The sequence below is a fragment of the Rutidosis leptorrhynchoides genome, chromosome 10 (genome assembly GCF_046630445.1).
Source record: "Rutidosis leptorrhynchoides isolate AG116_Rl617_1_P2 chromosome 10, CSIRO_AGI_Rlap_v1, whole genome shotgun sequence".
Lineage (NCBI taxonomy): Eukaryota > Viridiplantae > Streptophyta > Magnoliopsida > Asterales > Asteraceae > Rutidosis > Rutidosis leptorrhynchoides.
Window position 1 is genome coordinate 217,432,477 of NC_092342.1, and position 72,089 is coordinate 217,504,565.

Below are 72,089 nucleotides of genomic sequence, written 5' to 3' on the forward strand. Positions count from 1 at the left end.
TTCTATTTTTTTATTTTTTTTATTTTCTACTTGAATAGGCAGCTTCTGTTTAACTCTATAATAAACATTATCATCAACAGACGTTAATGTATTAACTTCCCCAAAACAATCCGCATTCATATCAAATATATCATCGGTAGCTAAAACATCCCCAGTTTATGCAAAATCTCTTGATTAGATCCTTGCATGCTACATAGAAAGTACTTATATTTGACTAGACTATTACCAAAATCATTAAACCCTCTCTTTGATGAAGACTTCCTTACCTCAAAACCACCATTAACTGCATACTCCTTGTAGAAATTATATGCTAAATCTATTGAATCAAAAACCATTCCGATAGCTGGTAAAAGAGATTTGTCAACATTAGGTGTCTACAATTTTATACCAAAAGACGATATTTCCTCATAACCAACACAGAAACTTTTGGGTACATAAACACCTGTGAAAAAGTATAAAAAACATAAATAAAAATATAATCCATCAAAAAATATGTGTAACAGCCCAACCCGTAATCCATACGATAAATTTTTTTTTTATACAACACAATTACACGCCGAATAAATATGTAACCCATTTCACGAGTTCCATTTAAAACGCACAACAATTAATCGTTTACAAAAGGCACGAGGGCCGCGAATAAAGTTTAGTACAAGTTTGACCCATTACAAATGATAGTTTACAATCCAAACGACACTTCGAGCATGGTTTGGGACTAAACTACCCAAAACGTTAGGCCAACATCAAAACTCCAACAAAGCATCATCACGGGACACCTAATGTCCGATAACCCTCTTGCCCTTAACTGCGTCTGCATCCAAAAAGATAAACAACGAGAGGGTAAGCTAACGCTTATTGAATGCAATAATTATACACATACATATATAACCTACTTACATGCAATCACATACACAATTACCTCATACACGCTAGCAATTTAAAAGACATACCAACGCAAGGCATAACGCTAAATCTCCAAGACCACGAGCTAGCACAACGATAACATAATATAACTCGAATAATGTGAAAACACCACACAACAAACACATAGCCATGGCTAACCAATAGTACAAGGAATGGTACTTCGAATTTCTCATTGGTGTTCCCAACAACCGTTAGTGCACAACAAATTATAACACTAACCCGAGAGTGGTATCGACCGCCCAAACTTTAAACCCACCCGTCACGTGTAATGTGGTATCGAACGCCCGAACTTTAAACCCACACTACATGCCCACACACATATATGGCATGGCATCGAATGCCCGAACTTAAACCCATATCATATATCGACCCGATGTGGTATCGACCGCCCGAACTTAAACCCACATCGAATCTCGTACAAGTAAATACATTATATACACATATGCATAATCATTCCACTCACCTCAAGTCTCTTGTGAAAGCTAACCGAGATTGCAACCCTTCAATGTAACGTACCTATTACATTATGCATTTATTAACATACAATCTATTTGAATCAAATGCCAACCACTAACCCTTGAGCATTTAATGACCCGTTTGCATTAAATGACTCAACTACACCAAAACCGCCCATTAATGGCCATGCCTCGTCATAAATCACTAAAAGCTAGTGATTAGGGTTTAATAACATCAACTAACATAAACTTGGCGTACTTCATAACCATTTCACCCGATTAGGTCAACTAGTGCTCTTTTGACTATTTGACTCATAAATCAAGTCAAACTTACACAATAACAACTCTTTCATCCTTTTAAAAGTGCATTTATGACTAACAACATCATTTAGCACTTACAACCTCAAATCACAAGACCAAACCCTAGATAATAGCTATTTAGGGTTTCCTTTCAACAATCCAACCCAAAATCCACCCATTTAACCCTCAAATGGGTCACACAAGTTCCATATGAACCAAACCCTAGCTTAAACTAAATGAAACTCAAACTTAGAGTTGAGACTTACCAAAACTATCCTCTTGTAGCTAATAACAAGGAGAACAACTTTAATTGTTGCTTCTAGGATTGATTCACAAAACTTCGCCTTCAAATCTCGAGTTTAATCAAAGTGGGTTTTAGGATTTGAGAGGAAAATGTGAAAGAAAAAGGAAAAGAAATGAGAATAATGTAACGACCCGGAAATTTCCGACCAAATTTAAACCTTAACCTTTATATGTCTCCGACACGATAAGCAAAATCTGTAATGTTGAGTCTAGAAAAGTTGAAATCTATATTCGGATAATTAGATACCTTTTGACCATGCCTGACGATTCACGAACAATTAAGTGTAAATAAATAAGAATGTGTATATATACATATATACATATATATATATATATATATATATATATATATATATATATATATATATATATATATATATATATATATATATATATATATATATATATATATATATATATATATATATATATATATATATATATATATATATATGATTTTTGTACATAATAAATATACTATGAATATTGTGAATATAATATATGAACATTACATAATTAATAATATGTAATATATTATATGTAATTACAAGCTGAAATATTAATTGCTAGGTTAATATTATTATCATAATATTTGTATCGTTAATGTTATTATATAAAATATGATACATTTAGTTATAGAATTATTGAAATCAATATTATTATGAATAAGATTAACAAAATTCTTATAAATATTGTTATTTTAATTAGATGCAACTTATTGTTATTATCATTAATGCTGTTAATATTATTATTATTAATAAATATCATTATTTTGTTATTATTCTTATTATTAGTGTTATTTTGACTAATTATTTCTATAATTAATATTTTAGTATTAATATTATTATTAATATCATTATTTGCATTAAAACAATTATTATACATAATATTAATAAATATATTACTTACTATTTTTATTAATTTTTTTTTTATAAAAGTATTATTATTAATATATTTGTTTTTTTTTATCTATCTTTTAATATTAATTATTTATAAAATCATTTAAACATATGAATTTATCATAACTCCACTGTATTAAATTTTGGATTTTATCTTCAATTTGTTAGGACATCTATATCAGTTGTTAATTTCAGAATCTCATTACAAATCCAAATACAGATCGATACAAATTTATTTCTTATTCTTGTCTGCTAATTGATTCCAGCTGTCGACTAATAGGCTTTTTAACTCAATCCAGTTGTTAATCATTTATCACAACACCATTCACAGACTTACAATATCATCTCTCATTTTCTTTTCCCCTTCATCGTGAACTCACTACCAACACGCGAGCTTCTATATTGTTACTGTGGATGAAGTTTTCGAATAGACTCAATATCACCATTACCATCGAGTCACCTTTACCAAACCTCAACCGCCACCTCCAACTCCAACACCACTCGGCAAGCATGAACCACCACCTATGACAACCACCGTCCTTATTACCTCTATCTCTCTTTCACCACCACTCCGAAGACCACCTTCACTTTGAACCCATCACCCATACCGCCACCTTCATCACCACGAACACCCAACACCATCAAGAACCTGCAAATGTTAATATTTTTACTCGAATACTATAACTACTATATATCCATCGTTCTGCTCCTACTTGCACAACAAAACCCATCATCAACGAGAACCTATGCTACTTCCTTCTGCGTTTTACTGCCGTCAAACACCACCATACGCCATATCTCATCTCCATCATGAGTCACCTATGCATCCGAAATAAATAAATCAAGGACCGAAACCCATTAAATTTTACTTCTGTCACTTCTATTTTTATTGTTCGTCGCATACCGCTACTGCACCCATTTCTTTGTACCTGAAGCTCGTTTTTAGACCCATGAAACTGTGTGTTTGCTATAACTTTTCACAGTTACTTTTCTTTTATTCAACACATTTAAACAAGAGAAGAGTGTGTTGCTGTTTGAGACATGTATGTATAAAAAAAATAAATCGAATAATAATAATAGGGAATGGAACGAAGTGTCTGCCACTATGTTTTTTTTTATTTATTCCTTTAACCCTACATCCATCAAAGGTGTAAAAGAAATCAACTTGTGGGCCCCTAAGTATTCTAAACCGTGTATATTGAAAAGCTACTTGGACCGAGATAGGTGGCCTGGACGGGATTAGGAGAGTTGAAGGGAAACAGATACGTACGTGTTGTATTGTGTAATAAAACCGAAAAGATTTGGTAGAAGAGTGGTTAAGGAGAGTTGTCAGGTAGCGAGAGGTACAGGGATCGAATCTAGACAGCTGCATGTTTTTTTTAAAATTAATGGAAAGCTGCTGGGCTGAATATTTTGTTACCAAGTTGGGCTGCGTATTAATCTGTTGGGCCGTCGTTGCTGGGTTCTACTTGGGTTTAGTAACAGAAGCAAAACGAGTTTATTAAATTAAATGAGTAGAACCAAACAGAAAAATGGAAACAGAAGGATGGTTAGTGTTGTTGTTTGATAAGTAGGAGGTCACGGGTTCAAGACCCGGCAGGGGTCTTTATTTTTTTTTGTGAGGCTTATTCTTAAAGGTATCCATTTATTACTTGATTATTTTGATTATTATTATTATTATTATTATTATTATTATTATTATTATCATTATTATTATCATTATTATTTTAGTATTATTATAACAACTACTTTAAAACAAATAATACTATATAAAAATATGTTTAATAGATATAATATAACTATATTAATTTTTTTTTTATTTAAAATATATAAAGTGAAAATAATTTAATAAAATATACCAGTTATAAAAGGATATCACTAATAATTATATATATAAATTATTCGATTACAATTATACGTGTTAATATATATATAAATGATATAGGTTCGTGAATCCGAGGCCAACCTTATTCGTGTTTAATGGTGTTATATGTATTTTTACTACAAAATACAGTATGGTGAGTATATAGTCCCTTTTTGAACTTTAAATATTTTTGGGCTGAGAATACATGCGCTGTTTTTATAAATGATTTACGTTATGGACACAAGTGATTAAAAATGATATTCTGCGGATTGATGTGCTAGGTAATTTAGTTATATGTTATAATAGCATGTAAGCGCGAATCCTAAAGATAGATCTATCGGGTTTGACACCCCCATCCAGTAGGCTGCACTAGACATAAGAACTAGTGGGCGGATGTTTAGTACTTCGAGGATTATTTATACACTTGCGAGTGTACATATCCATCTTTGCGAAGATGACTTATTATATTATTGTTAAGGTTGATTACTGAGGCCTCAACATAAGCAGAATGATTTTATACACTTGCGAGTGTATTATATTTTTATATATGAAATCTTGTGGTCCATAGTTATAACGCTGCTAGCAACAAACCTATATATCTCACCAACTTTATGTTGACATTTTAAAGCATGTTATTCTCAGGTACGAATTAAGTCTTCCGCTGTGCATTTGCTCGTGTTAAGGACATTACTTGGAGTCGATCATTGCAATGGGACCAGATGTTGATGATTTCGTCCCCTATGGATTGGGTCGGGTCGTCTCATGTGGTATCAGAGCGTTGGTCTTAGTGAACCAGGCCTTGCATTAGTGTGTCTAACTGGTAGTTGTTAGGATACATTAGTGAGTCTGGACTTTGACCGTGTCTACCTGTCAAAAAGTTTTGCTTATCATTTTTAGTCGGAAACCATCTGCTTATCATCCTTAGGTAATTGCCTGCTTATCATTCTTTAGTCTAGACACGTCTTACTGCATTTAGTGCATCGATAGTGTATAGACAAAATTCATATCTTAGCGCATCTGTAGACTTGCTTGTCATATGCCGTAAGTTCCTCTGTAGGCTACGAAATCTTTAGTATTATAGATATTCTATGAAGTTAGAATATCATCCTATATTCGAAAATCATTTCACATCAAAGATCCTTCTCAAATTGCCCTCTTGGCGATGAACCTGAAAGCACTTACCGGCGAACCTGTTCTAGAGACCATTTTCTCTCTTATCCCTAGAGTATCTCGTCACGACTATATATTATCTCATATCTCGAATTTTATTCATTCGCTCGCTTCAACCGTCAATCATCATGTAGTACTAGAAGAAGTAAACAGCTACGCGCTCGTGTGACGACTTTGGAGAACCTGGTGCGAAGGTTACGAACACCAGCAGCAGCACCAGCAGCATAATCAGTACCACCATCATCGACGTCGACAGTACCCTTATCATCTTTAAACCATAACCGCGCCGTAACTCTCAATATCACAATCTGTACCTCGAATATCAACATTACACGCCTCAATATCACCATCTGTACTTCAAGTATGAACTTCGTTCTACACATCGATCCACATCGGCTATCTTCGCTTTACGTATCATTCTACCTCATTTTTCCTCGTTCGACATGGTGAATATGTAATTTCTAAAGTTTTAGAGATTATGTAATCTAGTATTAACGGTAAATCAGATGAGTTTTTGACTCATTAAATCCATGATTACATCCGATGAAAATATATATGCAAGTATATGTTCATAAAGATTGTAATTAAAAATTCTTTTGTACAAACTGTTAATGATGAAAATATTTTAACGGGTGGGTAGTACCCGAGGAATATTTAGAATTCACATTAATAAGTTACACTGTACATTCTTCGAATCTGATTCAACGATCATTTACTATCCTACTTACAATCACCAATAAGGGTATCCGTTCACCACAGAATAACCATTTCTATTCAAATTTCATATTTGGATTTTGACCTATCAGAATCCAACAAGTGGCATAACGAAGAGAACATTGGACAAAAAAATAATAAAAAGTATTAGAAACAAACAAATTAATTAATTGGAATTGTGATAGGATTTCACGCTAACTGTTCCGGCTAACTGTTCCAGCTAACTGATTAACATTTAATTTATCACAATTTACATTCTCGCAATTTTATTTATCGTCATTTAATTTCTGTTATTTACTTTTACGCACTATAAATAACGGGACACGTATGCAAGGTTTCGACTTATCATATCGACCCATCTATATATATATTTCGGAACAACCGTAGACACTCTATATGTGAAGGTGGGAGTTGGCTATACAGGGTCGGAGTTGATTCCAAAATATATATATACTTTGAGTTGTGATCGACACCGAGACCGGTACACGGGTCACGATACGTATTATTTAATTCGAATATTATATATTAAATTATATATGAATCATGGAACCATCGGACTATTGGACTGCTAACTTTGGACAATTAAAATGAATTAAATTAAAATATTGATTATAACATATGAAACTAAATAATTCTTCAAGCTTGCCACTTGAATTCATCTTAAACCTCATTCGTATCTTGACAATTACAATCCGCGTTCAAACCTATCATGATTCTTGAACACACCTTGATCAAGAAATTGAACCAGCTGCACCTCATCTACGGAAGAAAGATTTATGCATACAGTTATGCACCTGAAAAACTTTCGAAACCAAAGTTATAGTTAAAACCTATCCGCGTCAAAGTTCTTATCATTTATTAGCAAAAACAACCCTACAATTCCATTTCAAGAAGCTAATTTTGTCACAGCTCCACTTCGACATCTCAGTGAGACTATTCCTACTATAACCTCGATATTTATACCTTGTCCTTTCGCTGTTGTTACCGGAGAACCTTCTATATTTCACAACATCATCAGCAGATGTACCAGCAACTCGTTATCTATTTGGCGAAATCCGCAATCAGTATTTTGAAAATCTCGTAGAAATTCTCCCAGTTATACCGAAAAACATCTATCCCTAAGAATTACATATTTCGAATGTGAAGTTTCTGAAAAACACCCGGAACTATGAAGTAGTTCTTGAAATGCTGATGAAGCAGCAAAAACTGTAAACGACTTTAACAAGTCAAAAGTTGACGATAAAGTACAGTAGGTTGGTAAAGCTCAGAAAAAGAGAAGGTTTGGAACTGGAAAATGGATTGAGCAAATTATGAAGGAAACCGTGAACAAATCATGAAAACTAAACTCGACTTCAGAGGATCCAAATGATTCAGTGCCTGCTGAAATCGTTAGTAAGAACTCTACTCCTTATTCTAAACCTTTTCGGATGATATTCTTCATCAACATTTTATCTTAGAGATTATAAGATATTTCATATCTTCCGTTATGCATATTCTTCAAATTTCTGGAGATATTATTCCCATCTGAAATCATTTATCACTTCGTAACATCTGCGTTACAATATAAAAGAAACTGCATTAGTTGCTAAATTCTGAAACCTTCGAGTTTAAAATAGGAATGTTCTGAAGTAGTGTTGGGAACTGATGCATGAATTAGTATAATATAATGAAACTTGATCAACTTCATTATATTACAGTAAGTCATGTTAAGTTTTAATGGAATGTAATGATTCACAGTACCGTCATTATGTGCCATGTTACACGACTCTTACATTCTATTCAATTCTGAAACGTATTAAGAACAAATCATCTTGATAGTTCTATTTTCCTGGATATTCTGGTAATTTGACAAATCAAAATTTGGCCATTACCATTCCTTTCTGAGAACATTAGCCATGTTCATTCCAAATCTTATATCTACGAATTCCGGACCATTACTCGCTTAACTCAAAGTTGGGAAGAGGAAACGGAAGCATGAAGTTCCAATAAAGGATATAAAACTCAACGACCACCCAGAATTTACAAACCGTGTATATCGATACAGATAGCAATATAGAGACACGGGAGAACTAGAAACACTATAAACACAAGAGTATAGTATAAGTGAATAGATTCTTCTGGAGGGAGATGAAAAAGAAGAATAACGGATGCAAAAATTAAGAGTATATCAAGAATCAGGATTGGATGGAGCATATTAAGGAATGAGTAGATGGAGGAAGAATAGAAGGTATGGAGAATAAGAAAAACGAAGGGGTGGATTTATAGCGAAATATTCGACAAAGAAATCGAAACATATTGCCACATTAAATCAAAGAAGATCCTGATCGCCGAAGAACCAAATCTTATTACGTAAGTTTTCTTTAAAACCCTTAAAATCCGGAAATCAATCATAACCACGTCATTGGTTAAAACGATTTCATATTTATTCATTTCACTCTTTTGTGATAGTTTCACTCGTGCGCTTCATATGATCGAATCGTTTAATCTATATCTTCCGATAATGATAAAACTCTATTATTACCTCATATTCGTCATGAAAACATTCCTATTGTTATTTATGACGACCTCTATCAAATTTCGGGGACGAAATTTATTTAACGGGTGGGTACTGTAACGACCCGGAAATTTCCGACCAAATTTAAACCTTAACCTTTATATGTCTCCGACACGATAAGCAAAATCTGTAATGTTGAGTCTAGAAAAGTTGAAATCTATATTCGGATAATTAGATACCTTTTGACCATGACTGACGATTCACGAACAATTAAGTGTAAATAAATAAGAATGTGTATATATACATATATACATATATATATATATATATATATATATATATATATATATATATATATATATATATATATATATATATATATATATATATATATATATATATATATATATATATATATATATATATATATATATATATATATAAATATATATATATATATATATATATGATTTTTGTACATAATAAATATACTATGAATATTGTGAATATAATATATGAACATTACATAATTAATAATATGTAATATATTATATGTAATTACAAGCTGAAATATTAATTGCTAGGTTAATATTATTATCATAATATTTGTATCGTTAATGTTATTATATAAAATATGATACATTTAGTTATAGAATTATTGAAATCAATATTATTATGAATAAGATTAACAAAATTCTTATAAATATTGTTATTTTAATTAGATGCAACTTATTGTTATTATCATTAATGCTGTTAATATTATTATTATTAATAAATATCATTATTTTGTTATTATTCTTATTATTAGTGTTATTTTGACTAATTATTTCTATAATTAATATTTTAGTATTAATATTATTATTAATATCATTATTTGCATTAAAACAATTATTATACATAATATTAATAAATATATTACTTACTATTTTTATTAATTTTTTTTTTATAAAAGTATTATTATTAATATATTTGTTTTTTTTTATCTATCTTTTAATATTAATTATTTATAAAATCATTTAAACATATGAATTTATCATAACTCCACTGTATTAAATTTTGGATTTTATCTTCAATTTGTTAGGACATCTATATCAGTTGTTAATTTCAGAATCTCATTACAAATCCAAATACAGATCGATACAAATTTATTTCTTGTTCTTGTCTGCTAATTGATTCCAGCTGTCGACTAATAGGCTTTTTAACTCAATCCAGTTGTTAATCATTTATCACAACACCATTCACAGACTTACAATATCATCTCTCATTTTCTTTTCCCCTTCATCGTGAACTCACTACCAACACGCGAGCTTCTATATTGTTACTGTGGATGAAGTTTTCGAATAGACTCAATATCACCATTACCATCGAGTCACCTTTACCAAACCTCAACCGCCACCTCCAACTCCAACACCACTCGGCAAGCATGAACCACCACCTATGACAACCACCGTCCTTATTACCTCTATCTCTCTTTCACCACCACTCCGAAGACCACCTTCACTTTGAACCCATCACCCATACCGCCGCCTTCATCACCACGAACACCCAACACCATCAAGAACCTGCAAATGTTAATATTTTTACTCGAATACTATAACTACTATATATCCATCGTTCTGCTCCTACTTGCACAACAAAACCCATCATCAACGAGAACCTATGCTACTTCCTGCTGCGTTTTACTGCCGTCAAACACCACCATACGCCATATCTCATCTCCATCATGAGTCACCTATGCATCCGATATAAATAAATCAAGGACCAAAACCCATTAAATTTTACTTCTGTCACTTCTATTTTTATTGTTCGTCGCATACCGCTACTGCACCCATTTCTTTGTACCTGAAGCTCGTTTTTAGACCCATGGAACTGTGTGTTTGCTATAACTTTTCACAGTTACTTTTCTTTTATTCAACACATTTAAACAAGAGAAGAGTGTGTTGCTGTTTGAGACATGTATGTATAAAAAAAAAATCGAATAATAATAATAGGGAATGGAACGAAGTGTCTGCCACTATGTTTTTTTTTATTTATTCCTTTAACCCTACATCCATCAAAGGTGTAAAAGAAATCAACTTGTGGGCCCCTAAGTATTCTAAACCGTGTATATTGAAAAGCTACTTGGACCGAGATAGGTGGCCTGGACGGGATTAGGAGAGTTGAAGGGAAACAGATACGTACGTGTTGTATTGTGTAATAAAACCGAAAAGATTTGGTAGAAGAGTGGTTAAGGAGAGTTGTCAGGTAGCGAGAGGTACAGGGATCGAATCTAGACAGCTGCATGTTTTTTTTAAAATTAATGGAAAGCTGCTGGGCTGAATATTTTGTTACCAAGTTGGGCTGCGTATTAATCTGTTGGGCCGTCACCTTTTATTACTAATTGTTGGGCCAAGATATGTTGCTGGGTTCTACTTGGGTTTAGTAACAGAAGCAAAACGAGTTTATTAAATTAAATGAGTAGAACCAAACAGAAAAATGGAAACAGAAGGATGGTTAGTGTTGTTGTTTGATAAGTAGGAGGTCACGGGTTCAAGACCCTGCAGGGGTCTTTATTTTTTTTTGTGAGGCTTATTCTTAAAGGTATCCACATATTACTTGATTATTTTGATTATTATTATTATTATTATTATTATTATTATTATTATTATCATTATTATTATCATTATTATTTTAGTATTATTATAACAACTACTTTAAAACAAATAATACTATATAAAAATATGTTTAATAGATATAATATAACTATATTAATTTTTTTTTTTTAAAATATATAAAGTGAAAATAATTTAATAAAATATACCAGTTATAAAAGGATATCACTAATAATTATATATATAAATTATTCGATTACAATTATACGTGTTAATATATATATAAATGATATAGGTTCGTGAATCCGAGGCCAACCTTATTCGTGTTTAATGGTGTTATATGTATTTTTACTACAAAATACAGTATGGTGAGTATATAGTCCCTTTTTGAACTTTAAATATTTTTGGGCTGAGAATACATGCGCTGTTTTTATAAATGATTTACGTTATGGACACAAGTGATTAAAAATGATATTCTGCGGATTGATGTGCTAGGTAATTTAGTTATATGTTATAATAGCATGTAAGCGCGAATCCTAAAGATAGATCTATCGGGTTTGACACCCCCATCCAGTAGGCTGCACTAGACATAAGAACTAGTGGGCGGATGTTTAGTACTTCGAGGATTATTTATACACTTGCGAGTGTACATATCCATCTTTGCGAAGATGACTTATTATATTATTGTTAAGGTTGATTACTGAGGCCTCAACATAAGCAGAATGATTTTATACACTTGCGAGTGTATTATATTTTTATATATGAAATCTTGTGGTCCATAGTTATAACGCTGCTAGCAACAAACCTATATATCTCACCAACTTTATGTTGACATTTTAAAGCATGTTATTCTCAGGTACGAATTAAGTCTTCCGCTGTGCATTTGCTCGTGTTAAGGACATTACTTGGAGTCGATCATTGCAATGGGACCAGATGTTGATGATTTCGTCCCCTATGGATTGGGTCGGGTCGTCTCAAATAAAGAATAAGTGGTTGATATTAAAAGCTCCAACCAGATCTACACGTAAAAAGACCAAATTGCCCCTAAACCCTATTTAATTTGAGTGGAATTCGGAGTCAGAACTGCAGAATTGCCGCGGCGCGGCACCTTTGTCGCGGCACCACATAAAGAAGGAAAAACGACCCTTCTTAACTCAAGTTCTAATCTGGATTTGCTTTGTTTGCCGCGTCGCGGCCTCATTCGTCGCGGCGTGGCATTGGCCTGTTCCTGGTCACTTCGACAACAAACCATAAAACGAATGTTCATACCACTAGCACACCTCGTTCACTATTCCTATGCACGTCTAAGCTTCGCCCTTAAGTCTCACACGACTCAACACCATCGCGACACATACACAAACACGTATACGCACGCATTCGCATATACCCATATATATATATACACATATACATATATGCACTTACACCTAACTAACACTTTAGTTCATTTAATCACATAACAAGTAAGTTATAAGCATACTATTGATTAAGTACATACCTTTAGACGCGCACGGGAAAACGGGGTGTTACAACTCTCCCCCACTTAAATCGGAGCGCGTCCTCGCGATCCATGTCGCATGACAGGAGGGAAGGTAAACCAACACGAATTATTCGGGCTCCTAAGTAAACTCGGAACCTTTACTACGACGCCATTGGACCTTAAAGGTCCTCACCTCCTTGTTACGCAACATTTTAACCTTCTCATCAAGTATAGCAATCGGCTCTTCGACATACTCCAACTTGTTGTTTAACTCGATATCATCTAGTGGCATCCACGACGAATCATCCGCAAGACACTTACGGAGGTGGGAAACATGAAATGTGTTATAGATCCCCGCAAGTTCTTCGGGTAATTCCAAACGATACGCGACTTCACCAACACGAGCTAAAACCTTAAACGGCCCAATAAACCGAGGAGCTAACTTTCCCTGTTTTCGAAACCGAATGATACCCTTCCATGGCGAAACCTTGGGCATCACCATATCACCTTATTGGAATTCGATCAAACTTCTACGCTTATCGGCGTAAGACTTTTGCCTATCTTGCGCCTTTTTCAAATGTTCCCGAATCATGTCGATTTTATCATTTGTATCCAATACCAAGTCGGTGCTCCCGACTTCCCTTTGACCCACTTCACCCCAACAAATCAGGGTTCGACAGCTCCTACCGTATAACATCTCATATGGTGGCATTCTAATACTAGAGTGAAAACTATTATTGTACGAGAATTCCACCAATGGCAAATGTTCGTCCCAACTACCACCGAAGTCAATGATACACGCACGTAACATATCCTCCAATGTTTGATTCGTACGTTCGGCTTGACCATCCGTTTGAGGATGATATGCCGTACTCATATTCACCCTCGTACCCATGTCTTCATGAACCTTCTTCCAAAATCGAGAAGTAAAACGCGTGTCCCGATCCAAAACAATAGACGCGGGAACGCCATGTCTCGATATCACCTCTTTAATGAACATTTTTGCGAGTGCCTCCGACGAAATTACTTCTTTAATAGGAAGAAACAACGCACTCTTTGTCAATCTATCGACAATCACCCAAATAGTGTCAAATTGGGTTCTTGCCATTTTCGGCAACTTGGTAATAAAATCCATGGTAATATGCTCCCACTTCCACATCAGAATTTCTAGCGGTTGCAACTTACCATACGGCTTTTGGTGTTCGGCTTTAACTTGCAAACACGTGACGCATTGCTCCACATACTTAACAACGTCGCGTTTCATGCCCGGCCACCAATAATCTTTCTTCAAATCATGGTACATCTTCGTCGCACCCGGATGTATGGAATACTTAGACGTGTGCGCCTCATCAAGAAGCACCTTTCGGAAATCACCCATCTTAGGCACCCACACTCTTTCTTAAAAACATAATAAACCACGCGATCCCATCGTAATGAATTCCGATTGCCCCACAATTCATTCCGCATGCTTGTTGTGAACGTAAGCCTCTATTTGAATCACACCAAGCTTTTCAAGAAAATCTTTAGTAATAATCATACGTAACAATCCCAATCGTAACGTCGGGTGGTGACTCTTTCGGCTTAACGCATCCGCGACCACATTTGCTTTGCCCGGATGATAAAGTATCTCACAATCATAGTCTTTCACCACATCCATCCATCTACGTTGACGATAATTCAAATCCCGCTGATCAAAAAGATGTTTCAAGCTCTTGTGATCCGAATAAATCGTACACTTGACACCATACAAGTAATGGCGCCAAATCTTCAAAGCATGGACCACTGCCGCTAATTCGAGATCATGAGTCGGGTATCTCTTTTCATGTTCCTTTAATTGGCCAGAGGCGTAAGCGATCAGTTTACCTCGTTGCATTAGAACACACCCGAGCCTATTCAAAGAAGCATCACAATAGACCGTCATATCATCTACACCTTCCGGCAATACTAAGACCGGAGCTTTGCACAATTTCTCTTTCAACAATTGAAAAGCGATTTTTTGCTCGTTCTCCCAATTGAATCTCGTATTCTTCCTTGTCAACTTAGTTAATGGCGAAGCAATCTTAGAAAAGTCTTGGATAAACCGACGATAATAACCGGCCAATCCGAGAAAACTTCGGATTTCTGTAGGCCTAGTCGGTCATCCCCAATCCTTCACCATCTTTATCTTCCCCGGATCCACTTGAATACCATCCTTGTTCACAATATGGATAAGGAATTGAACCTCCCTTAGCCAAAATTCACATTTTGAGAATTTAGCATACAACTTCTCTTTTCTCAACGTCTTCAATACTTCACGCAAGTGGTTTTCATGTTCCGTCATGCTCTTAGAATAGACAAGAATATCGTCAATGAACACAATTACCGACTTGTCCAACATAGGTTGGCACACTCAGTTCATAAGATCCTTAAATGCCGCCGGTGCATTCGTAAGACCAAAAGGCATAACCACAAATTCAAAATGCCCATAACGAGTACGAAAGGCCGTTTTCTCAATATCTTCCTCACGGACCCGCATTTGGTGATAGCCGGACCGTAGGTCAATTTTAGAGAAGTACGTAGCGCCATGAAGTTGGTCGAATAAATCGTCAATCCTAGGCAATGGATAACGATTCTTGATCGTCACCTTGTTCAACTCCCGATAGTCGATACACATCCACATACTTCCATCCTTCTTTTTCACGAATAAAACCGGAGCACCCCATGGCGAAGCACTCGGTCGAATAAAACCCTTCTCAAGTAACTCTTGAATTTGATTCAACAATTCTTGCATTTCCGTCGGTGCTAAACGATAAGGAGTTTTAGCAATGAGAGTAGCTCTCGGAACCAACTCAATGCGAAATTCGACTTGTCTTTCCACCGGAACACCCGGTAACTCATCCGGAAAAACATCATCAAACTCTCTTACCACCGGAATTTCACGAGTGGGTGGTGGCTCATCACGAGTATCAACAACATGGGCAAGAAAAGCCATGCCACCACTAACAAGGAAACAACGTGCCCGTGAAAAAGTGCATCCCGGTACAAGTCTTCTACGTTTATCACCATGAATAATTAACTCTCCCCCACTTGGGGTCTTCACACGAATAGATTTTCATGGTACGCAATATCGGCTCTATTATGATCGAGCCAATCCATACCAACCACGATATCAAAATCACCCAACGTCATCGGAATGAGATCAATATTAAAGTTCTCGGAACCAAACACAACGTTACAATTTTTACACACATCAACCACTAGCACCGTATTGCCATCCGCTATTTCGACTTCTACCGGACGACTTAACTTAGCTAACGGTTTATTAAGTTTAGGCACAAATTTTGGAGACACAAATGATAAATTTGCACCGCTATCAAATAGAATTCTTGCCGGATTAGAGTTAACCATGAAAGTACCTGAAACGACTTCATTGGATTGCTTGGCTTCGTCATTAGTCATCAAAAAATTACGTCCCCTAGCCGAACCCACCGCCTTCTCCATTCTCTTAACTTGATCATTTCGGAGTTCGGGGCACTCCGACTTTCGGTGCCCTTCTTGTTGACAATTGAAACAAGTGATCACATTAGTACGCGGTTTTGGGCAATCACGAGAGTAGTGACCTTTTTGCCCACAATTGAAGCAAGTGACCATGTGACCACTAGAAGCACCCTTCTTCACGCTACCGACACTTTCGGATGCTCCCTTACTCTTCTTGTTCGAAAAATTAGAAGCTTCAAACTTTCGTTTACTTGGCGCATAACTAACCGGACTCGGAGCTTGCGCTTCAAACCCCTTCGCCATCGCCAAAAGCTTAGCAAATGTCTCAACATGACCAATACTAATTTTACCCTTCAAATCATCTCTAAGGGTCGCATGAAAGTCTTCCATTAACAATTGATCATTCCCCACATACTCGGGGCAAAAACGCGCCTTAGCGAGAAAGTTAGTTTTAAGAGTGTTTAGGTCCAAAGAACCTTGACGCATGTTGTAACATCCCGCGTTTTTCCGTTAAATTTAATTTTAACACCGTCTTTTTTTTTTAAACATAGTCTTTCGTATTTAAATTAATAGTTTCCGTGAGTAACGTTCATTATATTTCCGCTATTTAATTTTGACATCACCCGTTTACTCGAGCGTTTTAAAAATATTCGATCGGTTAAATCCCGCACCCGCTTTGAAACTCGAGGGACCGGAGTTGCCAAATGGGCAAACTAGTTGACTAGGTCAACTAGTCAACCCATTTTTCATTCATTCCATCATCTCCCTCCTCTCTTTTCTCTCTATCTCAAGAACACACACACAAACCCATTCCATTCATTCATCATCTAAATTCAATCTTGGGAGCTCACAACAAATCCGACTACATATTCTTGATCCTCTCATCATCCTCTACGATTTGATACTAACTTCATTGATTTTGGGTAACATTTCTAAAACTCTAGATTTCTCTAAATTCGTGTTTTTGACTTGAAATTGTGTTAGTTAGTGTCTATGGCTCGTGTATAATATGAATATATGTTTTGTTTGCTCGATTTGTTGATTTGGAGTAACTAGTATGAACTTTGAAATGGGTGTGCTTAATCTTTGATTTTGGATGATTAAATGTTGTTTAATTGTTAAAGTTCATGTATTAAATGTGTTACTAGCATCATTAGCTTCAATTTGATGTGTAGGTTGATTAAGAAAACTTCAAAAGCATGATTATTGATTTTGAGATGTTTGACTAGGGTTTGATAGTTCTTGACATGAATTTTTGGATGCTTGAATGCCATGGAATGTTAATTGTTAGTGTTTAGTTGTAATGTATGCCTCATTACCTTCAAAACGGCATATCATATGTGAGAATTGGATTCCCGAAACTCAAAATGCATTTGATGAACTTGAAAATTTGAAAATAGACTTTTAATGATCACTTGACGAGAAATCGGTTATGGAAAATGTTGTTTTTGTTTGATGAAACATGTTTAGTTGTGTTCCTTGTCAAAAGAGCTTTCCAACGGTATAAGATACGCTTTCTAATTGTTTACGGTTTGAGTTTTGCGTTTGTTTGAAATTTTACCAAGCCTTGAACAAGTGAAACAGGCCTGGGACCAGGCCACGGCCATTGTCGCGGCGCGACAGGCCTGGCCGCGGCGCGACATAAGCCGCGTCCAGATTCTGTTTCCCTTGACCTTTTTACTAAAAATGTTTGACATGTTCTAGACCTCCAATTTACATGCAACTTGTTTTAACATGCTTATATATGAATAACTAGCATAGAAAAATAGTTCGGGACCCGACCCGAACGTGTTGACTTTTTCGTTGACTTTGACCAAGTTTGACTTTTAGTCAAACTTAACCAAACTTTTATACAATCGTTCTAACATGCTTTTATACTTGATTCTTGCATGAAACTTGACAACGTGATTCACATGCTATACTATTCGAGTCGTAACGAGCCATAGGACTAATTGAACACATTTCACCCGACCTTGTGTCGTAACCGGTTAATTGATACAACTTACTTGTTTAGGTCAAGGCTAAGCAACTTTCATGCATACGTTACTTTGTGAAGTACTTTTATACTCGTGCACTCGAGGTGAGATCATAGTCCCACTTTTTCAACAACTTTATATACTTTTAAATTGTGGGCTGAGAAACATATACTTTGTTACATTTTGTACTACTCGCTTTTATACTTTGAACACAAGTACAAGGAAAACAAACATTCCACAGCGAGTTAGAACAAAAATCCTCAATTCGATTATCATTAGTTACACTTGCAGGGTGTAAGCGAGAACTTATATTGTGTGGCCATACGGGTTTGACAAACCCTCATTACGGACGGTTCGCTACCGTCTACGGATGAAATATATTTTCGAGAAACAGTGTATGTTCTAACACTATTGTGATGGGGTATTCAACGGACGGAACGTTAAGTCTTGATAATTGGGTGCTCGCGAACAATACTTTTGGAATGCAAACGATTTTGATAATCAACTATGGGAATACTAAATCTTGTGGTTCAAAAACAACGTTTACAAATACACCTATGATTTCACCAACGTTTTTCGTTGACAGTTTTCTATATGTTTCTCAGGTTCATACTTGGCTATTTGATACATGCTTCCGCGTACACTCATACTTGCTTGGGGTCAAGCATACATGCATACACTCTGATTACTTGCTTGGAGTCGAGCATACATACATACATACGCTAGGGATAGCACTTTTGGATTCAAACTTTTGTTTACATACTTACGCTATTTATAGCAACTGTGTTTTTCAACTTATATTATGTCGCAAGTTATTTCATTTATACTTTATGACTTTTGTAAACTTAGACTTGTTGTCGAACGGTTTTGTAAACTAAACTTGCAAGTCTTGTACCTTTCAAATGAATGCGACATAATTTTGGTCAAACGAGTCTCATATAGGGACTACGACCACGCAACGGGACCTAAGTTAACGGCGCCGTCAATAACGGTTTTGGTCGGGTCGTTACAAGTGGTATCAGAGCGTTGGTTGTAGGGAACTAGGACGTGCATTAGTATGTCTAACAGAGTCGTTAGGACGCATTAGTGAGTCTAGACTACAACCGGATAGTTAGCATTTGCATTCTGACATACATTTGCTATAGATAGCACTTACTTGACTACTTGTGCATTATACTTGAATCATTCTTAGGAAAACTTTTTAATGGTACCCAACCTTCATCATACGAACTCGTATTCCGCCACTTTTTGGTAACACACGTAAATTCATGATTCATACACGTATGGATGACGATGACTTCATTAGTCACACTTGTTCGGGAACTCTGTCTCCCGGATTGTTATTTGCCACCGTTTCAACTTACTATCGGTTTCCCACTGGTGTTTATTACTATCTACTTTTTGGTGTTACTACCATCACTACTCTAGGTGAGTATCGTCATCAACATTTATCACTACGGTTGCGTACTACTCGTTATCATGACTCATTACTCTTTTCATACTTGAATACATTTTTGTCTGACTCGAACCGCATTGACGTGAACAATCATTTATACACTTCCCTCGGGGAACGCTTCCTTAGATTTGCAGAAATTCTTTCGATTTAATACGAGTCACGTTTGAGACGTCGTTACATTTTGTTCATTTTAGGTCTTCACGATGACACGAACTTGAATCTATAGAGTGATGTGGGAATGGAGGTATGAGTTAGCGTAATATAACGACACTCGATCAACGTGGTTATATTACGGTAAGACATACCAAAGTTCTAGTGACGCGTGATGGTGGTTAGACTCGATCAACCTAAACACCACCATGTGCCATGTACATGACTTCATCTTTTCAGGTTTGGACATCCGAAAACTCCGAGAATATTTATAACAACCATACCGGGGACACACCTTCAATTATTGTCAAATTATATTTATGCTTCCGAATGAATTACCGATTCCATTCGACTTCAACCGTATGTCACACGGGTATACTAGCTCGTCCTCGCGCAGTCTTATTGACTAACTACAATTTACTCGTTATGCTCACATCGGGGCGGGAACTTCTTTTGCATCACCCTCGTACTTCCGGTTCAGGAGGTCCTTATTCTAAATTCTCAATGGAGAGCGACTCTTCACGTCATACAAGTATTCGCCGCGAGAGTGGATAGTCCTAACAATCGTTTTCAAAACCCGATAAGAACTTGCCCCGACGAACGTTTTTGGAAACCGATAAATCTTCCGCGACGCGAATTTTCTTGAGAAACTTGTCCTAGCTAACGTTTTCAATTCCTAGCAAACTTGTTCAATATGCCTTAGGGAAATATACCCCGTTTCGGATCGAGATCCTCGTTTCACTTCTAGATTTTGGAGTACCTTACAAAAAGCCTCGGGACCGCGTTTAGACATGAGTACCGCGTACCATCCACAACCCGATGGACCGAACAAACATACGATTTAAGTCTTGAAAACCATAATACGATTTTGTATTACCAACTTCAAATTTACTTGAGAAAAGTATTTTCCTTAACCGAATCCTCATACTACAATGATTTTCATTCGAGTTTTAACGTCACTCCTTTTGAGACCACATGTGACCGGAAACGTCATTCTCCTTTGTCGAACCAAGTAAACGATGATCAATTCACCGGGGCCGAGGTTATTCATGAGCAACCGAGAAAAGTTATTCATATTCAGGTAAAACCCTACGCGACTCGTAATCACCAAGAGCTACGCCGATGTTAGACGTAAACATTTCAAATTCCACGTGGGAAACCGCGTCACGTTAAGAGTCACACCTTGGAAAGGTGCAATCCGTTTCGGGAAAACGTAGGAAGCTAAATCCGCGATATTTTGATCCTTTAAATTCTTGGGGTGTTTTGGACCCGTCGCTAGCCGTTTAGACTTTTCCGACTCATTTTGGGTCTCCGTTTATCCTACATTCGATGTATCAACTCAAAGATGTGTTTTGCGAAACGAGAACTTGTTATCTCCTTTGATGAACTTACTATCGACGATAACCCTCACTTCCTAGGAGGACCGGTTGAAACCATGAATCATGGAAGCCAAACCTTAAAACAACATATGATCCCGACCGTCAAAATTCGTGGAAATACTCAAGGACGTACCTTCACTTATTCGTAGAATTTACAACGCAAGGTCTCGAGTAAGATTCAACAACTACTACTTCCAACTAAATTTCGGGACGAAATTTCTTTTGAGGTGTGGATAATGTAACATCCCGCGTTTTTCCGTTAAATTTAATTTTAACACCGTCTTTTTTTTTTAAACATAGTCTTTCGTATTTAAATTAATAGTTTCCGTGAGTAACGTTCATTATATTTCCGCTATTTAATTTTGACATCACCCGTTTACTCGAGCGTTTTAAAAATATTCGATCGGTTAAATCCCGCACCCGCTTTGAAACTCGAGGGACCGGAGTTGCCAAATGGGCAAACTAGTTGACTAGGTCAACTAGTCAACCCATTTTTCATTCATTCCATCATCTCCCTCCTCTCTTTTCTCTCCATCTCAAGAACACACACACAAACCCATTCCATTCATTCATCATCTAAATTCAATCTTGGGAGCTCACAACAAATCCGACTACATATTCTTGATCCTCTCATCATCCTCTACGATTTGATACTAACTTCATTGATTTTGGGTAACATTTCTAAAACTCTAGATTTCTCTAAATTCGTGTTTTTGACTTGAAATTGTGTTAGTTAGTGTCTATGGCTCGTGTATAATATGAATATATGTTTTGTTTGCTCGATTTGTTGATTTGGAGTAACTAGTATGAACTTTGAAATGGGTGTGCTTAATCTTTGATTTTGGATGATTAAATGTTGTTTAATTGTTAAAGTTCATGTATTAAATGTGTTACTAGCATCATTAGCTTCAATTTGATGTGTAGGTTGATTAAGAAAACTTCAAAAGCATGATTATTGATTTTGAGATGTTTGACTAGGGTTTGATAGTTCTTGACATGAAGTTTTGGATGCTTGAATGCCATGGAATGTTAATTGTTAGTGTTTAGTTGTAATGTATGCCTCATTACCTTCAAAACGGCATATCATATGTGAGAATTGGATTCCCGAAACTCAAAATGCATTTGATGAACTTGAAAATTTGAAAATAGACTTTTAATGATCACTTGACGAGAAATCGGTTATGGAAAATGTTGTTTTTGTTTGATGAAACATGTTTAGTTGTGTTCCTTGTCAAAAGAGCTTTCCAACGGTATAAGATACGCTTTCTAATTGTTTACGGTTTGAGTTTTGCGTTTGTTTGAAATTTTACCAAGCCTTGAACAAGTGAAACAGGCCTGGGACCAGGCCACGGCCATTGTCGCGGCGCGACAGGCCTGGCCGCGGCGCGACATAAGCCGCGTCCAGATTCTGTTTCCCTTGACCTTTTTACTAAAAATGTTTGACATGTTCTAGACCTCCAATTTACATGCAACTTGTTTTAACATGCTTATATATGAATAACTAGCATAGAAAAATAGTTCGGGACCCGACCCGAACGTGTTGACTTTTTCGTTGACTTTGACCAAGTTTGACTTTTAGTCAAACTTAACCAAACTTTTATACAATCATTCTAACATGCTTTTATACTTGATTCTTGCATGAAACTTGACAACGTGATTCACATGCTATACTATTCGAGTCGTAACGAGCCATAGGACTAATTGAACACATTTCACCCGACCTTGTGTCGTAACCGGTTAATTGATACAACTTACTTGTTTAGGTCAAGGCTAAGCAACTTTCATGCATACGTTACTTTGTGAAGTACTTTTATACTCGTGCACTCGAGGTGAGATCATAGTCCCACTTTTTCAACAACTTTATATGCTTTTAAATTGTGGGCTGAGAAACATATACTTTGTTACATTTTGTACTACTCGCTTTTATACTTTGAACACAAGTACAAGGAAAACAAACATTCCACAGCGAGTTAGAACAAAAATCCTCAATTCGATTATCATTAGTTACACTTGCAGGGTGTAAGCGAGAACTTATATTGTGTGGCCATACGGGTTTGACAAACCCTCATTACGGACGGTTCGCTACCGTCTACGGATGAAATATATTTTCGAGAAACAGTGTATGTTCTAACACTATTGTGATGGGGTATTCAACGGACGGAACGTTAAGTCTTGATAATTGGGTGCTCGCGAACAATACTTTTGGAATGCAAACGATTTTGATAATCAACTATGGGAATACTAAATCTTGTGGTTCAAAAACAACGTTTACAAATACACCTATGATTTCACCAACGTTTTTCGTTGACAGTTTTCTATATGTTTCTCAGGTTCATACTTGGCTATTTGATACATGCTTCCGCGTACACTCATACTTGCTTGGGGTCAAGCATACATGCATACACTCTGATTACTTGCTTGGAGTCGAGCATACATACATACATACGCTAGGGATAGCACTTTTGGATTCAAACTTTTGTTTACATACTTACGCTATTTATAGCAACTGTGTTTTTCAACTTATATTATGTCGCAAGTTATTTCATTTATACTTTATGACTTTTGTAAACTTAGACTTGTTGTCGAACGGTTTTGTAAACTAAACTTGCAAGTCTTGTACCTTTCAAATGAATGCGACATAATTTTGGTCAAACGAGTCTCATATAGGGACTACGACCACGCAACGGGACCTAAGTTAACGGCGCCGTCAATAACGGTTTTGGTCGGGTCGTTACACATGTTCCTTAACTCGTTGCGCAATTTGGAAAGATCCGCTTGCGTACGATATTCAAGGAAAAACTCCTTCTTGAAATCCGCCCAAGATAACCCCACAAAGGCCGCATCACCCACCATATCAATCTTGCCATCGAGCCAATCTTTAGCATGGCCCCTTAACAAACTAGTAGCAAGCCTTGTTTTCTTTTCGGGAGGGTACTCGGTCGTGCGAAAACAACCTTCAACATCGGAAATCCAAGCCGCACTCTTCATGGGGTCGGGATCCCCGTGAAAGTGAGGAGGCTTAGTCGCGAAGAAGTTCTTATAGCTAAACTCCAACTCGCCCACATTTTGAGGTCTAGGAAACCTCCTTTCAACTTCTTCTTTAACGGCATTAGTCATCCGTTCTTGAATCATATCGATAATTTGTTCCGAAACCGACTCTTCGAATATTTGTTTAACCCTTCGTGAGAAAACTGAAACATAGTTTTCTAAAGCGGTCTCAATCTTGGTAGTCATCTCATCTTCCTCCACATGAGAGGGACCACCATTGCCATTCGTATTCGTTCCGTTTCTCGTCTTCATTCTAAAGATTAAAAATGGATTAGACATCACTAACAATTTAATACACATATATACCTATGCATATGACCGCACACACACCACATCTAGCTCGATACTTGTCGCACATCCTCGCTTGACTTGACTTGCAACCGTAATAGTGGGCGCGACTCACTGTTACGCTCACATGCCGTGTCATGCCCAAACGTATCACAACCATCTTGTTCGATGTTCAAAACAATAACACACGATTAGTAACATCATAATATAGCATAGTTAGTCCACCTATGCATCAAAGAACTAATCAAACCCCGCACTGACCAGTAGTCCTACAAGTCCCGCATATAATTCCACAACACAACAGTCTAAGTCTAGGTGCCTATCTCAAGTCACCTAAATCCCTTAGACCATGCTCTGATACCACTTGTAACAGCCCAACCCATAATCCATACGATAATTTTTTTTTATACAACACAATTACACGCCGAATAAATATGTAACCCATTTCACGAGTTCCATTTAAAGCGCACAATAATTAATCATTTACAAAAGGCACGAGGGCCGCGAATAAAGTTTAGTACAAGTTTGACCCATTACAAATGATAGTTTACAATCTAAACGACACTTCGAGCATGGTTTGGGACTAAACTACCCAAAACGTTAGGCCAACATCAAAACTCCAACAAAGCATCATCACGGGACACCTAATGTCCGATAACCCTCTTGCCCTTAACTGCGTCTGCATCCAAAAAGATAAACAACGAGAGGATAAGCTAACACTTAGTGAATGCAATAATTATACACATATATATATAACCTACTTACATGCAATCACATACACAATTACCTCATACACGCTAGCAATTTAAAAGACATACCAACGCAAGGCATAACGCTAAATCTCCAAGACCACGAGCTAGCACAACGATAACATAATATAACTCGAATAATGTGAAAACACCACACAACAAACACATAGCCATGGCTAACCAATAGTATAAGGAATGGTACTTCGAATTTCTCATTGGTGTCCCCAACAACCGTTAGTGCACAACAAATTATAACACTAACCCGAGAGTGGTATCGATCGCCCGAACTTTAAACCCACCCGTCACGTGTAATGTGGTATCGAACGCCCGAACTTTAAACCCACACTACATGCCCACACACATATATGGCATGGCATCGAACGCCCGAACTTAAACCCATATCATATATCGACCCGATGTGGTATCGACCGCCCGAACTTAAACCCACATCGAATCTCGTACAAGTAAATACATTATATACACATATGCATAATCATTCCACTCACCTCAAGTCTCTTGTGAAAGCTAACAGAGCTTGCAACCCTTCAATGTAACGTACCTATTACATTATGCATTTATTAACATACAATCTAGTTGAATCAAATGCCAACCACTAACCCTTGAGCATTTAATGATCTGTTTGCATTAAATGACTCAACTACACCAAAACCGCCCATTAATGGCCATGCCTCGTCATAAATCACTAAAAGCTAGTGATTAGGGTTTAATAACATCAACTAACATAAACTTGGGGTACTTCATAACCATTTCACCCGATTAGGTCAACTAGTGCTCTTTTGACTATTTGACTCATAAATCAAGTCAAACTTACACAATAACAACTCTTTCATCCTTTTAAAAGTGCATTTATGACTAACAACATCATTTAGCACTTACAACCTCAAATCACAGGACCAAACCCTAGATAATAGCTATTTAGGGTTTCCTTTCAACAATCCAACCCAAAATCCACCCATTTAACCCTCAAATGGGTCACACAAGTTCCATATGAACCAAACCCTAGCTTAAACTAAATGAAACTCAAACTTAGAGTTGAGACTTACCAAAACTATCCTCATGTAGCTAATAACAAGGAGAGCAACTTTAATTCTTGCTTCTAGGATTGATTCACAAAACTTCGCCTTCAAATCTTGAGTTTAATCAAAGTGGGTTTTAGGATTTGAGAGGAAAATTGAAAGAAAAAGGAAAAGAAATGAGAATAAAGAATAAGTGGTTGATATTAAAAGCTCCAACCAGATCTACATGTAAAAAGACCAAATTGCCCCTAAACCCTATTTAATTTGAGTGGAATTCGGAGTCAGAACTACAGAATTGCAGCGGCGCGGCACCTTTGTCGCGGCGCGACATAAAGAAGGAAAAACGACCCTTCTTAACTCAAGTTCTGATCTGGATTTGCTTTGTTTGTCGAGTCGTGGCCCCATTCCTCGTGGCGCGGCATTGGCCTGTTCCTGGTCACTTCGACAACAAACCATAAAACGAAGGTTCATACCACTAGCACACCTCGTTCACTATTCCTATGCACGTCTAAGCTTCGCCCTTAATTCTCACACGACTCAACACCATCGCGACACATACACAAACACGTATACGCACGCATTCGCATATACCCATATATATATACACACATATACATATATGCACTTACACCTAACTAACACTTTAGTTCATTTAATCACATAACGAGTAAGTTATAAGCGTACTATTGATTAAGTACGTACCTTTAGACGCGCACGGGAAAACGGGGTGTTACAATATGCATAAAGGTGCATCGAAAAAATATATGTTATAAATCATACCTCTAAAAAGTACAAAACACACATGTAGAACCCAGATTTTATACCACAAAGTGTAAAGCATAACAATGACTTAGAACAGATACATGTAAATCTATATGCCTAAATGTAGAACAGACACATGTACATCAGAGATGTAGAACACATATGTAGAACACAAAAATTGAATGTAGAACGGACGCATGTACATCAGAGATGTACAACACTGATGCATTAATTGTAGAAAACACTAAATGCATCATGTAGAACACACGTGTACAAAAAAAAACAGTAAATAAAGATGCATACATAACTAGGATGCATAGATGCATCATCTTGCATCTAGTTATGAAAAAAATATTGCTTCTAACAGTAGGCATTTCTCAAATAAATAAAGAATGATTTTTAATTAAAACATGTAAACGTACATTCTCCGTCAGTATCATGATGTTCGAAGATCTCGATATGATCAAATTCATCACTGACGTCAAAAAAATGAGATTGTTCATCATCATCGTCGTCGTTAACAACAAAATCATCATTGACATGAAACTGATCATTACGATGAATCAAGTCATCAACTTGAACATTTTTATCACCGATCGACATTGTTTCCTATCAATTTTTTTTTACAATTAAGAACAGAGAACTTGAATCATGTAATCAAATGACCTAAAAACGAAAAAGAATGTAAAAACAAAAATCAATTTGAACGATAGAACCATAATATTGAAATCGTAAAGAATGAACTCCTAGAATTGGGTAAAAAGATAGAACCCTAATTTTAAATTAAATGATTTAAACATCAATATATATATATATATATATATATATATATATATATATATATATATATATATATATAAATTAACATTTACCGGTAAAATTAAGGAAGAAACAAAATTGTTTGAATCAATCAATTTTTGTTCGCCCGTGAAGGTTTTTTGCTCGGCCGCGTGAGTTCTCAGGGTTCTCAAATACAAAAAGTTCTCATTTGATCCCTCTACTATATATATACTAGGTTTTTGAGCCCGTGAGTTGCACGAGTGTGTAAAAAATCGTGCAAAAAATGTAATTTTCAGATCATATTTGTATGTAAATAGTATTTACATATCGATATGTAAATAGCGATACTGAGAAAGTTGGAAAAAGTATAACAATTATTTAAAAGCCCGTGTTGTTGACAAACTTTAAAAATTCTTTTGAGTCTAATAGCCCGTGGTATCGATAAAATTTTAAAAGTAGTGTTAGTAACTTAAAGTCTACAATTGTTTTTTCTCACTTAATATCTGTTTAATTATTTTTTTGAGTTTAAGAGCCCGTGGTGTTGGTTTTAGATCTTGTGCGTTGACCGGAATAAAATATTTTACAATTATTTTAGAAAAGTTGTTGGTCATTTTAGCAAAATAAGGATACTCGGAGAGTCGTAATGTATAATTAATATTATGGTAGTTATATATGCATGTTCAAAGATATTTTAAGGACTTAAACTGTAAATTTAAATCTTTTCCATATTTACTGTTAAGAAGAAATGCTGTGTTGGTATTGCATCGAAGCTACGTATCGAATACCAATTATTGCGTTTAGTTCGTAAAATTATTTCGAGTTGAATGGTAATGGCGGTGAAACGTAACTCGCGACGAACAGAAAAATAAATTCGTTCAAATTTTTTTGTGGACTTTCTTTATATATATAGAGCATAATTTATGTATATAAATATATTTTCTATATTTATTAAAATATACATACATGTATATGTATAATTGTAATTATAATTAGATTAATTGCGATAATTACACGTCCTCATGATCTAATAAGTGGCCGCCACCTAAGCAAGGTGCTTTATTATATATATATATATATATATATATATATATATATATATACCTTGGTCCCAAAGTGCTCTACAACTTTGGACACGTGAAGGGATTCAGAAAAAATTAAGCGTGGAAGAGAACTCATAGAACTCACTAATTGAGCTTAATCTGCATACAAATTGAGTCAGTCTACACACATATTGATCGAGTAAATTATCTAAAAATTCCACCATTAATTCAAATTTCTTAAATCTCAATATTTCCGATCTAGATTATTCTTAACGACAGCTTACTGATCCTCGTCTTATTTTCGTCAACATTATATGTACCTTGGATAAATAACTAAACTTTTTCTTATAACACACATTTTTTTGGGTTTGATTTTTGGTGTTGTTATTGTATCATTGAAATTATAAGGTGAGTTGCTAATTTTTTGGGTTTGAGTTTTGTTGTGTTTGAGGTTTATTGTTGTTGTTGTTGTATCACAATTTTTTAAAACTTATTTTGTTATATCAACTGAATAATGATTTCATTATAATTTCATTATTATTAGGAAACGGGAGAAAGATCGACTAGGAGATTCGGGACAAAGATTTCATTATTACACAGCGTTCATGTTTTGACAAAGGATTTCGAACGTGTTGCGGGAGTTTTGCAGAATGATCCTAATCCTTGTGTAAAGCTTATTGAGTCCTTTTTTGCCAATTCACCTTTTTACCTCTAGCTAAATACTTTTGTGTAAGTTATATCTAGTAACTGGTAACTCTAGACCCACAATGTACATGTAAATTCCTTGTCCAATCTCATCATCTCTCTTGTTTTTACGTATTTCAGTTTGTTAATGCTATGAAGTTTGTTTACATTCTCATTTTGATTATGCAAATACTTTTCTATCATAAATGCAACATGGTACATAGACTAGTTGTGATCAATACATCTTGGCTATATCTGAAAGTTACTGCTGACTTTATCCTATATATACACACATAAATATAGTTAGCGCCCGACCCCGTGTTCCTCAATTGTGACATCAGGAGGAGGCAAGAAAGAATATGTTTCTAAACCACATATGTTAAACTCGACCTCTTTAATGTTACATGTTTCCTCAACCTTCCATCTTCCTTTTGCGCCTTGTCCGTATCTATAAATTGTTGTGACTGTTCTTCCACAATGTGCTATATTTACTCCATCTATGTATCGGTAATCTTCTAGGGAAGATTCCATACTCGTTTCATAATAGACGAATTGATCACAGCCCTTTCTGGTTGACTTAATTTTGACCAATTTAGTATCTTCAAATTGAATTAGTAGGCCTGTTCTTTGACTGAAATATCCCTGTATGATATGGTGCACTGTCTCCATGTTCTCCTTACTATGTTCATTGAGGATATCTTGACTTGTATCAAGTTTGAGTATGAAACAATCTTCATTCATTATCACCTTCTCCCCAACACAAACCGCATTCGAGAACAGGTTGACTGTTGACCTTGGATCTAAGCCCTGTCACAGTTAGAACCCAAATTCATGTGAGCAAATTTAGTGTTTATGTCCCCGCTTTAGGAATGTTTAGAATAAATAGTGGCATATACTTATAGTAATGGGTTTGGGTCAAAACATGTTATTTAATAGTAATGATGAAAAAGAGTCAGGTTCGGTTGACCCAAATACTTATAGTTGGTATTAGAAATTAAAAGCTTATATAGGATGTATCAATTACTATAATGTAGGCTTCGGGTTGACTTTCAAAATGCTCGACACATTTGACCCATGTCTCTTGTAAAAAAACACTTTTGGCCTTTTTAAGATATGACTTGGTTACCGTTGTAAAAGTTGGCCAATTCGGTCAACGCATCGGTTTGGGGACTAACGCGTCCCGTTTCGCCTAAAGATTCGAACAATGCTAAAAGTTCCGGTCAAAGTCGGGCTGATTCGTGGATGAGTCAGGTCTGAGTCGATCAAAGTCAAAATTGGTCAAAATTATAATATTTTTAAAAAAAATAGATTTTAGGCCCTATATCTATATTTTATGAAATATTTAAGCTTTATGTTTGATTTATTTACGTGCAATATATATATATATATATTTTTTTAATTCATTGGTTACTAAAAGTCAAAGTTGGCAATGATTATATACATGGCATTGTATATGTATACTTTATTTGCTAAAAGCCAAAGGCAGAACTATGCGAATTATAAGGCAAAGCTATGCAATATTCGCTGAAATATAAGTACAGCGGTTATGATTTCGCATTAATGCAAGACCGCGGTTTAATCCGCTGAGTTTCCGCGGATAGTTAAGTAACTCGCAGACCGCGGATATTTCGAATACTATAAATAGGGAGTTTGGCCTCTCATTTATGGGTTGTTGATTCTCTGCCATTTTGCCCAAGCCTTTGTAATTTCCACTTGTGACCTTGCCCAAGGGATTTTTACACCGCGCAAAGGTCAAATATGCTAATTAACAAACAAGACCGGGTCGGGGTGGTTGATCACTTGATAGTTAAAGTGAAAGACGATCATCGGGGCCCAAAATAATCATCAAACATTCCATCTTCCATTATAATCTTATTGCACTCAATCCGTAATTATGTAACATTATTAATTAAGGATTGATCAATTGGCGCCATCCGTGTGACACGTTTTACGAATTAAACCGAAAATTTTTTGTTTCGTGCTATCAAACGATTAATTCTCTGGTTTAATTCCAATCGTGTTTTTGTTGTGATGATTTACAGGTGCTTTTGTAATACACAATCAGTCGATCTGCTCGACAATCATGATGACAAATGCAAAGCAAATTGGCGTTTCTGCGAATGCTGATGCACTGCCTGGTGATTCGCAGAACGTTGTAATATTTCCATTGCAAACAAATGCTAGTATAACCGCGGGAAAATCGGTTCAAGAACTGATCGCTAAAACATCTGCTGAAAACAATGCTAGTGACTCGCAGCCAGAAGTTGCTGCTGAAAAAATGATTGCGCGAAGAACTTTGCTGCAAAATCGCAATGAAACAATCGCTGATGGGAAGCGGCCAAAAGCATTATCTGGAAAATCTAGTCTGCGAACTGACAAAATTGTTGGTACTGCAATCGAGCAAGCTAAGAGAGATGCTAAGCGTAATTATGAATCTCGCATACCGCGCACTTACTTATGGCCATTGAATGATTCAGGATCACAAGTTGATCGTCTAGTTCTTGAGCATAATGATAGCGATAGTGATAATGCAGAAGATCGCATTCATTTGAACTCTGCGTACAAATCAAAAATGGCAAAAACACCAAGAGAAGAGAGCGAATTTTCTGATGATTCGGACAGCGTAGAAGAATTTGTTAAAAATCCACATGTTAAGCGAAAGCGGCCAACAACACCTTTCCCTCGCTATGGGGAAGAAGGCGACGCATCTGAAGCTGCTCGCAGAGAAAATGCCCAGAATTTTTTTGGCGGATGCTTTCAGAAGCATTGCGCCAAAGTCAATGCAACATAAGTTTGATCAGCCAAATTTTTTGCAAGACATGCTTACCAAGTTTTGTGCGGAGAATGCATATACTCGCACAAAGAAGGCAACAGAAATCACTACTGCTGCGGACAAGTTTGCCCAGCATATTTCCGATTATCCAATTGTTTCTCCGCCGATCGTGCCGGCAACTCTGGGAGTCTATTCGGGTCTAACTGATCCTTTGGATTTTCTACAACGCTTCAAAGGCGTAGTAAGCACTTATAACTGGGATGAACCAGTCGCGTGTAGAGTGTTCCCCATGGCCTTGCAAGGGTCAGCAAGGGAATGGTTTCATAGTTTGCAATCTCGCAGTATAATTGGCTTTGTAGATTTGCGCGAAAAATTTTTGCTGCAATTTCAAAATCTATTACCGCAGAAAAAGACGCACATAGAATGTCACGATATTAAGCAAGGCAACAAGGAGACTTTGAAAGCATTACTTACGCGGTACATTTACGAGTGCCAAAAAATTCCACGATTGAATGAAGATCAGAAAATTTCTGGTTTTTTGCATGCTATTAACCCACAGCGACATCCTACTCTTGTGCGGAGATTGCGGAGAGATGTTCCGTCGACTTTTGCAAAAGTACAACAGGAAACATATGATTATTTCCGCGGTGGAGAGGATAGCAATATAACCCCTGCGTGTGGATGGGGTAGAGACAAAAGTTGGCGAGATGACAATGACTCTTTTCGCGATGGTAACAGTGATAATTACCGCGAATCCGGTTTTCCGCGGAGAAATGGCGGCGGTGGATACCCGCGAAATGACAGGTTTCAAGGCCAAAATGATAGCCATGGATATGGCCGCCGTGATCGCTATTCTACGCGAAAGTGGAGTAATGAATCATTCAATATCATTCAGTCGCTAACAAAAACTCCAAAGGAAATTTTGTTGCAAGAAAGAGTTGCTAAGTCTTTTCCTGATCCGCAGCCTTTGGGAGAAAATAGCAGGCGCGATAGATCAAAATTTTGTGTTTTCCATGACGATTATGGTCATGACACCAATCGTTGCAGAGATTTGGCGGAATTAATTGCAGAAGCATACGAGCAAGGCAAGCTGGACCATTTAATCACACAAAACACCGCGAATGCGATTATAATGCCTACAGAAGCTAACACCTCGAATGCGTCAAACGTGGTTGAGCGAAAGGCTCCCGCAGTAAAAAATCTGGGAGTAAAAATGGTGAGCAAAAAAGAAAATCAGCGCGGAATACAGGTGATCAACGTGGTAGAAGTGCAGGGCGAAACGTCGGTAATGCAAATTTCAGAACAGATTGTCAGTTGGAAATGTCCTTCTATTGCGTTTCCTCCTGCAAGTTTGACCGCGGATGTTGATAAACCTGTAGTGGTTTCATGTCGTGTTGCAAATACTAGAATAATGATAATGAAGGTACATGTGGACACTGGTAGCAGTGTCGACGTCATGTATGAACAATGTTTTAGCAAGTTGCCCGTGAACATTCAAGCTTTGATGAAACCTACTGCGGTTTCACTTGCCGGGTTCTCAGGAGAGTCATCCTGGCCCGTTGGCCAGTTGGAATTACAAATGGAGTTGGTTGATGACAGTGATGAGTGGCTAAGGCGCCAAGCTTTATTGAATTTGTACATAATGCGAAATCAATCGCGATTCAATATGATACTTGGGCGCACAGCTTTGCGCATGTTTGGCGCTATACCATCTACCATACATGGTATGCTAAAATTTTCTGCTAACAAGGGCATTGGCACGCTGATTTCTGCGGAAGTGGAGCCATTCTGCGCCATGATTATGGCAACTGCGAATTTGGGTATTGAAGGATGTTCAGTTAATCCTGAGTAGTGTCAAAATTTAAAAAGTTGTAATAAGATACTAAGGCAAAACTCATCAATGAATGATATAATGATGCGAATATGATAGTTGTGTTTATGTTTCGAATCTTGTAATGCGAAATAGTAATGAATAAAGCAAAGTTAATTTCAGTGTTAGTAATTCTTTCTTTACAACGCGAAAACACTGCGTGTGGCCACGCGTAGTGCTTATTTCGCAGAATGCAATTGCTTGTCTTTTACAACACTAAGTTAATGTTTGTTCTGCGGATATTTTAAGTAAGGTGGCATGATTTTTGCTAAGCATAGCCTGCTTAAATGTTATAAACATGCAAAAATGTATTGCGAAATTGTTTGCTAAAAACCAAGTGATGAAATTGCCCACTTGTGATAATTTGAAAATAATTGCGAAAGGATAAAATTTCCTAAGTGTTTGATCTTGCCAACACTTAGATGCTTCGCAATGCTAAAAATTTGCCTAAGGATCGATGTGTCGGACTTAGAAGATTCATAATGTTAAAAGATTGTTTCGCATAAAGTACGCTTTGTTATGTGCACAATAGCGAATGCGGAAATTGCAATGGACAAGTCTGAATTATGAATAAATACTAAAGTAAAGCGCTATATAAATAAAAGAAGTTGCAACTGCGAATTGTAAATAAGTGGTTGATATTAAGAGCGAACGCGTCGCGAATAATTACATTAAAACGCAATGTAAGATTGCGAGCATACATCAAAAAATAAGCTAAAATAAACTTAAAGCTCTAACGCTTCAATATCTGTGAACGAAACGTTTTCACGCTGACTGAGCTCCTCCAAGGCAGGAATGCTCACTTTCTAAACCTCCTTTTTCGCCTTTTCAAGTGCTTCGCGAGCATAGTCTGTGGCGCATATTTCATTCGCCATGTCAGAAGGCAGGGGTTGAGAAAGGTCGCCAAGCTTGCATAAAAGATCATGCCATTCACAGCGTGTTGCAAGTTTTGCGGCTTGGGCATACGCCTGAAATTTCTCAGTAACAGGCTTTGAATCCATTACTTTGTCCGCAAACTTGGGTAAATACTTGACTAATTGAGCGAACTCATGTTTTGCAGTGTTCGCCTTCCTGTTGAGCCTGGCGATCTCTTCCTTAGCCTTTTTAAGGTGTGCTTCAGCTCTTTGTGCCCTTTTCTCCTGAGCGGTGGCAGCCTTCACCGCCCCATCATATTCATCTGACATTTCGGTGAATCGCTCCATGCTATCAACAGTGAGACAAAGAGCATTATAACAATTGTACAATCGCTTTCTTGCAGCTTCGGGGTATGATAAACTGCGATATTGATCCTTTGTCTCCTTGGGGAGAAATTTATAAAGTCTGCGGTATAATTTGTTGGCCTATTCTGCGGCCGCATGTTCTTCCGCATCAGCTTCTCCTTCTCCCTCTTGATTGGACGCTTCTGCGTCAGATGGAAGAGACAAATCTTCACGCTCGGGCTCTTCAAGAACATCTGTAGGAATGCTACCTCTGATGTTAAAAAGCGGGGTGGTTTCAGCGGATGACTCTGAAAGAACAACTATAACAAGTTAAATAAATATAGTGAGTTTATGTGAAAGTGGAAAATGCGTAGTCAATTAATATTGCGGAATAACAATTGCTTACTCGTTTCTTGCTCGGAAAGAGAATGTAGTCGTCTCTTGCGCGGAGTGGTGGCACCCTCCACAACTTTTCTCTTGCCGCGGTCCTCGCCACCGGTAATATAAAGCGTGTTGATGATGGGCTCATCAATAAGAATAATCTCCCTGTCGCCATTCTTTAGGCGACGAGCAGGGCAGATCCTGCTAATATCAGGTGACCTCATGATAAGGTCAAGAGGAATCTCTGCGAAAATGAAAAGTATATAATGTTATGTAAAGCAAAAATATACTGCGAGAACTATAGAAAGTATTATACGAAAAGTTTAAGCGAAATACCATTTTTTGCCTGATCAACCAAAAGCGCGTCATAGTCGCTCCATGGCCATTGAATTGAAACTCTGTCAATGTACAGAGGTACATTTGAATAAGCTCACAGAATTAGGCCTGCGTTTTTTAGTGTCTTGAGAATATCATGCTCAAGATCATCAAGTACAGGTCTCTCATTGAGATCGGGATCAAGTTCTGTACACCATGTTTTTGGTATGTTGCTGTCCACATACGCGGTGTCGTTGATATAAAAGAACGAACCGCGCCAATTGCCTATTGAGTCCTTGGGCGAAACCATCGTGCCCATCTTGCTGCGGAATGAAAACCATCCCATATCGTATAAAATCAGACTGTTACACGTGCGAAACACGTTTAGAAGCGGTTGTACGTTGATAGCATTGCAGTACATCTCGAATAGCACAATTTTATTAATTGCATTCGGATGGAGCTGCGCCATGGCAATTTTATAGTATTCGCAGACACTACGAAAAAACGTGGTAAGAGGAAATCGAAGGTTGCCTTGAGAGATGGCAGCCTCGTATACAGTAATCGTTCCCTTAGGGGGAGTGTCAGCTCGCTCTTCTGGTAAAGGTACGGTGGGTACAAATTGTGCAAGTGGCGGATACCAATCTTGTAAGGTTTGGAGTTTTGTTTCCGTCATATAGGAAACATAACCCCCCCGGAGTGTGCATAGACGAAGAGGAAGCCATTGATGATAAGAAACGCTAAATCGGAGGTTGAATTGATGAAATTAAAGGTTGGATTGGCTAATTGCAAAGTACGATTGTAATTGGCAGAATACGATTGAATGCGAAATTGGGAGAGAAAGGCGTAAAGTTTTTATGCGGAATAACCAGCTATTTATAATTGGAATTAGGGCGAGCAAGTTGAAAAGATAATCATTGCACTTAAATGGCTGAAATTACCGCAACGGGTAAACGGTAATTTTCTAACCGTTACAGCGTGCTGATTTGACAGATTGGCGAAAGTTACCGTTGTAATTACGCGTTGAGCTTAATTAAAACAACGGTAATAAATGGGCGGTAAAAAATATTAAAATATTATTTACGAACTATTTTAAGAAGCATTTCGTTATTTTTAGAGTTTATCATGATGCATTAGCTTCGCGAAAATGCATCATAATAAACTAGGGGGACTTGATTATATACATGGCATTGTATATGTATACTTTATTTGCTAAAAGTCAAAGGCAGAACTATGCGAATTATAAGGCAAAGCTATGCAATATTCGCTGAAATATAAGTACAGCGGTTATGATTTCGCATTAATGCAAGACCGCGGTTTAATCCGCTGAGTTTCCGCGGATAGTTAAGTAACTCGCAGACCGCGGATATTTCGAATACTATAAATAGGGAGCTTGGCCTCTCATTTATGGGTTGTTGATTCTCTGCCATTTTGCCCAAGCCTTTGTAATTTCCACTTGTGAGCTTGCCCAAGGGATTTTTACACCGCGCAAATGTGAAATATGCTAATTAACAAACAAGACCGGGTCGGGGTGGTTGATCACTTGATAGTTAAAGTGAAAGACGATCATCGGGGCCCAAAATAATCATCAAACATTCCATCTTCCATTATAATCTTATTGCACTCAATCCGTAATTATGTAACATTATTAATTAAGGATTGATCAGGCAACGCTGGTCAACGCCCTACTCGTCCCTGCAAGATCCCAAACGATTCGTCCTCAGACTCACAACTTTTACAACCTTGGAGTTGGTCCAATCAACCCATTTCAAAGTAATTGGGTTGGAAATGTCATTTTCTTATGGCTACTAATACTATGCATTTGATTATGAATCTGTATGATAGAGAACGGGTAACTGTTCACCCAAGCCCAAAAGGCTATCATAGGAGGAATGAGAAGAAGATGAAAATGAAGGGTCAGGATCATTTTGTTTATTTTTCTTTAGTCTAGCATAATGAAATAATAGGGATGTCTTGTCTTGTTGAGAAAGGCATTCATTTTTAATTGTTAAGTTTGTAATTCGGTCACTAGACTTGGGCAGTTGGAAATGGTATCGCTTGGGAGACATGTATCGTAAAATTTACCTGGAAGAAACGACGCAATGGTCTTGGAGGTCCTTTGGAAGACTGAGACGGGTTAAAAGAAGACTGGCTCCAGGTCACGGTTCCATCGCTTCCAGCACTCACTTTGCAACCCGAGACATTCAGCTCTAGGTACCATAGATTCGGGCTTTTTTCCCATAACATGAACGCACCCGACTCAGTTATATTCATGGTAGTTGTACTCTCTTGATCATCGTTGTTAATTTGACCTTGGACCATGTTGACCTCTCCCACAGTGTACATACTGTTCACCGAATTCAAAGCCGCAAGTCCTCCTGTTGCCGCTGTGTATTGTTGTACAATGTATTTAGCTGTAGATGCTTCCTGTAGAGATTCATGACGTAATAGCTTTACATCATCTAGTAGCAGTTATAATTTGCAACATATTACTTAAATATTTTTCAAGGCTGGAAAAGTTGCGAGATGGAGATGAGTCGGTCGAGTCGGGACTAGTTGGAAGCTGACTAACGTTGTCTTTTAGTAATAGTAATACATATACTTAACACATAAATATATCAAACTTAAGTCGTTCAAATTTGTAGGCTGAGACGGTCGCAGTTTACAACACTGATATTATTGGATTTTCAATTTAATCATCTGATCTGGGATTACATCATGAGACAACATTTTGAAGACTTGGAACATCTTTCTTCTTGTAGGAAAGCAACCTTTTGTCTGCTATATGATGTCAAATTTGTTGATTTAAGAGATCAATGATGTTTTATACATGTGTATTGTCTAGTAACAGTCAATTCAGTTCTTGTAATTTTCTCATGATTGTTGTTTAATAAGAATCCTATTTGGTTCATCTATTGTTTATTTGACAAAATTGTAAAACTATATTTACTGCATCAATTTGTAGGGGTGAAAAAACATATACTCACAATTGAGCCATCTCGTATGGGCAATGATAGCGCATGATCAAGTTGAACCTGAAAAGGGATGAGAGACGAGCCTGCAATTTTCAAGAAATACATAAATTGTTTATCTTTCGATCCATCTTTGATCGTCCCCAATGTTGTTAGCCACCTTTCGGCCCTGTCTTTTTGTGGTCGCATAAGTTTAAACAAATGTTGCCATCGTTTTGTAGCATTTGAACCCGTTTTGGTGAATACCTCTTCCGGCAAAGAGACCTCCAATACCATTTCCAACTCATTTTCGTGATTGTTGTTAGTTTTAGTTGAACACAATTTTTTCATAGATTGAATCATAATGAACATTAATTAATTCGGCTTACTAAATCCTTCGTTGACGACACAACCGAATTGACATTAGTCTTTTTGCAAAGAGACCCATGGATGGTATTAAGCGATCGGTTGCAGCCTCTTGTGCAATGGGGGTCGAATGGATGTTTTTAATGGAGGATAAAAAGCTTTACCCTTTTTCATAAAAACAAGGATGAAGTTTTCTGGTGTTAGAATGAGGTTTGACAATTTTTAATGATGTTATACGTTGTACAAAGAATCGATTATTTACTCATATTCCCCCTCAATAATCTAAAGTTTCATTATTCCTCCAATTGTTTGATGTTGGTTACTTTATAGCAAATATTTACACATGAGGAACTTCTGTTTTAGTGTCATAGAATAAAAAAAAAAACCAACAAAAGGAAGCAAACAACATAGCAAATATTCAATAGAACAATGGTATTATATTCACATTCATGTCATTTACACTTAAACCATCATTTCAGTTTTTTTGAAAATAATGTTTCAAACTATGATCTTTTCAACTACACCTACATAAAAGAAGAAAAAGGCGAAGAGTTGCATACACAGATAGACAACGAACATCTAGAGTACACGTACGTGCTAAAGATAACAATGAATAGAATCGAATCGAGTGACTTTTCAAAATAAAATCTTTTCACGCACCTAGTTTGCAACCTCGGACGTAAGGATGGTCAAATTTTATGTATTTGACCCAATACGGACGGTACTTTGTCATTGCCAATTCGAGCCACGGTTTCATATTTCCGTTATAGTGAATGACTGCTGCTTTGTCGATATCGTTCTTATCTACGCTCGGATTATAACCGAGACCAAGTACATGCCATGACTTATCAAGCGCATGTGTCAGCCCATAAAATGTCATCAACCCAGGTGGTAAAGTTCCGAGCTTCCATAAAACCCTGTCTTCATTCTGGTTTCAAGGCACAAATGGTAAATAAATATATAAATTTCATTAGTAAAAAAGAACAATTACACAAAATATGTATCTAATATATAATATACTATATTGCATATAGCTAAAAGATTTAAGACCATGTTACATGACCTTTCGTTGCACCAAATATTGTCATAATAATAGGTCGAATAAGAATATTATATGCAAACAAAACGGGTCAAAGAGGCTGAAACCCGTCCAAACATCTTTCAACAAAGGTTACAAAAATCGCTACTCAGGAGTACTCAGTCGGGGCTATTTAGGGAGTAATCGGAAACTCGGAGATTACACGGATGTTAACTAAGTTTGACTTTGATCGATTTTGGCCGAGTTTTGACCAATTTTGACTGATTTTTTGAGTTTTGACTGAGTTTTCGAGTAATCCCGAGAGTTTCTGCCGAGTTTGACCAAGTTCGACTGAGTTTGACCGAGTACTCCCCGAGCTGCCAAAATCGAGTACTAGCCGAGTAATTCTGAGTTCTGCAACACTGATTTCAACTGCATTTACGCTGTTCTATTCAAATATTCACAAGTATTGTATGATCATAATGTTTCATAAGCATAATCAAGACGCCAGTTACGTATCAAATCTAAAAATCTGACCAAAAAAGTGTTTATGTGGGCCAATCAAACCTAGCCAATTTTAACCCAAACTAAAAAATGGATGGTCCACAAACCTGATCCCAGCCCACTCTGCTACCCCCTCCCCATCTTGCAATATAAAATCGAATGACTAAACTACAGTATAGAGTCTTTACCATATTTTGCCACTTGTGATATATGCCGGTGATATCCTTCTTTTTCCACTCCTCGAGATCAAACACATTCATACCATAAGCCCAACCACATGCATTCGGGTCAAAGTTTCTCGCAATATGAGGATTCGAGAAATTTAAGTACTTGTCGAAACGGTGAAAGCTTTCACCACATGTTTCAACAGCACCGTTGACTTTCCCATTAAGATTGACTCTCCACAACCCAGTTAAGTCTTTTTGGACAACAATATCATCATCAAGAAAAAGAATTTTGTTTAATTTAGGATAAACTTGAGGGAGATAAAACCGAAGGTGATTCAACATTGAAAGATACTTAGGGTTTCGGTACTTCAAATTGGATGAACTAGCAGACAGAGTTGTTTGATGATCTGATTTAAAATAGTATTCCTTCATTGCAGCAGATTCTAGTTGTCGAAGAACTGGACAGTAGGATGAATTTAGCCACTTAAATTCATCAACGTTTTCCACGTGAATTGTAGCTTTACCGGGAGGGTTCAGTAAAAACCACATATTCATTGCTCCAAAGTTCAATTTATCGGAGACAAGATGGAAAACATGTTTCTCCGGTTCCTGTATTCACCAAAAAATTTATAAGTATCATTATTTATAAGGTAGCAATATCAATCCATTTAACCAACAAATGGGTTGCGTTTAGATATTGTTTATCCATGAGGGTCAGATTAAGTACTAAGTGAAAGTCTTCGAAAGTATCTTTCAGTGCTAACAGTCTTAATTCGTTTCAGTTTTAAGAAGCTATTAAAAGAGAAGGTTATCATCTAATACTATTCATAATACATCTCTATATGTTTAGTCTTAACATCTTAAAGGTACATAAAAATTACTAATTTAAGCCTATTATACTTGCTAGATAATACTTCAATTATGAAAGTCTTTCTCGCAATATTACTTCTTTCCATACGGGTATATTATCTGTTATTTATTTACTCCTTTCAAATTTAGATATCATATTTAGATTATTATTCAAGGATGACATATTATCTAACAAAATTAGTATCAACTCCGCATGTTGCCGGCAACGTGCTAGTTGCAATAAAGTTGTTTTCTTAATCGTATTTAATGCATAACTATTTATAAAAAATTAACAAAAACTGTTTGCATGTCCACCCAACCCAGCTTGTACCATAAAACAGCCTAATGATCAAACAGGCGGATTTAACACATTACTGAACTCGACAACCCAATCAAATTGTCACCCCTAGTTTGTGCCAAAAAGTCATGTGCAATTATTCACAAGTCGATACTCAATGTTAAATATAATTCTATATTCTAAATAATCTAGTTACTAACATTATCCAACCATCGAACAATTATCATTCTTACTAGATGTACGCCGACTAACTGGGTTATCTCATGACCGTTTCCGACCCTTTCATTGGCCACCCCAAAATTTCCCTCTTACAAACTAATGTGCACTATTTTGTTTCTTTTTTAAACCTTATTTTATGCATTTTCAGAGAACAATATGGTTCGGAATAATAATAATAGCTCAATTATAACATTGTTTCCAAGTAAACTCCATATCTTAAACATTCAAGTATGTCATGATGATGTTATTAGTCAATATCAACACATCAAAACACCAAAATTCATAAGATGATGTATAAATCGCATACCTTAGCATTCATAATTGTCGAGTTCACAACAACCGACGCAGCCAAAACATTATCTGAGAAGAGAGCATAGTGATAGAGACTTGGATTCTCGAGATTCTCACTCCTCGGGAACTTCCTTTTTTCCAATGGAAGTAGGTAATAATCAATCGTTAGGCGCATTGATAAGCAATGTATTCCATTCGGGATTGTTTTGGCAGCTAATTGGCTCAAAAAAGTGCTCTGTTTTTTCAAGCTTCGAACTTGCTCATCGGCTGACTGAAGCATAGCTCTAAGTTTCCCAGTTACCAATTTACAATCGTAAATCTGTTCTTTAGCTTTCGATAGTAGTTGGCCCATAGCTTTAATTCTATCTGCAACACTATAAGAATATCATAAAAAAAAAATAATTAAAAACGTGAAGAGTGAACAAAAAACATTAACATAGCACACACATGTATAATCGTTGCATTCGACCCCCTAAGGGTCCTACTACACCCCAACAATTATTTGTCAATTTCTTTTGCAAATAATGAAAAAAAAAAAAAAACAAAAATTGATATACGAAGTATGATTAAAAAACCTACTAATTAAAATACATGATTAGAACTTTTTAAGAGGGCGCTCGAATTTGCATTTTTGTAACCGATTATCTAACTATTGGGACTTCAGATGTTGTAAAATCTGATTTTTAAGGCTAAAATGGCTACAGAAATAAAAGTGATTATCTAAGGGTAAAAAGAATTACCTATTTAACCCTTCTATTCACAAAACCTATCCTATTACACAAATTTTTCTTCTTGAAAAAGTTTCTGTATAATAGAAAAATTACTTAAATTTGTAAGAAACTAGAGCGTCTGATAGCAGAAGCTACCGACCTGCGATTAAGATCGGCATCTGCAGTAGCGTCGCCCAAAGAACGTTGACTTTCTTTAAGTTGACTCTGTAATTCACGTGCCAACTGTGTCTTGTTTTTCATCATTGCAATGCTCTTGTACACCCTAGCCATAATCATCTGATCTCGAACCAATCGAATGGTTGTGTCAGTATTCTCATTATCGTTCTCTTTTCTCCAAATACTGTACTTCCCAAGAACAGCAGAGTCAACCGACTTTGACCGTGCGATTGCTGCATTTTCTAGCTTTATGATCACATCATCATCTTGTTTCACTAAATCAGCAGCTCTGGTTTCACGTCTTTTGTCTCTCAGTTGCTGCAGAGAGAAAATTATTATAAGTTATATCGTCACGAAACAGAGTGTAAGGTAGTATGTTCATTAAGAGTTCCAAATTACAATATTACCCTTCTAGCTAGTTTTGCAGGTGTATCAACCGATTCCGAATGACCAACTGCATTAACACAAAATGACCATCGTTCAGGTTCACATGCTAACAAACATTATTAGAACTCAATAATATGATAACAATCGTTACCATCTAAAATTTTCTCATGTTTGTCTGTCGGAGAACGTTTTGTGTTACTTTCAACAATCTAGTTGGAGAAAATTAAGATCACAATGCATCATTAGATAAGTTTCTTCCATCAAACAAAAAGTGTATATAAATATATATCAGTGTTGCAGAAATCTTACTCGGCGAGTACTCGGTCAAGACTTGGTCAAGCTCGGCCGAAACTCGGTCAAACTCGGCCGTAACTCGGGATTGCTCGAAAATTCGGTCAAAACTTGGGTTTACTCGGAAAATCAGTCAAAAATGGTCAAAGCTCAGTCTAAATCGGTCAAAGTCAAACTTGATCAACATCCGAGTACTCCCTAAAATGTCCCGACTGTGTACTCTCCAAGTAGCATTTTTGCAACCTTAAAATATATAAAATGCATAATGATGTACTAACCTCAACGGGAACGGATTTATTACCGATCCCATTTTCTTGCCCTGAAATCTTCCAAGAAGCTGACAGGTTGTTTTTCCGAAAAGAATCAAGACTAAAAGGTCCTAAATCATCCGTGTTAGCCTTGATGACGTCAATAACCTAAATTATAGATTATAAATAAATATAATAAGATATAAGGTGACATCAAACACAATATCTGGATCAGTACTTGTACAAAATTCCATTATCATGCCTTTTTTGTGAACAGGGATCGAACATGTTGTAAAGCCAACTTCACTCTCCAATCTACATCCTGCACTTCTTTTTCAAGTAAGTACTCAATAATTGATTTAAAACTTAAACAATGTTATCGAAATGAGACAGAACCATACCTCTTTAATAAAACTAGTTGAGATATCATTATCATTATCATTATCATCTGCATAAAAAATAAAATATTTAAATATAATAACCGTATGACACATGCAGAAATCAGTTGGTTAAAATTACATTTCTTATTTATATATTAAATCGTGATTGATACTAAGCATATTCGAACATATACCTAAACCCTAAAGTAAACAACCACAACTAAATAAATACTAGAAATTTCAGAATAAACACTAGTAAAAATTACATTATAGGATCACATTATAATTACTAACCAACTGAAGTAGAGGATTTTTTAAATTCAATAGTATAAGAAATCAAAATTTTAACAAAAAAAAACTAAATCATACTAACATATACTAACCATCTGAAGTAGTGAACTATTCAATAGTCCATTGCATTGAATAATATGTCAAATAGTAATATAAATTTCAATGTTTAAACATGAAATCTTGATCTATAGTAATCACATGCAACAACTCTTAACCTAAATCCTAAAACCTAACCATCACAAATCAAAGAAAAATCACAATTTAACACACACAAAAATATTACATAAACTAATATACATATATGTAAATATATATAATGTAATTACTAACCAATTGAAGTAGTGGAATACATCCCAGTCCCAAAGAAAAAAACAACAGGAACAAGAACAAGAAACAACACAAGTATCAAAATTGAAATCCAAGATCCACCACTTCCGTCATTATTCCTACGGGCAGCGTTGATTGAATTCGCCCTTTTAATTCCCATCTTCAAACCCTAATCACTAGATTTTAAAAAATCACCAAATTAAACCGTCGTTTTATCTATACATACAGTCAAAGATAATGAAATTAGATTAAATTACATACATTGAGGGAGATGAAGCTGATAGGTAGTGCTTTAGTTTATACTAAAACCCTAACTCTATTACATTACATTGAGAAATTAAACACATATAAAAAAAGTTAAAGGAAAGTGTGATTTCAAAAATCAATGTTTTTTTTAGTGGAAACTGAGTTTGTTTATGGGGTAAGTTTGGAAGATGTGAATTGAGATCTGTAATGGGGTTTTTGTGCATCAATGATAATACAGATGATATGATTTTAATTGAATTTAATGTTTTTGGATTAATTTTGGCGATCGTGTATCATTGTATTTTTGTTTTTCTGTTATTGTATCGCACGGCGTCGTTTTCGTCGTTGCATAGCCTACACTTGTGTTTCTTTACGGTTTACGGTATGATTCGAGCAAATTAAATCATATGGTATTTTACAAAAAATTATATACCTAGGGTGTGTTTGGAAAAAAGTAGCTGGAGTTGGAGCTTATAGGTGGAGGTGGAGCTGGAGCTTATGAACTAGAGCTGAAATTGGAGCTTATTTTTGAAGGTGGTAGCTGGAGCTTATTATTTTTTATAAATGTTTGGTAAACTAGCTGGAGCTTAGTTTTCAGTTCATAAGCTCTACTTTTTTTCATAAGCTACTACAAGTAGCTTATTTTTTCATAGCTTATGATTTTCATAAGCTCTACTTTTTTTGTCTACCAAACGAAGCTTATAACTTGGAGCTTATTAAAATCATAAGTTCAAGCTCCCATAAGCTTCCATAAGCTCCAATAAACTACGCGCCAAACACACCCTTAGTCCTTACCTCTTTAAAATTATACTCCATCCGTCCCACCACAAGTCTCCACTTACTTTTGGCACACAGTTTTAGAAAATTCAGCTAATTTCATTCTCCACCAATCAGAAATCTTTTCTCTCCAGAATAACTTCTTCTCATTGGTTGAAATATAAAGTGGACATTTGAAATGGAACATCTCAAAATGGAAATGTGGACACATTGATCAATCCTATATTAAAGAGCTACTTAATTAAGGATCGAGTGCAATGATATTAAGATGGAGAATGGGATGTTTGATGATTGTTTTGGACTGTGATGATCGTCTTTCATTTTATCAATCAAGTGATCAACCACCCCCGACCCGGTCTTGATTGTTAATTAGCATGATTCACCTTAACACAGTGTAAAAGTTCCTTGAGCAAAGTCACAAGTGAAAATTACAAAGGTCTGGGCAAATGGCAGAGAATCAACAACCTATAAATGAGAGGCCAAACTCTCTATTTATAGTTTCCAGAATATCCGCAATGTGCGGATTATTTAAACGTCTGCGCTGGCTTAGCGGAAGTAATCTGCGGTCTTTTATTAATGCGTCAGATTACCGCTATCTTAACTTTCAGCGGATATGCTAAGTTCCTTAAATATACTTCGCGTAGCTTCTGCTTTAGCCTTTAGCATTTAAAATATACATATACAATACTATGTATATGATCAAGTCCTCCCAGTTTATTATGGTAAATCTTGCATAAAAAATGTAGCATGATAAACTCCAAAAATAAAATTCGCAGTTATTTATGACTGCAAACCGCATTGAAGCATTACGCTATATCTTTGTTACCGTTAAATTAAACAAAGTTACCGTTGCTATCCGTTTGGCGAAAAATATTACCTTAAAAATCAACATGATTGATACTTAATCATAATCGATTAACATTCTATATATATATATATATATATATATATATATATATATATATATATTAGTAACCACAAAATTCTTACCAGTGACTCGAAACACTTGCAATTAATCGAATTCTCAACCAACCTTCACAATTCACTCATCATTCACAACTCCTTCATCATCAAAATGAAAATCGACGGAGTTGATAGCAAAGTAAACCCAAAAACTCTTATTACAAAGCTATTAACAAGTCCTGAGTCTAAATCGACAGCATCGTCTGGCAAAGAGAAGCAGGCGATTCCAGTTGTCGACTTAACAACAAAATCCCCACTCACTAAACCAGGCTCTGCCAAACGACCATACGAGACACCTCCGTCATCTCAAAGCAAGAAGCTAAAATAACGCGAAACTACCCTATTTGAGAATCCGGTTACATCCGACTATGAGGCTGAGCAACAGATGGGTAAGCCAAGAACATTACCTCCTTATCATAACATTTGCACTTTTTATGCTTCTTTGCTAACTTATAAAATTGTTTTTATCGCAGGTGAGTCAACCGGTGACCCAATCTTCCCAAGCCCTGGCACCGCTGACCAAATTACTGAGCTATTCCGCACTCCACCCGACTCCTATGGGGTGAGAGTTGACGGTTTATCAGGGTATACCTGCACTTCCTCCTCTGCGGCGTTAGACCAACGCCATCAAATGAAGCTGGCAATTCCTGACGAGCTTCGCCATGAATTCGTGAAGCTTCCTGCACCAGAAGCACACAATTGCTTCGTGTAGAACTTCTATATGGCGTTTAACTCCGCCTATGACATGATGTACCGCCAAGAACAGTTTTTCAATGTTTTTGAAGCTGAGAAGGCCAAGTATTATACTGAAAAGGCCAAGGTTGCAGACAGCGAAAAGCGCTGTTCTGATCTTTCTGCTGAAGTCATCGCAGCAAAAGCTGCTAATGAAGACTTAAAACAGCAACTTTCTGCAGCCGCGGTTAAGGAAAACAGTCTTCAAGCAACCGCTAAGGCATTAACGGAGAAGGTTGCGAAGCTGGCTTCAGAGCGGGACAACGCTCTAGCCGCTAAATCCTCTACAGAACTGGAATTTACAAAGCTCTGCCAACATCTGCCCGAGTTGTCAAGAAAAATACTCAACTCTCATCCTGTTTCCTCAAAATTCTCAACATATGCTGCTGCGCTACAATTGCGCGAAAGGGTGGAATTCATGGACCAAATTGCCATCCACTGCCCTTTGCCAGAGCCGCTACCATCTGACATAGCGGACCGCTTATGTTCTGTGACAGACGCTCAATCGGCGTTTGCTGCTGCAAGAGAGAACATAGCGGAAATTCCCATCCCTAAAATAACGGCGATAATCGAGCATGATGATGCCACTGCAGATGACATCATCAAGCTTGATTTATCTAAGAAATGAAATTGTATTATGTAAAATTAGCGCGCAGCTATCTCTGCGTCATTAATAAAATTTTCGTTGTTTATATTTTTGCAAGTACTTATATTTATATAGCGCTTTATTACCAATATTCATAACATAGACTTGTCCTTTGCAATTTTCAACTTTTATTATCGTGCACATAATAAGTATGTACTTTTGCGAAACAATATGTATTTGTATATATTTATACATTATGAATCTTCTAAGTCCGCCAAAACGATCCTTAGGCAATTAATTAGCATCGCGAAGCATCTAAGTATGGTAAAATCAAATACTTAGGAAATTAACATCCTTTCGCGACAAATAATTTCTGCGTAAGTGGGTAATGTCATCATTTACGCGACTTAGCCTTCGCGAAACATACCAGTATACTGAAACCAAATGTTATGGAAAATTTCGTAAACTGTAAATATGCCGCAAAGTCCTATTAATTTTATTAATATAAACAATAGTTTCGCGTATTCTTACAATGTGTTAATTCGACATATTCTTACAAGTGTGATCAAGACTTGCAAAAATAAAAATAAAAACACATAAAAGAATAGCAACTGCTTTTTTAATATCTCATTCTGCACTTCGAATACATATGTACGTTGCCCAACACTTTTGATAATATACATAGCATTGTATATGTATATTTTATTTGCTAAAGGCTAAAAACAGAAATTACGCGAAGTATATTCAAAAAGCTTAACATATCCGCTGAAAGTTAAGTCTGCGGAAAATAGCGCATTAATAAAAGACTGCGGATTATTTTCGCTAAGTCATCGCGGATGGTTAGACAATCCGCACACCGCGAATATTCTGAAAACTATAAATAGAGAGTTTGGCCTCTCATTTATAGGTTGTTGATTCTCTGCCATTTGCCTAGACCTTTGTAATTTTCACTTGTGACTTTGCCGAAGGAACTTTTACATTGAGTTAAGGTGCATCGTGCTAATTAACAATCAAGACTGGGTCGGGGTGGTTGATCACTTGATTGAAAAGTGAAAGACGATCATCAGGACCCAAAACAATCATCAAACATCTCATTCTCCATCTTAATATCATTGCACTTAATCCTTAATTAAGTAACTCTTTAATATAGGATTGATCAATTGGCGCCATCCGTGGGACGCGTTCAAAATTAAACTCGAAAGTTTTTGTTTTCTGCTATTAAACAATCAAAATTGCTTGTTTAATTTTAATCGTGCATTGTTATGATGATTTGCAGGAAATTGCTAAGGCGTACTAGCTGATTTGATGGTCGGACATGGCAGCTAATGCAAAGCAAGCAAACAGCTCTGTGAATGCTGATATACTGGCTAATGATCGCAAAATGCCTTGCCGGTTAATTTGCAGGCAAACGTTAATGCTACTGCGAGCAATTCAGTTCAAGAACCGCTCGCTAGAACGTCTAATGCCGATACCGCTAATACTGATCCGCAACTAAAGGTTGTTGCTGATAAAATGGTCGCGCGCAGAAATTCACAACAGAACAGCGATGAAACCATTGTTGAAGGTAAGCGATTAAGAATTGTGGCTGGGAAGACGAGTTTGAAGGCAGACAAAGTAGTTGGCACTGCTATTGAGCAAGCCAAAAAATATGCCAAGTATGGTCGCGAACCTCGCATACCGCGTACTTAATTATGGCCACTGAATGATTCAGGATCACAAGCTGATCACTTAGTTGTTGAACATCGCGATAGCGATAGTGATGATGCAGAGGACCGCATTGTTTTAAACTCTGTTTATAATTCCAAGATTGCGAAAGCACCAAGAGAAGAAAGTGAATATTCTGATGGTTCAGATAGTGCGGAGGAATTTGTAAAAATTCCGCATGTTAAGCGCAGGCGGCCACCAACACCCTTTCCTCGCCATGGGGATAAGGGTGAAACCTCTGATGCTATGCGCATAGAAAATGCTCAAAATTTGTTAGCGACGCTTTTAAGAGCATTGCGCCTAAATCAATACAACACAAGTTTGAGCAACCGAATTTTTTGCAAGATATGATAGCTAAATTTTGTGCGGAGAATACTGATACCCGCACAAAAAAGGCGACTGAGATTACTACTGCTGCAGATAAATTTGTCCAGCATATATCTTATTACCCGATTGTTACACCGTCCATTGTGCCGGCAACGTTGGGAGTTTACTCGGGCTTAACTGACCCTTTGGATTTTTTGCAACGGTTTGAGGGAGTGGTAAGCACCTATAATTGGGATGAGCCGGTTGCATGCTGAGTATTTTCAATGTTTTTACAAGGGTCAGCAAGGGAGTGGTTCCATAGTTTGCAAGCCCGCAGTATTATCGGCTTTATCGATCTTCGCGATAAATTTTTTATTGCAGTTTCAAAACCTTTTACCGCAGAAGAAGATGCATATTGAATGTCATGACATCAGCAGGGTAACAAGGAAACTTTAAATGTGTTACTTACGTGATACATCTATGAATGCCAAAAGATACCAAGTTTGAATGAAGATAAAAAAATCTCTGGGTTTTTGCATGCCATTAATCCGCAGCGACATCCAACGCTTGTGCGGCGTTTGAGAAGAGATGTTCCGCCAACTTTTGCTAAGGTGCAGCAAGAAACATATGATTACATCAGAGGTGGAGAGGACAGTGCTATAACCCCGGCATGTGGATGGGGTAAGGATAAAAGTTGGCGGGACGATAATGATTCTTTTCGTGATGGAAATAACGACAATTTTAACGGTTCGGGATATCCAAGGCGAAACGGTGGCGGTAGTTACCCGCGTAATGACAGACATCAAGGTCAAAGTGATAATCATGGATATAATCGTTGCGATCGTTATTCTTCGCGAAAATGGAATAATGAGTCCTTCAACATCATCTAAATGTTAACAAAAACGCCTAAGAAAATTCTTTTGCAAGAAAGGGTAGTGAGATCTTTTCCTGATCCTCAACCTTTAGCGGAGAATAGCAGATGTGACAAATCCAAGTTTTGCATTTTTCATGATGACTATGGTCATGATACTAACTGCTGTAGAGATTTGGCAGAATTGATTGCGAAGGCATTTGAGCAAGGTTAACTGGAACATTTAATAGCTCAAGGTGCTGCAAGTACTGCAAATGCGATTATCTTGCCCACAGAGTCTAATGCTCCGCAAGTGCCAAATGCCGCTGATCGAAAAGCTCCCGCAGTGAAGAATCTAGGGGTTAAAATGGTAAGCAAGAAAGAGAATCTGCGCGAAATTCAGGTTATTAATGTAGTGGAGGTTCAAGGCAAAATGACAGTGTTCCAAGTATCTGACCAATTCGCGAACTGGCAATGTCCCTCTATTACTTTTCCTCCTATAAACTTGAGTGCAGATCTTGATAAACCAGTGGTGGTTTCATGCCGCATTGCGAATACTGGCATTATAATTCTGAAGGTGCATGTTGATACTGGTAGTAGTGTGGATGTAATGTATGAGTAATGTTTTAACAAGTTGCCTGCACATATTAGAGCTTTGCTAAAACCTACTGCAGTTTCGCTAGCTGGTTTTTCAGGAGAATCAACTTGGCCTATTGGTCAGTTGGAATTGCAAGTTGAATTAGTAGATGATCGTGATGAATCGCTAAAGCGCCAAGCCTTGTTAAACCTTTATGTAATGCGAAATCAGTCTAGGTTTAACATGATTCTTGAGTGCACTGCTTTGCGCATGTTTGGCGCAATACCATCCATGTTGCATGGAATGGTGAAATTTTTTACTTTCAAGGGCATCGGTACGCTGACTTCGGTGATAATTGAACCACTTTGCGCAATGATTACTTCATGCGAAAGTGTTGGCGTTGAAGGATATGCGGTGCTCGCTAAATAGCGTAAATGTTGCAGTATAAAAACATTAGTTGAATGTTTTATCATGTTTTATTGAGTGTGTACTGAGATATGTTGTTTTTACGAACTGTTACTACTCGAAAATTATGAATAAGAAGAAGTGAATTTGTGTTTTAGCGATTATTTCTATATAAAGCAGAAAACACTGCGTGTGGCCACGCGCAGTGATAATTCTGCAGAATGCAAATGCTTAAATTTTAAAACACTGAATGAATTCTTATGTAAAGTGCAACTAAGTGTCCGCATAATTTCTAAAATGCATGGCATTCTTTAGCTAAGTAATGATATAACCTACTTATGCAGTAACAATGTGGATATTTTGTAAAATTTTAACTTTAAAGCCAAGTGATGAAACTGCCCACTTGTGTTAAATAATAAATGTTGCGAAAGTATAAAATTTCCTAAGTATTTGATCTTGCCATACTTAGATGCTTCGCAATGCTAATAAATTACCTAAGGATCGTTTTGGCGGACTTAGAAGATTCATAATGTATAAGTTTATACAAGTATAGATTGTTTCACGAAAGTACATACTTATTATGTGCACAATAATAAATGTTGGAAATTGCAAAGGAAGTCTTGATTATGAATATATTGAATAAAATGCTATATAAATAAATTGAGTTGCAACTGCGAAATGTAAATACTTTCATTCACAATGCGCTATGCGAAGCGCGCAAAAATACAAAAAATGCAATATAAGATTGCGGTTACAAATTTACAAATTAAACAACCATTCTAAAGCTCAAGTGCCTTAATGTCCTCGAAAGTAACATGTTCCCGCCGGCTAATCTCCTCTAGAGCCGGAATGGTGACCTTTTCAACCTCCTTCTTCGCCCTGGTCAGCGCTTCATGTGCCTCTCCAGTTGGACATATTTCTTTGGTGATGTCCGCAGGAAGTGGCTGCGAAAGGTCGCTAAGTTGGCAGAGTAGGTCATAAAACTCGCATCCGAGTTGTGAGCTTTGTAGTGACCTGAACTTTTTCATGTTTATATATATATATATATTAATTGAGATTGATATTTACATGATTAAATGTTTCCAACATGTTAAGCAATCAAACTTGTTAAGACTTGATTAATTGAAATATGTTTCATATAGACAATTGACCACCCAAGTTGACCGGTGATTCACGAACGTTAAAACTTGTAAAAACTATATGATGACATATATATGGATATATATATAGTTAACATGATACTATGATAAGTAAACATATCATTAAGTATATTAACAATGAACTACATATGTAAAAACAAGACTACTAACTTAATGATTTTTAAACGAGACATATATGTAACGATTATCGTTGTAAAGACATTTAATGTATATATATCATATTAAGAGATATTCATACATGATAATATCATGATAATATAATAATTTAAAATCTCATTTGATATTATAAACATTGGGTTAACAACATTTAACAAGACCGTTAACCTAAAGGTTTAAAAACAACACTTACATGTAACGACTAACGATGACTTAACGACTCAGTTAAAATGTATATACATGTAGTGTTTTAATATGTATTTATACACTTTTGAAAGACTTCAATACACTTATCAAAATACTTCTACTTAACAAAAATTCTTACAATTACATCCTCGTTCAGTTTCATCAACAATTCTACTCGTATGCACCCGTATTCGTACTCGTACAATACACAGCTTTTAGATGTATGTACTATTGGTATATACACTCCAATGATCAGCTCTTAGCAGCCCATGTGAGTCACCTAACACATGTGGGAACCATCATTTGGCAACTAGCATGAAATATCTCATAAAATTACAAAAATATGAGTAATCATTCATGACTTATTTACATGAAAACAAAATTACATATCCTTTATATCTAATCCATACACCAACGGCCAAAAACACCTACAAACACTTTCATTCTTCAATTTTCTTCATCTAGTTGATCTCTCTCAAGTTCTATCTTCAAGTTCTAAGTGTTCTTCATATATTCTACAAGTTCTAGTTACATAAAATCAAGAATACTTTCAAGTTTGCTAGCTCACTTCCAATCTTGTAAGGTGATCATCCAACCTCAAGAAATCTTTGTTTCTTACAGTAGGTTATCATTCTAATACAAGGTAATAATCATATTTAAACTTTGGTTCAATTTCTATAAGTATAACAATCTTATTTCAAGTGATGATCTTACTTGAACTTGTTTTCGTGTCATGATTCTGCTTCAAGAACTTCGAGCCATCCAAGGATCCGTTGAAGCTAGATCTATTTTTCTCTTTTCTAGTAGGTTTATCCAAGGAAATTAAGGTAGTAATGATGTTCATAACATCATTCGATTCATATATATAAAGCTATCTTATTCGAAGGTTTAAACTTGTAATCACTAGAACATAGTTTAGTTAATTCTAAACTTGTTCGCAAACAAAAGTTAATCCTTCTAACTTGACTTTTAAAATCAACTAAACACATGTTCTATATCTATATGATATGCTAACTTAATGATTTAAAACCTGGAAACACGAAAAACACCGTAAAACCGGATTTACGCCGTCGTAGTAACACCGCGGGCTGTTTTGGGTTAGTTAATTAAAAACTATGATAAACTTTTATTTAAAAGTTGTTATTCTGAGAAAATAATTTTTATTATGAACATGAAACTATATCCAAAAATTATGGTTAAACTCAAAGTGGAAGTATGTTTTCTAAAATGGTCATCTAGACGTCGTTCTTTCGACTGAAATGACTACCTTTACAAAAATGACTTGTAACTTATTTTTCCGACTATAAACCTATACTTTTTCTGTTTAGATTCATAAAATAGAGTTCAATATGAAACCATAGCAATTTGATTCACTCAAAACGGATTTAAAATGAAGAAGTTATGGGTAAAACAAGATTGGATAATTTTTCTCATTTTAGCTACGTGAAAATTGGTAACAAATCTATTCCAACCATAACTTAATCAACTTGTATTGTATATTATGTAATCTTGAGATACCATAGACACGTATACAATGTTTCGACCTATCATGTCGACACATCTATATATATTTCGGAACAACCATAGACACTCTATATGTGAATGTTGGAGTTAGCTATACAGGGTTGAGGTTGATTCCAAAATATATATAGTTTGAGTTGTGATCAATACTGAGATACGTATACACTGGGTCGTGGATTGATTCAAGATAATATTTATCGATTTATTTCTGTACATCTAACTGTGGACAACTAGTTGTAGGTTACTAACGAGGACAGCTGACTTAATAAACTTAAAACATCAAAATCTATTAAAAGTGTTATAAATATATTTTGAACATACTTTGATATATATGTATATATTGTTATAGGTTCGTGAATCAACCAGTGGCCAAGTCTTACTTCCCGACGAAGTAAAAATCTGTGAAAGTGAGTTATAGTCCCACTTTTAAAATCTAATATTTTTGGGATGAGAATACATGCAGGTTTTATAAATGATTTACAAAATAGACACAAGTACGTGAAACTACATTCTATGGTTGAATTATCGAAATCGAATATGCCCCTTTTATTTAAGTCTGGTAATCTAAGAATTAGGGAACAGACACCCTAATTGACGCGAATCCTAAAGATAGATCTATTGGGCCTAACAAACCCCATCCAAAGTACCGGATGCTTTAGTACTTCGAAATTTATATCATATCCGAAGGGTGTCCCGGAATGATGGGGATATTCTTATATATGCATCTTGTTAATGTCGGTTACCAGGTGTTCACCATATGAATGACTTTTATCTCTATGTATGGGATGTGTATTGAAATATGAAATCTTGTGGTCTATTATTATGAATTGATATATATAGGTTAAACCTATAACTCACCAACATTTTTGTTGACGTTTTAAGCATGTTTATTCTCAGGTGATTATTAAGAGCTTCCGCTGTCGCATACTTAAATAAGGACGAGATTTGGAGTCCATGCTTGTATGATATTGTGTAAAAACTGCATTCAAGAAACTTATTTTGTTGTAACATATTTGTATTGTAAACCATTATGTAATGGTCGTGTGTAAACAGGATATTTTAGATTATCATTATTTGATAATCTACGTAAAGTTTTTTTTTAAACCTTTATTGATGAAATAAAGGTTATGGTTTGTTTTAAAATGAATGCAGTCTTTGAAAAACGTCTCATATAGAGGTCAAACCTCGCAACGAAATCAATTAATATGGAACGTTTTTAATCAATAAGAACGGGACATTTCAGTTGGTATCCGAGCGTTGGTCTTAGAGAACCAGAATTTTGCATTAGTGTGTCTTATCGAGTTTGTTAGGATGCATTAGTGAGTCTGGACTTCGACCGTGTTTACTTGAAAAATGATTGCTTAACAAATTTTGTTGGAAACTATATATTTTTAACATGTGAATATTATGTGATATATTAATCTCTTAACGCGTTTGATATTATGTGATAGATGTCTACCTCTAGAACAAGTCCCATTGACTCACCTAATAATAATGAAGAGTCAAATGTAAATTGGAATGATTCGTGGACTGATTCACAAGTTCCCGAAGAGGAACCGGAAGAAGAGTCGGAACTGGAAGAAGAATCGGAACCGGAAGAAGAATCGGAACCGGATGAAGAAGTAGAACCGGTGGGGGAAATAATAAAACGGTTAAGTAAAAGAAAATCCTCAACCAACCGACCAAGGTTAATTATGGTCAATGGTGTTTCCGCCAAGGAAGCAAAATATTGGGAGGATTACAAATTCTCCGATGAATCGGATTCCGACGAGAATTCCGATGATGTTATAGAAATTACCCCAACTGAATTTAAAAAGGCAAAAGAAAATAATAAGGGAAAGGGCATAAAAATAGAGAAATCTAATTCCAATCCGATGAACTTTATATGTATCGTCAACCCCTGAAGTCCTTAAGTTGTAACAATGACCCGGGAACCTCTAAACCACCAGGTTTTTCTAAACCGTTGTGGAAAACGACAGTTAGTATTAGGGGAACATCATATATCCCTAGAAACTTGGCAAAACGAACCAAAACCGAAGAAGAAGAAACGAACGAGTCGGAATAAGATAGTTGTATTCGTGTGGTGTAATATATGTAATATAGTGTGCTTATGCTTTATGATATATGTAAAAATTGCTTGTATTAATAAGTATTTTTTTATGAATCTAACTCTTGTCTATTTTACAGTTTAAAAACACAAAATGGATAGACAACCCAATATTTTAAGAGACCTACCCGGAGACATGATTGATGAAATCTTGTCTAGAGTCGGTCAGAATTCCTCGGTACAACTATTTAAGGCGAGATCAGTTTGTAAGACATTCGAAGAACGTTCCAAGAATGTCTTGGTTTATAAGAGACTTTCGTTTGAAAGATGGGGGATATCACATTGGGAAACCCATAAGTTACGATGTGTTTACTTTGACGCATATATTGCGGGGAACCCAAATGCTATTTTACGCAACGGGTTAAGAAATTATTTTGACTCAATATATCCGAATATTGGACTTCGTGATTTAGAAAAAGCGGCTAACATGCAACATAAAGAAGCATGTTATGCTTACGGATTAGTAATGTTCGCTTCTCACCAAAGTGAGAACAAGAACATCGGGCTACAACTATTAAACAAAACGTTTCCACAAGTGACGGAGTCGGTAATTGGGGTAAGAAATGAGGTTTTTAGATTGTTACGGGACTGTTGGACATTACGTAACCCTCGTCCCTTTGACGACGTTACAACACGCTGTCTTATCAACGGCCATAACGGTTATGTTCCACAAGACCAAGGATGGGAAGTAATCCTAGTAAAACCAGAATGCATGACTTGTTTCTGGATGTATGAATTACGTGTCTTTATTGCCTTTGCTGAACGACTTGTGTACTAGCTAGAATTATCTTCACAACCATCTTGTATCAAATTTATTGTGTGCTATATTTCATGCTATATGTAAAATAAGCGGTATTGTAAGTTTGTAAAATATTGTGTAAAAGTTTGAACGCGAAATATTATTATAATCAGTTTTTCATATAGAATTGTAGTAGTTGAATTGTATATTAGCTACTAAGTATGAACTTAACGGGTAGGTACTACCCGAATTTAAACTTATAAAATGCTAATATGAAGAAAAAGCTTTTATAAATGAGTTCATATTATGCTACGAAATACTATTAACTACTCTTAATATTCTGTATGATTAACTTGTTCCATTTGACTATTTTGAAGGAAATGGCACCGACTACTCGACACACCGTGAATATGAATGAAGAGGAATTCCGTACTTTTCTAGCTTCAAACATAGCCGCAGTACAGGCTGCGCTACATACCAACAATAACCTTGGATCTAGCAGTACAGGAAATCGTGTAGGATGCACCTACAAAGAATTCACTGCCTGCAAACCTTTGGAATTTGATGGAACCGAAGGACCGATCAGATTGAAACGGTGGACCGAGAAGGTCGAATCGGTGTTTGCCATAAGTAAGTGTACTGAAGAGGACAAAGTGAAGTACGCTACGCATACCTTCACAGGTTCTGCGTTAACATGGTGGAATACCTATCTAGAGCAAGTGGGACAAGACGATGCGTACGCACTTCCGTGGTCAGCATTCAAGCACTTGATGAACGAGAAGTACCGTCCCAGAACCGAGGTCAATAAGCTCAAGACAGAACTTAGAGGGTTACAAACCCACGGATTTGATATTACCACGTACGAAAGACGATTCACAGAATTGTGCCTATTGTGTCCGGGAGCATTCGAAGATGAGGAAGAGAAGATCGACGCGTTTGTGAAAGGATTACCGGAAAGAATCCAAGAAGATATAAGTTCACACGAGCCCGCCTCTATACAACAGGCATGTAGAATGGCTCACAAACTAGTGAACCAGATTGAAGAAAGAATTAAAGAACAGACTGCTGAAGAGGCCAATGTGAAGCAAGTCAAAAGAAAGTGGGAGGAAAACGGTGATAAGAATCACCAATACAACAACAACAGCAATTACAACAATAATCGCAACAATTATCCCAACAATCGCAACATCAATCGCAACTACAACAAACGTCCCAACAACAACAACAACAACAACAACAACAACAGCAACAACAACAACAACAACAACAACAACAACAACAACAGCAACAGCAACTACAACAATCATCCCAACAACAATAATAACCGCAACAACAACAACAATCAGAAGCAGCTATGCCAAAGGTGTGAAAAGTATCACTCGGGGTTCTGCACCAAATTTTGCAACAAGTGTAAAAGAAATGGTCATAGCGCGGCGAAGTGTGAGGTCTACGGACCAGGGGTTAATAGAACGAAATGAACAAATGGTGTCGGAACGAGTGATGGTGGAGCAAGTAGTGTCGGAGCAAGTTATGCCAATGTAGTTTGTTATAAATGTGGAAAACCGGGCCACATTATTAGAAATTGCCCGAACCAGGAGAACACGAATGGACAAGGCCGCGGAAGAGTTTTCAATATTAATGCGGCAGAGGCACAGGAAGACCCGGAGCTTGTTACGGGTACGTTTCTTATTGACAATAAATCTGCTTACGTTTTATTTGATTCGGGTGCGGATAGAAGCTATATGAGTAGAGATTTTTGTGCTAAATTAAGTTGTCCATTGACGCCTTTGGATAGTAAATTTTTACTCGAATTAGCAAATGGTAAATTAATTTCAGCAGATAATATATGTCGGAATCGAGAAATTAAACTGGTTAGCGAAACATTTAAGATTGATTTGATACCAGTAGAGTTAGGGAGTTTTGATGTGATAATCGGTATGGACTGGTTGAAAGAAGTGAAAGCAGAGATCATCTGTTACAAAAATGCAATTCGCATTATACGAGAAAAAGGAAAACCCTTAATGGTGTACGGAGAAAAGGGCAACACGAAGCTACATCTTATTAGTAATTTGAAGGCACAAAAACTAATAAGAAAAGGTTGCTATGCTGTTCTAGCACACGTCGAGAAAGTACAAACTGAAGAAAAGAGCATCAATGATGTTCCCATTGCAAAAGAATTTCCCGATGTATTTCCGAAAGAATTACCGGGATTACCCCCACATCGATCCGTTGAATTTCAAATAGATCTTGTACCAGGAGCTGCACCAATAGCTCGTGCTCCTTATAGACTCGCACCCAGCGAGATGAAAGAACTGCAAAGCCAATTACAAGAACTTTTAGAGCGTGGTTTCATTCGACCAAGCACATCACCGTGGGGAGCTCCTGTTTTGTTTGTCAAGAAGAAAGATGGTACATTCAGGTTGTGTATCGACTACCGAGAGTTGAACAAACTTACCATCAAGAACCGCTACCCACTACCGAGAATCGACGACTTATTTGATCAACTACAAGGCTCGTCTGTTTATTCAAAGATTGACTTACGTTTCGGGTATCATCAAATGCGGGTGAAAGAAGATGATATTCCAAAGACTGCTTTCAGAACACGTTACGGTCATTACGAGTTTATGGTCATGCCGTTTGGTTTAACTAATGCACCAGCTGTGTTCATGGACCTTATGAACCGAGTGTGTGGACCATACCTTGACAAGTTTGTCATTGTTTTCATTGATGACATACTTATTTACTCAAAGAATGACCAAGAACACGGTGAACATTTGAGAAAGGTGTTAGAAGTATTGAGGAAGGAAGAATTGTACGCTAAGTTTTCAAAGTGTGCATTTTGGTTGGAAGAAGTTCAATTCCTCGGTCACATAGTGAACAAAGAAGGTATTAAGGTGGATCCGGCAAAGATAGAAACTGTTGAAAAGTGGGAAACCCCGAAAACTCCGAAACACATACGCCAGTTTTTAGGACTAGCTGGTTACTACAGAAGGTTCATCCAAGACTTTTCCAGAATAGCAAAACCCTTGACTGCATTAACGCATAAAGGGAAGAGATTTGAATGGAATGATGAACAAGAGAAAGCGTTTCAGTTATTGAAGAAAAAGCTAACTACGGCACCTATATTGTCATTGCCTGAAGGGAATGATGATTTTGTGATTTATTGTGACGCATCAAAGCAAGGTCTCGGTTGTGTATTAATGCAACGAACGAAGGTGATTGCTTATGCGTCTAGACAATTGAAGATTCACGAACAAAATTATACGACACATGATTTGGAATTAGGCGCGGTTGTTTTTGCATTAAAGACTTGGAGGCACTACTTATATGGGGTCAAAAGTATTATATATACCGACCACAAAAGTCTTCAACACATATTTAATCAGAAACAACTGAATATGAGGCAGCGTAGGTGGATTGAATTGTTGAATGATTACGACTTTGAGATTCGTTACCACCCGGGGAAGGCAAATGTGGTAGCCGACGCCTTGGGCAGAAAGGACAGAGAACCCATTCGAGTAAAATCTATGAATATAATGATTCACACTAACCTTACTACTCAAATAAAGGGGGCGCAACAAGGAGTTTTAAAAGAGGGAAATTTAAAGGATGAAATACCCAAGGGATCGGAGAAGCATCTTAATATTCGGAAAGACGGAACCCGGTATAGGGCTGAAAGAATTTGGGTACCAAAATTTGGAGATATGAGAGAAATGGTACTTAGAGAAGCTCGTAAAACCAGATACTCAATACATCCTGGAACGGAGAAGATGTACAAGGATCTTAAGAAACATTTTTGGTGGCTAGGTATGAAAGCCGATATTGCTAAATATGTAGGAGAATGTTTGACGTGTTCTAAGGTCAAAGCTGAACATCAGAAACCATCAGGTCTACTACAACAACCTGAAATCCCGGAATGGAAATGGGAAAACATTACCATGGATTTCATCACTAAATTGCCAAGGACTGCAAGTGGTTATGATACTATTTGGGTAATAGTTGATCGTCTCACCAAGTCAGCACACTTCCTGCCAATAAGAGAAGATGACAAGATGGAGAAGTTAGCACGACTGTATTTGAAGGAAGTCGTCTCCAGACATGGAATACCAATCTCTATTATCTCTGATAGGGATGGCAGATTTATTTCAAGATTCTGGCAGACATTACAGCAAGCATTAGGAACTCGTCTAGACATGAGTACTGCCTATCATCCACAAACTGATGGACAGAGCGAAAGGACGATACAAACGCTTGAAGACATGCTACGAGCATGTGTTATTGATTTCGGAAACAGTTGGGATCGACATCTACCGTTAGCAGAATTTTCCTACAACAACAGCTACCATTCAAGCATTGAGATGGTGCCATTTGAAGCACTTTATGGTAGAAAGTGCAGGTCTCCGATTTGTTGGAGTGAAGTGGGGGATAGACAGATTACGGGTCCGGAGATTATACAAGAAACTACCGAGAAGATCATCCAAATTCAACAACTGTTGAAAACCGCCCAAAGTCGATAAAAGAGCTACGCTGACATTAAAAGAAAAGATATTGAATTTGAAATTGGAGAGATGGTCATGCTTAAAGTTGCACCTTGGAAAGGCGTTGTTCGATTTGGTAAACGAGGAAAATTAAATCCAAGGTATATTGGACCATTCAAGATTATTGATCGTGTCGGACCAGTAGCTTACCGACTTGAGTTACCTCAACAACTCGCAGCTGTACATAACACTTTCCACGTCTCGAATTTGAAGAAATGTTTTGCTAAAGAAGATCTCACTATTCCGTTAGATGAAATCCAAATCAACGAAAAACTTCAATTCATCGAAGAACCCGTCGAAATAATGGATCGTGAGGTTAAAAGACTTAAGCAAAACAAGATACCAATTGTTAAGATTTGTCAACACCTTCAACAGCTTACAATTTCGTGAGGTTATTGAATTTCCAGAAGATTCGTCAATACCAATCGTGAGGTTATTGAATTTCCAGAAGATTCGTCAACACCTTCAACAGCTTAAAATTTCGGGACGAAATTTATTTAACGGGTAGGTACTGTAGTGACCCGAACTTTTTCATGTTTATATATATATTAATTGAGATTGATATTTACATGATTAAATGTTTCCAACATGTTAAGCAATCAAACTTGTTAAGACTTGATTAATTGAAATATGTTTCATATAGACAATTGACCACCCAAGTTGACCGGTGATTCACGAACGTTAAAACTTGTAAAAACTATATGATGACATATATATGGATATATATATATATATATATAGTTAACATGATACTATGATAAGTAAACATATCATTAAGTATATTAATAATGAACTACATATGTAAAAACAAGACTACTAACTTAATGATTTTTAAACGAGACATATATGCAACGATTATCGTTGTAAAGACATTTAATGTATATATATCATATTAAGAGATATTCATACATGATAATATCATGATAATATAATAATTTAAAATCTCATTTGATATTATAAACATTGGGTTAACAACATTTAACAAGACCGTTAACCTAAAGGTTTAAAAACAACACTTACATGTAACGACTAACGATGACTTAACGACTCAGTTAAAATGTATATACATGTAGTGTTTTAATATGTATTTATACACTTTTGAAAGACTTCAATACACTTATCAAAATACTTCTACTTAACAAAAATGCTTACAATTACATCCTCGTTCAGTTTCATCAACAATTCTACTCGTATGCACCCGTATTCGTACTCGTACAATACACAGCTTTTAGATGTATGTACTATTGGTATATACACTCCAATGATCAGCTCTTAGTAGCCCATGTGAGTCACCTAACACATGTGGGAACCATCATTTGGCAACTAGCATGAAATATCTCATAAAATTACAAAAATATGAGTAATCATTCATGACTTATTTACATGAAAACAAAATTACATATCCTTTATATCTAATCCATACACCAACGACCAAAAACACCTACAAACACTTTCATTCTTCAATTTTCTTCATCTAGTTGATCTCTCTCAAGTTCTATCTTCAAGTTCTAAGTGTTCTTCATATATTCTACAAGTTCTAGTTACATAAAATCAAGAATACTTTCAAGTTTGCTAGCTCACTTCCAATCTTGTAAGGTGATCATCCAACCTTAAGAAATATTTGTTTCTTATAGTAGGTTATCATTCTAATACAAGGTAATAATCATATTCAAACTTTGGTTCAATTTCTATAACTATAACAATCTTATTTCTAGTGATGATCTTACTTAAACTTGTTTTCGTGTCATGATTCTGCTTCAAGAACTTCGAGCCATCCAAGGATCCGTTGAAGCTAGATCCATTTTCCTCTTTTCCAGTAGGTTTATCCAAGGAAATTAAGGTAGTAATGATGTTCATAACATCATTCGATTCATACATATAAAGCTATCTTATTCGAAGGTTTAAACTTGTAATCACTAGAACATAGTTTAGTTAATTCTAAACTTGTTCGCAAACAAAAGTTAATCCTTCTAACTTGACTTTTAAAATCAACTAAACACATGTTCTATATCTATATGATATGCTAACTTAATGATTTAAAACCTGGAAACACGAAAAACACCGTAAAACCGGATTTACGCCGTCGTAGTAACACCGCGGGCTGTTTTGGGTTAGTTAATTAAAAACTATGATAAATTTTTATTTAAAAGTTGTTATTCTGAGAAAATAATTTTTATTATGAACATGAAACTATATCCAAAAATTATGGTTAAACTCAAAGTGGAAGTATGTTTTCTAAAATGGTCATCTAGACGTCGTTCTTTCGACTGAAATGACTACCTTTACAAAAATGACTTGTAACTTATTTTTCTGACTATAAACCTATACTTTTTCTGTTTAGATTCATAAAATAGAGTTCAATATGAAACCATAGCAATTTGATTCACTCAAAACGGATTTAAAATGAAGAAGTTATGGGTAAAACAAGATTGGATAATTTTTCTCATTTTAGCTACGTGAAAATTGGTAACAAATCTATTCCAACCATAACTTAATCAACTTGTATTGTATATTATGTAATCTTGAGATACCATAGACACGTATACAATGTTTCGACCTATCATGTCGACACATCTATATATATTTCGGAACAACCATAGACACTCTATATGTGAATGTTGGAGTTAGCTATACAGGGTTGAGGTTGATTCCAAAATATATATAGTTTGAGTTGTGATCAATACTGAGATACGTATACACTGGGTCGTGGATTGATTCAAGATAATATTTATCGATTTATTTCTGTACATCTAACTGTGGACAACTAGTTGTAGGTTACTAACGAGGACAGCTGACTTAATAAACTTAAAACATCAAAATATATTAAAAGTGTTGTAAATATATTTTGAACATACTTTGATATATATGTATATATTGTTATAGGTTCGTGAATCAACCAGTGGCCAAGTCTTACTTCCCGACGAAGTAAAAATCTGTGAAAGTGAGTTATAGTCCCACTTTTAAAATCTAATATTTTTGGGATGAGAATACATGCAGGTTTTATAAATGATTTACAAAATAGACACAAGTACGTGAAACTACATTCTATGGTTGAATTATCGAAATCGAATATGCCCCTTTTATTTAAGTCTGGTAATCTAAGAATTAGGGAACAGACACCCTAATTGACGCGAATCCTAAAGATAGATCTATTGGGCCTAACAAACCCCATCCAAAGTACCGGATGCTTTAGTACTTCGAAATTTATATCATATCCGAAGGGTGTCCCGGAATGATGGGGATATTCTTATATATGCATCTTGTTAATGTCGGTTACCAGGTGTTCACCATATGAATGACTTTTATCTCTATGTATGGGATGTGTATTGAAATATGAAATCTTGTGGTCTATTATTATGAATTGATATATATAGGTTAAACCTATAACTCACCAACATTTTTGTTGACGTTTTAAGCATGTTTATTCTCAGGTGATTATTAAGAGCTTCCGCTGTCGCATACTTAAATAAGGACGAGATTTGGAGTCCATGCTTGTATGATATTGTGTAAAAACTGCATTCAAGAAACTTATTTTGTTGTAACATATTTGTATTGTAAACCATTATGTAATGGTCGTGTGTAAACAGGATATTTTAGATTATCATTATTTGATAATCTACGTAAAGTTTTTTTTTAAACCTTTATTGATGAAATAAAGGTTATGGTTTGTTTTAAAATGAATGCAGTCTTTGAAAAACGTCTCATATAGAGGTCAAACCTCGCAACGAAATCAATTAATATGGAACGTTTTTAATCAATAAGAACGGGACATTTCAAGCTTAGCTGCTTGAGCATAGGCTTTGAATTTTTCGGTCACCGGCGCCGAATCCATCACTTTATTGTCAAGCTCGGGTAGATACTTGACAAGCTGTGAAAACTGCTTTTCTGCATATTCCGCTCTATTTTTAAGCGGAATTTTCATCTGCAGTTTTCTTCAGTTGAGCCTCAAGCTTTTGAATTTTTCTGCGCTGAGAGGCAACAGTTTTGCACTTTTTATCATAGTGGTCTGAGATTTCGTTGAACCGTTCGACATTGTCTACGGTTAAATAGATGGCATTAAAGCAGTTGTTTATCCGTTGTCTCTCAGCCTCAGCGAATGAAAGTGCGTGATATTTTCGTTGCACGCTTCTCGGTACAAACTTACAGAGTTTACGGTAGAGTCTGTTAGCATGCTCCTCCTCTGCAGCCTCTTCGGCATCTTCTTCACAGTTTGATACTTCGGCGTCGGACAGAAGGTTTAAGTCTTCATTGCCTGGGCTTTCAAAAATGCCTTCGGGGATGTCCCCAGCAATATTGTACATCTGCTCCGGCTCCTCCGCAGAATCTGAAAGCACAACTAAAAGCGAATAAGAAAATAAAATAAATTAATGAATGCGGTAATAATATCAGCATAATATACGCAGTTAGGCGGAATGAAAACTACTTACTTGCTTCTTGCTCGGCTAAAGTGCGAAGGCATTTTTTGCGGGGAGTGAGAGCCTCCTCCGTTGTAGCTTTACGTTTTCCGCGGTCTTCGCCACCAGAAATATAAAAGGTGTTAACAATTGGTTCGTCAATGGGAATGATCTCGCCATCACCATCTTTTGGGCAGCGAGCGGGCCTAATCGCCTTAACGTCCGCTGTTCTCATCAGCTGGTCAAGTTCAACTTCTGCAAAATGATGTCGCAAAAAGTTTTACAAATATAGTATAAGATAAAATACATTTTTGCGCAAAAAGAAAAATATAAGCGGTGTACCATTGTTTGCTTCATCAATCAATAGCGCGTTGTGGTCCCCCCATAGCCAGTATATGGAGACTCCGCCGATATAAAGCGGCACGTTGGTGTATGCTCGCATAATCAAGCCAGCATTCTTGATTGACTTGAGGATCTCCTGTTCGAAATCATCCGGGGTAATTTTATCATTCGCGTGGGCGTCCATCTCAGTACACCAAATTTTCATGATGTTGCTGTTGCCATGGGCAGTGTTGTTAATAAAGAAGAAAGAACTGCGCCAGTTCCCAATCGAATCTTTGGGTGTAGTCATCACTCCAAGGCGGCCGCGGAATTAATACCACCCCACATCGTGTGGGGTAAGGCTGTTGAAAAAACGAAAAACATTGAGCATCGGTTGCTTATTGAGAGCGTTGCAATACATCTCAAATAGCACAATTTTGTTAACAGCATTTGGATGCAATTGAGCAATTGCAACCTTCGAAAGAAAGGCGTAAGTGGAAGTCGTAAATTGCTGTGAGAATAGCAGCCTCATAGATTGTGATCATATCCTTGGGAGGGGCGTTAGCCCTATCCTCTACTGACGGCGCAGTAGGAGAAAATTGAGCCAACAGTGGATAGTGCTGTTTTAGGGTTTCGACCTTCGCCGCCGTCATATATGTGATGAAGGCATTGGGTGTGTTAGCAGATGCTGATGATGCCATTTTTGATTATGTGAATGGATCTGGTAATGAATTTGGAAAAGGCAAAATGTGAATCGCTAACTTGCAAGTGGCGAGTATGGATTTCGATAAACTTTGATTGAAAACAAATTGATGGTGAAAGCGTAAAGTTGTTAATGCGAGTTGCTTTGCTACTTATAATTAAAATTCAGGCGAGGAAGTCGTAGGGGTAATGATTAATTTTTAACCGATAGAATTACTGTAACGCGTTAACGGTAATTATATAGCCGTTACAGCGTTTTCTGATTTGACAGCCTTTTCAGAGTTACTGCTGTTATTACGCGTTATCATTGTGAAAATCAACGATAATAAATTAAAAATTATTAACATCTGCTGCAAACATATTTTTTAATGGCAAATTTTATTTTTCATAGTTTATCATGATACATTTGCTACGCGAAATATATCATAATAAACTGGGGGGACTTGATCATATACATAGCATTGTATATGTATATTTTATTTGCTAAAGGCTAAAAATAGAAGTTACGCGAAGTATATTCAAAAGGCTTGACATATCCGCTGAAAGTTAAGTCTGCGGATTATAGCGCATTAATAAAAGACCGCGGATTATTTTCGCTAAGTCAGCGCGGATGGTTAGACAATCCACACACCGCGAATATTCTAGAAACTATAAATAGAGAGCTTGGCCTCTCATTTATAGGATGTTGATTCTCTGCCATTTGCCTACGCCTTTATAATTTTCACTTGTGACTTTGCCCAAGGAACTTTTGAAATGACCCATCCTAATCTATAAGGACGAATACAATAACATATGGTTACATCGCGAGGTACTTGACCTCTATATGTTACATTTTACAAACATTGCATTCGTTTTTAAAATACAAACTTTCATTTCATTGAAAGTTGACAGGCATGCATACCCTTTCATAATATATCCAATCTATAAATGACTTAATCTGTTATCTTCTTAATAATAATCTTTATTGAACTCAATGACTTGAATGCAATGTCTTTTGAAATATGCCATGAATGACTCCAAGTAATATCTCTAAATGAGCAAATGCACAGCGAAAGATTTCTTTCAAACCTGAGAATAAACATGCTTTCAAGTGTCAACCAAAAGGTTGGTGAGTTCATTAGTTTATCATAAACATTCATTTCCATCATTTTAATAGACCACAAGATTTCAGATATATAATTGTACACGTAACTCGAGTACAAAATAGTACGCATAACCTGCGAATTAAAAATCATTCATATGGTGAACACCTGGTAACCGACATTAACAAATGCATCTAGAATATCCCCAATATACAGGTACACTCATCAGTATATAAAATCGAAGTACTAAAGCATCCGTAACCCGGATGGGACGTGTCAAAGTCCATAGATCTATCTTCAGGATTCGCGTCAATTTGGCGGTCTGTTCCCAAATTCTTAGGCTACCAAGCTAAAAAGGGTGATATCCGGTATAATAATCCAACCATAGAATGTAATTTTAAGTACTTGTGTCTATTTCGTCAAACATTTATAAAAGCAGCGCATGTATTCTCAGTCCCAAAAATATATATTGCAAAAGCATTTAAAAAGGGAGCAAATGAAAACTCACGATACTGTATTTTGTAGTAAAAATACATATGACGGCATTGAACAACTGAACAATGCAGGGTTGGCCTTGGATTCACGAACCTATATCAATTGTATATCTATTAATACACACAACCGTAATCGAATAAGTTTATATATATATTTAATTTATTAATTATATCATTTTTATATTAATAATATATATATATGTCTCATATATTCTTTTCGTATATGAAAATATTTATTTTTGTTATGTTATATGTTTTAAATATGTCATTTGATTTAAAATAGTAATCATAATATTAGTAATGGTAAAAATAATAATGATAATATTCATAATACTTAATAATAATAATGTTATTGATAATAATATTGTAACACCCCGTTTTTCTAAACATGACGCTCGCGGCATCATTTGAAGTCCAAGAATGATTATTTAATAGTTTGGATGTAATGCATTGACCACGATTGGTACACTGCCTATAAGTGTTGTAGCAAGGTTTAGGTATATCCATTCTATAAATAAATAAATATCTTGTGTAAAATTGTATCGTATTTAATAGTTTTTCCTAGTAAAATATAAGCTATTTCATATACACCTCGCATAACATCAAGTATTTTTGGCGCCGCTGCCGGGGAACAATTTCTGCTTAAACGCCGGAAGCGCAACACTAATATAAAAAAATAGATTTTTATTTTTAGTTACTTTAAAAAAAATACGCTTTTGTAAAAATACGTTTTAAAACCAAAAATATAAAAAGCAAAACAAAAATTATTTTTAAGAGTTTGTTAAATATTTAAGTTTTATAAGGTTTCTTTATTTCTATTTTTAGTTTGTAAAAATATAAGTTTTATTTAATTTATATAAATATATTATAAATATAATTTAGCAAAACAGAAAATTTAAAAATAAATAAATTAAAAACTCTCACGGCCTGGTACTGTAGCAGCCCAGACCTTGGCCCAAAACCTTAGCTCATGCGATCGCATGAGCCCGAAGGCAAAATCTCATGCGATCGCATGAGTGTGTCTGACACGCCAACAGGAAACCCTATTCTGCATTAATTACGGAGTATATATTATTATTATTATCTAAACCCTAATTAGGGTTGATTTTTAATATTATTATTTAGTTTAGTTTATTTATTATTTGTATTATTTAGTTTAATTAGTTTAAATAAATTACAAAATTAATACTTTTATAAAATAAATAATATAAAAATAATATTTTTATAAAAATTGTAATTTTTACAACTTTTAGTATATTTTTATATTTTGTATCTTTTTAATTGTTTTAGCATAATATTTGTATTTTTCGCTTGTTTTTAGTTTTAAATCATAGTATTTGCCATAGTTATTTTTATTTCTAGATTTTTAGGCTTTGCCGTAAAATCCCTTAAGTACTTTTTCTTTAGACTAAGATTTATGTGCTTTAGAATTTTACGACGCCATTTTTTTTAGTACCTTTTTAAGTTATTGTCATTTGGGATATAGTTTTACTTGTAAGCTTTAATATTTTTAG

The 72,089-nt window shown here is 36.1% G+C and overlaps 2 protein-coding genes across 3 annotated transcripts; both read right to left on the reverse strand.

The window, feature by feature from the left end:
- Positions 1 to 38,583: 38,583 nt before the first annotated feature.
- On the reverse strand, positions 38,584 to 39,803 carry LOC139870820 (uncharacterized). Its single transcript, XM_071858590.1, has 2 exons — positions 39,543 to 39,803; positions 38,584 to 38,982 (listed from the first exon to the last, which is right to left on the reverse strand). Exons 1-2 carry the CDS (start codon positions 39,801 to 39,803, stop codon positions 38,584 to 38,586), a joined length of 660 nt encoding a protein of 219 aa, XP_071714691.1.
- Positions 39,804 to 40,320: 517 nt separating this feature from the next.
- Positions 40,321 to 46,625, reverse strand: LOC139873621 (polygalacturonate 4-alpha-galacturonosyltransferase-like). Of its 2 annotated transcripts, none has more exons than XM_071861562.1 (11): positions 46,291 to 46,625; positions 46,033 to 46,198; positions 45,433 to 45,479; positions 45,294 to 45,353; positions 45,062 to 45,199; positions 44,644 to 44,701; positions 44,513 to 44,559; positions 44,089 to 44,423; positions 43,235 to 43,592; positions 41,583 to 42,170; positions 40,321 to 40,800 (listed from the first exon to the last, which is right to left on the reverse strand). In XM_071861562.1, exons 2-11 carry the CDS (start codon positions 46,187 to 46,189, stop codon positions 40,525 to 40,527), a joined length of 2,064 nt encoding a protein of 687 aa, XP_071717663.1. In that variant the 5' UTR covers positions 46,190 to 46,198; positions 46,291 to 46,625; the 3' UTR covers positions 40,321 to 40,524. The 2 variants fall into 2 exon arrangements, with proteins under 2 accessions (XP_071717663.1, XP_071717662.1); XM_071861561.1 differs by having other exon boundaries at positions 46,033 to 46,205.
- Between the last annotated feature and the right edge of the window lie 25,464 nt (positions 46,626 to 72,089).

Coding starts and splice junctions, on each gene's coding strand:
- LOC139870820 (XM_071858590.1), bottom strand. CDS start 39,803: ATGGTATTGGAGGTCTCTTTGCCGGAAGAGGTATTCACCAAAACGGGT. Junction 38,983..39,542: donor CCATACGAGATGGCTCAATT/GTGAGTATATGT, acceptor GAATCTCTACAG/GAAGCATCTACAGCTAAATA.
- LOC139873621 (XM_071861562.1), bottom strand. CDS start 46,189: ATGGGAATTAAAAGGGCGAATTCAATCAACGCTGCCCGTAGGAATAAT. Junction 44,424..44,512: donor CTGCAAAACTAGCTAGAAGG/GTAATATTGTAA, acceptor TTCTCTCTGCAG/CAACTGAGAGACAAAAGACG. Junction 43,593..44,088: donor GATGCCGATCTTAATCGCAG/GTCGGTAGCTTC, acceptor ATATTCTTATAG/TGTTGCAGATAGAATTAAAG.